At 37.5% G+C, this 60948-nt stretch overlaps 6 protein-coding genes and 1 pseudogene across 7 annotated transcripts; 4 read left to right on the top strand and 3 right to left on the bottom strand.

The window, feature by feature from the left end:
* Positions 1-2089: 2089 nt before the first annotated feature.
* On the bottom strand, positions 2090-4533 carry LOC107616868 (GEM-like protein 7). Its single transcript, XM_016318765.3, has 4 exons — positions 3484-4533; positions 3307-3381; positions 2904-3178; positions 2090-2807 (listed from the first exon to the last, which is right to left on the bottom strand). Exons 1-4 carry the CDS (start codon positions 3632-3634, stop codon positions 2610-2612), a joined length of 699 nt encoding a protein of 232 aa, XP_016174251.1. The 5' UTR covers positions 3635-4533; the 3' UTR covers positions 2090-2609.
* Positions 4534-4596: 63 nt separating this feature from the next.
* Positions 4597-8738, top strand: LOC107618809 (Calcium-binding EF hand family protein). Its single transcript, XM_016320974.3, has 7 exons — positions 4597-5580; positions 5726-5819; positions 5930-5995; positions 6119-6292; positions 6386-6482; positions 8154-8294; positions 8391-8738. Exons 1-6 carry the CDS (start codon positions 4998-5000, stop codon positions 8280-8282), a joined length of 1143 nt encoding a protein of 380 aa, XP_016176460.1. The 5' UTR covers positions 4597-4997; the 3' UTR covers positions 8283-8294; positions 8391-8738.
* Positions 8739-10127: 1389 nt separating this feature from the next.
* On the top strand, positions 10128-12718 carry LOC107616782 (aluminum-activated malate transporter 12-like). Its single transcript, XM_016318704.3, has 6 exons — positions 10128-10697; positions 10790-10930; positions 11038-11310; positions 11379-11500; positions 11582-11725; positions 11964-12718. The coding sequence occupies exons 1-6, from the start codon at positions 10415-10417 to the stop codon at positions 12528-12530; spliced, it is 1530 nt and encodes a 509-aa protein (XP_016174190.1). The 5' UTR covers positions 10128-10414; the 3' UTR covers positions 12531-12718.
* A 3419-nt stretch (positions 12719-16137) lies between these two features.
* Positions 16138-18299, top strand: LOC107616216 (aluminum-activated malate transporter 12-like). The gene is made up of 6 exons (XM_021110938.2): positions 16138-16192; positions 16366-16830; positions 16982-17254; positions 17341-17462; positions 17543-17683; positions 17775-18299. Exons 1-6 carry the CDS (start codon positions 16138-16140, stop codon positions 18297-18299), a joined length of 1581 nt encoding a protein of 526 aa, XP_020966597.2.
* Positions 18300-18387: 88 nt separating this feature from the next.
* On the bottom strand, positions 18388-20495 carry LOC107619065 (2-alkenal reductase (NADP(+)-dependent)). Its single transcript, XM_016321273.3, has 5 exons — positions 20033-20495; positions 19413-19590; positions 19161-19327; positions 18985-19067; positions 18388-18868 (listed from the first exon to the last, which is right to left on the bottom strand). Exons 1-5 carry the CDS (start codon positions 20255-20257, stop codon positions 18490-18492), a joined length of 1032 nt encoding a protein of 343 aa, XP_016176759.1. The 5' UTR covers positions 20258-20495; the 3' UTR covers positions 18388-18489.
* Positions 20496-23130: 2635 nt separating this feature from the next.
* On the bottom strand, positions 23131-25435 carry LOC107616217 (uncharacterized; annotated as a pseudogene). The gene is made up of 6 exons (XR_015899751.1): positions 25272-25435; positions 24919-25088; positions 24647-24780; positions 24540-24544; positions 24019-24170; positions 23131-23814 (listed from the first exon to the last, which is right to left on the bottom strand). The product of XR_015899751.1 is annotated as an uncharacterized LOC107616217 (transcript).
* Positions 25436-26185: 750 nt separating this feature from the next.
* Positions 26186-27226, top strand: LOC107619658 (putative glutathione S-transferase). The gene is made up of 2 exons (XM_016321954.3): positions 26186-26624; positions 26721-27226. Exons 1-2 carry the CDS (start codon positions 26316-26318, stop codon positions 27072-27074), a joined length of 663 nt encoding a protein of 220 aa, XP_016177440.1. The 5' UTR covers positions 26186-26315; the 3' UTR covers positions 27075-27226.
* The last annotated feature ends 33722 nt before the right edge of the window (positions 27227-60948 follow it).

The following is a 60948-nucleotide window of genomic DNA, read 5'->3' as shown; positions in this document are numbered from 1 at the left end:
TAGCTGGACGACGAAGAAATTCATAGGGGAAGAACGAAGAACTGCGTTAGGGTTTATGATTGGTGCCAGGGACTAATTTGGAAAATTTTTTTATCGCATTCCACATCAGCTAGCCATTTCAGGCATCCTACGTGGAGGTGGCACCGCCAGCTCAGTGGTCCGGCTGCTGAGTCATACTGGAATTAGGTAGAAGGACCATAATATTGCATGGAGCTCAAACTGGAGGGTGTATTTAGAGCAATTGAAAACTGAGGGACAACATTGGTGCACGAGCCCAATCTAGGAGGCCATTTTGGAGATTTACTCAAACATATTTAGTGTTAGTGATCAGTGATACTGTTGACTTTACTACTCAAATCCAAGCAAGTATCTTAGTTCAATCATATTAATTAACAGTATTTGCATAATTTGGACAACTTTATAATATGGATTCTGTGAAGTGTGAAATCAATAAACTCAACCAAGCTCAACTTTAGTTGATAAAAAAATCACTCTACTATAACCAAGCAGAATAAATGAAAAAACTTAACAATTCCGTTAGAGAAACAATGAGAAATCTTGATAATGTGTATAACGGATTGCTTATTTAGCCTAACAGCAGTAAAAAATAAAAATCACCCTACAAATTACCCTCATTCTAAAAATTCCCATTCAGATATTTTGACCAAAACAACCATCCAAACCCTAATTGAAAACAGTTTGCCCCCAATTCCTTCTTTCTTTCCTGACGGCAGACCCCTAGTACGTTCTTCACTAAGTATCCTACCTCAGCGGCGCCGAAGACACCCTAACTGTCCAACAGCTTCGACCGTAGTGCCCCCTCTTGCATGCGCGTCTGTCTTGTCACCAGCAGCCAACATCTCGAACGACGCCTGCTTCCCGTCGTGGGTCTTTCGTGACATCTGCCGGACGCCTCCTTTGTCGTTCCAGTTGCGCGTCGCTAGAGCCATTATCGGCACTTGTGCAGCATATGATTTTGACAGGCAAGTTGTGTGTCGTTAATTTTTTTTGTTTGTGTTTCTTGTGCCCATGCCATTATTAGAGTTCTTAGCAAGCATAACTGTGGTTTTATCTAACATCAATTTGCATTCATTGCAGTGACTTTGACGTCTCCCTCATGCAGTGTCCGGAATTTAAAAAAATGTTGGAGCCAGATGCCAAAGAAATCACTCCACCACACACCGAGTCTGGCAAAACACAGCTTCTCGCTGCGGTTGACTCAACTTGAGAAGACACCGACCCCGTCCTCCTCGACCCATTCACTCCATCCGAGGCTTAAGAATATAAAGAAGGGCGAGGATGGATACTGAACTCGTCACTCGACAAAGAGCAATCTTTGGCAGCCTACGAAGGTCGGGAGCATCTAGTACTGTGAAGGAAGGACCTATGGACGTTGAAAGCCCGTAGCTGGGTCTACAACAGTGTACGTATCTGAGCTCAATCATCCATTCTAAAGGAATGGGAGAAAGCGAAGCCGGTTCGGAAGAGAGGCTCGCGAAAAAGCGGCAGCAACGTTAGGCTGAGCGTCAGAGGGCGAGGCGCATCGGGCTGACCAGCGAAGGTAAGGACGGTGTCGGTGGGAGGATGCGGCGGCGTCGGTATGGCCAACGAGGAATTCAGTGGTGCAAGGTGAGGACCAGAGAAGATGACGGTGCAATGTGAATGAGTTTAAATACTGATCCTAATTTTTCAAATTTTAAAATTTGAAATTAAATAATTAATTAATGATTTAATTTTTAATTGTAATTTTATCTTTTTCTAATCCATTTTACATATTATACACAACTAGTATTGGTTCTCAATACTTTCTCTTATTTTTTATTGTTATTGGATTAAATAACGAGTTTATTGTATACATTTTTAAAATTCTTTTTTATTATATAATCTTAATTTTCTTTTTACCCCTATTAAACACATTGTACATTGAAATCATTGTCTCTTTATACTTTTCCAAAACTTAATAATGTATTAATGTTTGATGAAATGAATTCGGTTAATAATAGAAAAATTTGTCTGATTATTTTGAACTGGTTAACTAAAATTCATCAAATTTAAGTAATTAATCAGAATTTTGATGAAAAGAGTTAGATGGTGTAATTGCAATCCGAAATGCAAAATGTAGCTCCGGAAAATTTTACATCATAGATACAAAAATAGTTGAGCCTGAAAGCTTACAACTGGGCAGCAAAGTTTATATGCAAACATGGTGACAGCAACGCCATGTTCTCTGCACCTCAGATGATAAAATCTTTTCTATTCAACATCACATGCAACATTATCAAAATCTTGAGTTGACTTGTACCCAAATCGAGTTTTCGTGTAAACTCTTACGAGCTTACGAGCTGACTCTTAGGATTCAAGTTTACTTATGCTCTACAATCTCAAATTTGATAACCTTGGTTTCAGGTTTACAGTGACAAGTGTCATCTAATTGTTTGTACTCAGACATTAGGCGAAAAGATGAAGCCCAATAAGATGTTCTCTGCATCATAAATGAGGCCCTGCATCTTCACTCTTCACTTATGGCTACCCATTTTTATTGCTAACTATCATCTCTTGAATCTTAATGTGTATCCTCAACATGAATTTTTGTGACTCGGCTTATAGGCTCAAAAGGGTGACTCTTTCTTCATGTAAGCTTGTGAAATTGCCTGCTCAAGATATTTGAAAGTTTTCTGATACTGTAAGACACCCATAAACCAGAATTCATAATTGTCCACTGTATCTATCTCTATAAACTTCTGTTTTGGTTTTTGAATACTTTCACTTTGGTTCACACACTTGACTTTCTTGAGCGGAATGACAACCTGTACATGGCATGAAATGCAAGACTTTCAGATTACCTAAAAGAAAATACTGAGAGAGATGAAGAAAGATTATGAATACATCACTTCATGACTTGCCTTATAACGGATCCTACACATCTGGCCTTCCCGGCTGTAGACCTTCATTGATCGATCGCTGCAGAAGGCAACCTTGTTGGTGGAGACAAAGAGCAGACCTGCTAGAGGGCCTGATGTTGTCGACAGATAGCATGGTGACGCTTTCAATAACCTCTCCCCTTCTTTCACCCTAAAGAATTGCTTGAAGACTTTCTCCACTCCACCAACCTGAAGAATATGAGCCCCTAGTCTCAACTTCTCCTTAACAGTTTCAGATATCTTTGTCCCCAATCTCACTGTAATCTCACAGTTATATAAATATTGAATTAGATTTGCATATTATAGTTTCACAAGGAAAAATAACTTAAACTCATATAACTTCTACAGATATTGAAGGAAAGTAGTTTGAACTTTGAATACTAACCATGTTCTTGAACTCCTTGTGAATGACTACTATCTGCTTTCTTTACAAGCTTGTTTATAATGGAGTATAGTCTACCTGAAATATTAAGTTCTTAGTATTGGTAAAACTATCAAGTATCAAACATCAACATTTCTTCCTGAATTAGTTGTTTATGTGTAAAGAGAGAGAGACTATTACTTTGTTTTGATGCTTTTGTTGAGTACTGAGATTGGGCAATGACAGGATCAGGCAAGTAGTATCTGTTAACTGTCTTCTGCAGCTGATCACATGCTGCTGAGATGATTGGATTTCCAATGAACAAATCTTGAAGAAGTGATGAGGTCTGCATGATTGATTATTAGTGAAGAGGAGTGATATGAGTATACAAGATTGGTGAGAGCAAGTTAAGGTCACTTGGGTTTGATCAGTCCCTTGAATTCAATAGAGGTCTATATATAAAGGGATGAAAACTAGGTAGTTGAATATAGATTCTAGAGACTCAATCATGGATCATCAATCATGAGTCATGAGCATTTAGTGATATAAAGGCGCTGACATGTCAAGTTGAAATACAGCTATTCAAGATGATATTTTAACATGATGGACTGATTGGTTGCTTTTAGAAAAAAAGGTGCAAGTGTGCAACAGAAGCATCCGATTCATCTTTTCTGAAACCTATTTAAGATGCTTAAAAAGGGTAGTTTTAAGAAAGAGCAAGGTCCCATAGGCCGTCAAGGTGGTTGATGATCAAAATAAGGGAATTTGGTAATGACTTCCAGCTATCCTTCAGAGAAAAAAGTGCACTTTTCTTTTGCAAAACCTGCTTATGTAAGAATGCCTTATAAAGCATTCATGAGCTGGGATTTTCAGATATATGAATATGAAATTGAAAGTTGAAACCTCTCCAATTGTATTGAGAGAGAAAGGTAGGAAAAACGTGTACAGTAATATCCCATATTCCTTTGGGACCATTTATCAAGCACTTAGAGTACATATATTTGCAGCCATTTAGAGACGGTTCAGCTGTTAAAAAATATCATTTTTTCCCCTCAGCTTTGCTCTCAAACTTCAGGGTGAAGTGGATATTAAAATCTGAGTCACTCACTTCTAAAAGCATAAGAAACTTCAGGATTCATGGTACATAACAAGTGTCTATATGATGATGTATGAGACAACATAATAATGTGTTGCTTTATCATACTTTGGAAAATGATTGATTCAGCTTTGAAGGAAAATGAGATCAGAGGCAACTATCAACATGGCATGGCACCTCATGCTTTTTGTGTTGGTGGGAAAGGGATATTAGATTACCGTCCAAGTCATTCTATTTTATTATATTATTTTTTTATCGAAAAGACTAAAAAAGTGATTTGTCATAAGGAAATCAGCCTCTTGATCTTTTTCTTAACCCTAAAAAAAAGATCATGCGAAGGAGATGATTTGAGTTGTCGTCCAGAAAAGAAATTAGTTACAGTGCATAAAACCGAAGAACAGAGGAGTAATTTTCTTTATGCAGATCTATATAATCTGCAAAAACATACGTGACGCCATTCAAAAAATGTTATCTTATTATTATCATCATTAATTAAATAAATAAATAAATAAAAGAAAAAGAGTATGAGCGGAAAATCTTGCATTCGTTAATTCATCTTCTTCGTTATTGAGAATCAGAACAGAGCACAGATCTCAACTACTTCTTCGTCTTCAATGCAATGGGGAGAGCCTCGATTTTCGTGTACATCGGTGTAGCCGTAGTGCTCCTCTTCTTCCTGTCGCGCTCACCACACAACCACCACTCCTCCACCCACCGCCACCGCCGCCTAAGGCTCCGCTCCAACTTCACCCTAACTCCATCCCACCACCACTCCCACCATGACCACGTCGCCTTCGACCCCCTCGTCGCCGAGATCGAGCGCCGCCGCGAGGACAAGCAGTGGGAGATGGAGCACCTCCGCCACAACCACCCCGAACTCGTTCACGAAGACGACTACGACGACTCCGCCCCCGGCCACGAGTCCCAGCCGGAGTGGGAGGACTTCATGAACGCCGAGGACTACCTCAACGACGAGGACAAGTTCAATGTCACCAACAGGCTCCTCCTCCTCTTCCCCAAGATCGATGTGGACCCCCCCGACGGGTTTGTTAGCGAGCACGAGTTGACTCAGTGGAACGTTCTCCAGTCCAACAGAGAGGTTCTCCACCGCTCCCAGAGGGAGATGGATCTCCACGACAAGAACCACGACGGCTTCGTCTCCTTCTCCGAGTACGATCCTCCCAGCTGGGTTCACAATTCAGGTTCACCTTCTCCTCTCGATCTATGACCTTTTTGTTAGTTCACTATGAATAGATGCTCGTGAATTCAATGTAGTAGTAATGTTTGTTGCAAATTTATGGTAGATGCTGGATTATTATTTGAGCATCTTGTTTTCTCATTTATCAGGTGTTGGATATGACATGGGTTGGTGGAAAGAAGAGCATTTTAATGCATCTGATGCCGATGGAGATGGTCTTCTCAACTTAACCGAGTTCAATGAGTAAGCTCCTACTCCTAAATCCTAATACTTGTTATGAAACCTTGTTCTTGTCTATGCATGTAAACAAGTTTTGCCTTTGTTAACATTGGCTTTTGTTTTTTTTATTCTAGCTTTCTTCATCCAGCTGACAGCAAAAACCCAAAGCTTCATCAATGGCTGTGCCAGGAGGAAATCCGGTAACTACAACCCGAAAATGTCTATGACTGGTTCAGTATCAGTTAGTTCACGAGTAAATGATTTCTGTTTTGTTACACCAATGCCTTGGCTTCGTCATGCTTGATTTACCCAATTCTTTACAGGGAGAGGGATACAGACCGTGATGGGAAGATCAACTTTAAAGAGTTTTTCCATGGGCTCTTTGATTTGGTAAGAAATTATGATGAAGAAACTCACAATGGTTCACATCATTCTGATAATTCAATGGATGCACCAGCTAGAATGTTGTTTGCTCAGCTTGACAAAGATGGAGATGGGTACTGATGATTTCCATTTTAATGCTGAGTCACTTATCTTTGAATGATTGTGCCAGTTTAGTATAATTCAGTTTTGACGTTTCATCTTTGTAGGTTCTTGTCAGATGTTGAACTACTCCCTATAATTGGGAAAATCCATCCATCTGAGCACTATTATGCAAAGCAACAAGCAGATTATATCATTTCACAGGTACTGAATTTAACCTTATGATAATAATAATTACACTCTTGCAGTGTAATTGGAACATAGAAAGGACTTTTTATTCTTGACCTAACATGGATCACATGTATAGATGTTTTTTGAGTAGATACTTTATGTTTAACTATGCCATAGTATCACAACTTACCTTTGGATGTTTATGAGAAAACCAACAGATAAAATTCACGAGAAAAACTCTTAATTCCAAATAAAATCCCTACTAGAATCCAAAGCTTCTAAACCCATAAATTTCTACTCAAAAGTCTCTAAAAATATATGTATCCAACATGTTGAACTTGCAAAGCTCTATAGAGTATCAAGTTCATAAAGGAATAAAGGTCTAAGGTCAGAAGCTTACTTTTAAGTTTTAGAAGCTATGGTGTGCAAATTTTGTAGCAGGGGAAGTAAAAAATAGAGCCTTGGTGATGGGAAGCAATACAAAGAATCACAGGTAAAATAATAAGACAATGAAGGAGAAGAATGGAAAAATGGGGAGAGAGGCACGGTTCTAAAACAAAATCTGCCCCACTTGTGTTTAAAAAAAGAAAAACTTGTTCACTCTATTATACATATTGCATTTTGTGTGCTTAGAGACCATTTTTTTCAAAAAAAAAATTGTAGTTAAATAATGATGTCATAACAGATTGAACTATTTCATGCAATTAGGAAAGCTGATTAGATTTCCATAGCTTGACGCTTTACCTTTTGGAGTTAAAATGATGTCTTTTTTAGATAAATAATGTCTCTTACTGTAACCTTGTGGACTGATAGCTGCATGTCATGGTAATTATGGGTGACATAATAGCTGCTTCCTTTCAGTAACTTTTAACTGCTAATTGATAATATTTTTTAGTTAAAATCTGTCGCTATGATTATATATATTTATGTATATTCGTTTGTTGCACATTTGTTTTATACACAAAAATATTCAGATGTTAAACCTTCTTGTTGATTGGGTAAGGTGTGCTTGTGGGTGTATGTGTGGGAATGTGTGTGCGGCTGTGCGCATGTGCTGTGTGTTTGTGTCCATGGTGGTATGTGTCCTAATTTCCAATGTAATAGGCATTTGAGTTAGTACTGCTAAAGCCACAGACCTCGCTGCTAAGAAAACCTGTTTTCATGGAATAGGTTTAGGTAGGAGCAAGGAAAGATTTTCTTTTCTTGTTGGAGGAGTTGTTGTACCCCTCCGTTTCTTATTGAAGGTCTCTGACTTTTTGAATAATATCAAGATATATGATTGTATTATGAATGAAAATAACCACCAATAAGCAATGAAAGGAAGTTTATTCTATTTAAGAATGTGAAGCCTATGGTAACAAATGTTTCCATTTGTATTTGTTGGGGTATGGTGTGGGGCCAAAGGGGTATGGGCGGTGTCTCCAGCATGCTTGATTTACATATTAAGCGTGTTTAACTAGATGTTAGCATTGGATTAAATTTTCTTCAAGCTGGCTCCAGAGTAATCTACAATTCTACATCATCTCGATGTGTTAACATCCTGAAGTAATTTCATTGTTGAATTTGTAATAATTTGTTACAGATTTATGGTAGGCAGATATTGACAAAGAAAGCTCAATATGAACTCCAGCATATGTTGCTTAACATCATGCATTAATTTCTTCAATGTACATCTTATTTATTCATGAAATAATGTAATGACAGGCGGACGCTGACAAAGATGGGCGCCTTAGTTTGACTGAGATGATTGAGAACCCATATGTATTTTATAGTGCCATTTTCAACGATGAAGATGAAGAAGACGACTATGATTACCACGACGAGTTCCGGTAAAATTCTTGTTAGGTAAGGGCAGCCCTCTCATCCGGTGTCAAACTTATCCAACATTTAGTGAAGATTTTATGATTTTATCTTTGATATTTCTGTGACCATGGATTGCAGGATACACCGCACAAACCTAGTTTTTGTTTTTGTGACGAGTCAGTGCAAAGTTATGACATAATATTGAAAGTTTTTACCTGTTAGGTTCATAGTCTCAATCCTGGTGGGGTTGCCAACATTTGTTGCTTCTTTCCATTGGTATTATATCTGCTGCGAGTTCTTAGTTACTTTTTTGACTGCGGAAGCCTGTAATAGAGATAGAGTGAGAGTCACAGACACCTGCTATATTAGTTGGAGAACAATAGAATATCTCAATTTCAATGTAAAACTTGTATAATATACAGATTTTCAAGTCACTGGCTGAGTAACACATGAATGGATAATATTTGTACCATATGATGATGATAATGATCTTGGTGGTTCTAGATTTCTCGTAGCACATTCACAACTCTATTCTTGGATCCAACTATCTGTCACAAATCATTTTAAAACAAAACGAAGTGGCCAATAATGGTTTTGGATTTTTCGATATACTTTAGGAAAGATTCGATTCTTACCTGAATTATCCTTTAGTTGAGGAGTCCGTCTCACCATACATGTTTCTTGTTTCCTATTTGGAGTTAAACTACTTTTTTTTTCTTTTTTAAAACAATTTAATTTAATAAATGTAAAGTGTTCGAGATCTAGTGTGGATGCTCCACTAGAGCCAATCATGACTGTTATTTAATTAGAAAATTATTTATAGAATAATAAAATAAAAACTTAATTATTATTAAATTTATAATTTATACTGTCTGAGTAACTGAGTATTCTAATTTTATTGAATTTTTTCATTTTAAAGGATTTGATCTTATATAAATAAACCCTTTTAATTCCATGTTCAATTAAAGCATAATAAATGTATTGAGCTTGATAAAATGGTTCACTTTTGTGTCAGTCTCTAATTTTATGCAAGTTAGGCTGACTTATGGACATTGGAGATAGTTAACAAACTACACTTTTCCTCTTTTCTCCTCAAGAAACCGACAGCATAGCTTACTTCATAGTCCTAGGACTAGGATTATTCACATAAAAATAATTACTTGCATATGAGGAAAGGACAAGTGTACTTGCATTTTCAAAAGCATATATCATACGAGCCACTATCATTTTCAGGATTAACCAATCCACCACCACCATTCCATGTTAGCCGTCCACGTTATTATTATACTCTAAACGATTCTAATTTACAATAAATAAGTCAAGCACACAACCAACAGAAGGGACAACATGTTGTCAGATCCTACAATTTAGAAGGTGCACTCATGCATTTGGAAAATTGTTCTTTAAATATTGTGTTAGAGATAGCTTATCATATTATATTTAATTTATTGTTAAATGAGATATAAGTGCTATTTAGATTGTTATATTTTATTTGTTAATGAATCAAATTTATATATATATATATATAATAACAATTTTTTTTATTTTTTTTCTCTGAATATTTTCTAATCCAACAAATCAAGAATTAACATGTTACGAATATGAATTTTTTTTAATGATTTATTATTGATTAATAAATTATTATATATATAAAATAAAATTTAAATTCTAATATTTATTTAAATAGACGAATGAGTTAACTTTTTAATACATTAAAGACTAATGTATCCAGATACAACTTTAATCCAAATACAATTACTTTTATGTACCAAAAGATACAATTATAGACTAGGAGTATGATTATTATATGTATAAGCTTTTGGTCACCACCTTCACCAATATGATAACAACCGCCAGTTTTTGAGAGTCTGGTTTTCTACACTGAACATTGACTGAAGGCACTAGTGAAAGCTACAACCTTCATCAACTCTCTCTCTTTGTAAACACGGTGGATTGCACTAGAGACATGGCTGGAATTACCTGTATCCCTTTTTAAAATAAATAAAATTTGCAAATACTCCAATTCTCTGTCATCTTTTGCATTCTTTTTAAGCTAAACACCACATTCACTTTATTATCAAAACTGAAATTCTCTAAATGATTGATTGATTGCCTTAGAAAGCTTGTTCAGGCTTAATTAAGAGTTCTTTTTATTTTTTTCAATGGCTGAGATCAATACTACTAGTAAAAGAAGCTCAAGCCGTTATTATTGGGAACATATTTATAGCTTTGTTGATGAAGTGAAAAAGTTTCCAGCACTGGTGAAGAGAGCAACATGGAAAGTTGCCAAAGAGGATCCAAGAAGGGTGATTCATGCTTTGAAAGTAGCCTTGGCCTTGACACTTATTTCTCTCTTGTATCTTTTGGAGCCATTGTTCAAAGGCATTGGAAAGAATGCTATGTGGGCTGTTATGACTGTGGTTGTGGTTATGGAGTTCACTGCTGGTATATATATGCTCTCAGCTCTCTCTCTCGCGTGCGCGCAATTCCTTTGATCCTATCCTTATGCCTTTTCCTCTTGTTATGCATTCTTGCAGGGGCAACATTATGCAAAGGACTTAATAGAGGATTAGGGACTATTTTGGCAGGGTCCTTGGCATTTCTTATTGAGTATATTGCAGATGTGTCTGTTAAGACTTATAGAGCTGTTTTCATTGGCGCCGCAGTTTTTCTTGTTGGTAATCATGAAAAGAATCTAGATACAAATTATGTTCTTAGTTGAAAATATGTAAAACAACTTGATACTAACATAAAACCAATTCTTTGCTTCAACTTTGATTGGCAGGGTATGCAGCTACTTATGTGAGGTTCATCCCCTATATCAAGAAGAATTATGACTATGGTGTTTTGATATTTCTCTTGACCTTCAATTTGATAACAGTATCAAGTTACCGAGTAGAAAATGTTTGGAGCATTGCAAGAGATCGTATGTTAACCATTGCAATTGGGTGTGGTCTATGCCTTGTGATGAATCTGTTGGTGTTTCCAAATTGGTCAGGGGAATACCTTCATAAATCCATCATATCAAAGCTCGAAGGACTAGCCAACGCCATCGAAGGTAAGGCGCATTTTAAAATCAATGTACTTTGATTTGTATAACGGATTCTGAAAACAATAATGATGCAGTTTGTGTCAAGGAATATTTTTGTGAGTCTGAGATACAATCAAGTGAAGATGATTCATGTGAGGATCCCATTTACTTGGGTTACAAGGCAGTGTTAGATTCCAAAGCTAGTGAAGAAACATTGGTAATTCCTTGTTATGTTCAAGTGTGTTAGTATACATATCTTAATTCATAAGCTAGACTTTGTTTCTATGAAATCAAGCAGGCATTACAAGCGAGCTGGGAGCCGAGATGCTCGAGATATTTCCGGCGAATCCCATGGAAGCAATATACAAAAGTCGGCGTTGCTCTTCGCCACTTTAGTTACACTGTTGTAGCTCTACATGGATGTCTGCAGTCTGAAATTCAGGTACTAATTTTAACCAGTTTCTTTTAAAAAAGTTGAACTAATTTTGCTGTTACATAATTCAGAATTTCAAATTAAAGAAACTTGCTAGTTGATACAAGCCATCATTCATGCCAACTCATTTTTCTCCCAAGATTCTGCTTCTTCTATTATTGATGGCACATGGCCATGTTATTGATTCAGTTCTCTTCTATGATCAAAATATAGTTATTTATTGACTTACATTTGACTAATTCTTTAGACACCATGGTCAATTCGATCTCAATACAAGGAACCTTGCATGAAACTCACAGAACAAGTGTTCAAAATACTAAGGGAACTGGCAAACAGCATAAGGAACAAAAGAAAATTCTGTCCTCATATACTCTCCAATGATCTCAATGTAGCCTTAGAAGATCTCAACAATGCCTTGAAATCCCAACCACAATATTTTCGCGGCCCCAAGATCAGCCGAACCTCGAAAATGCAGCATGAAGAAGAGTCTAGAGCCTCATTTTCAAGTGTTAACAACAATGATTCTTGTGAAGATGCAAAGGAAAGACAAAAGAAGGTTCTAAGGCCACAGCTGAGTAAGACTTTGAATATGATCACTAGCTTTCAATTCTCAGAAGCACTTCCTGTTGCTGCATTCACTTCTTTGCTTTTGGAGATGGTGGCAAAACTAGATCATGTGATAAATGAAGTTGAACAATTGGGCAGAATGTCACACTTTAGAGAGTTCAGAGTTGAAGATGAGATTGTTGTCACTTGTGAGAGACCAAAAGTGAATTCGTCTTATAATGACATCACTTCTTATGGAGAAGAGTAATTACTGAGAAAGATTTTGTTGATAAAATCATACTCAAGAGTTTGACAACCTTGATTGTAGTTGGGCAAAGTTTAAAGAGAGTAGGCTTAGTTTGTTATAGCTTGCTTGTTTTGATAGTATTAGATATGTTATGATCATGTCTCAACTAAATGGGATTATATCAACTTTGAACAACAATTTGAGGCATCTATCTGGATTTGTTAATGTGTATATATAGCAACTTCTTGTTGAAGCAGAAATTTCAAATGATTTAACTCATAGCAATGGACTAATGCTGAGAAATCCTGGTCATCAAACACTGCTGATTTAACTCATCGCAACGATTTTCAAGGTTTAAAAGACTCAAGTCGCAATCTATTTAGATATAAATTAGATTTAAAGCAGCGTATTAAGTAGAAGTAAGATGAATAATAAAATTAAATTAAATAAGGTATGATAAAAAATTATTATGTTGTTATTATATGTAACAAAAATATAAGATCAGAACATTTACAAATATTACTCACAAAGTAGTTATTTATAAATATTATTAAATTTATTCATTTTTTAATTCTATTTCATTTGAAGAAATATAAAAAATCTAAATTTGAAGAACTTTTTATATCCATGCATAATTCTAATTGATAAAATAATATTTATATATTTTATTTCAAATATATATTTAACATCATAAACTATTTTTTATTTTATTATTCTTTTAAAATTATTAAGTTTTATTTTTATTATTTTTTCTTTTTATATCACACATTATTCTCTTTTCTAACCATTCTCTGTATATAAATCCAAGATTACTTCATTACCACTGTTGTATTATGTTGCATTGTTTTCTCTTATTCTCTTTTTTTACTTTCTCTTTCTCTTTCTCTTTATCTAATTGCAATCAATTACCAATATGTACTTTTATTATTATAACTCTCAATCTTGTTTATTACTCAAAACAAAATCCAAAAATGAGACACCTGAAGGCTTCTATTCTGATCTTATAAATTATATTCACCAAGTTCTTTATGCCTTGGGGTTCATCAAGGTCATTCTGTGATATCATTCCGGTCACCATTTTCTTTACTTTTTATTAACGGATCAAAATTCGTTATTCTTTTTAATAACACTATTCGTACATAATATGTATAAAATATAGTTATTATAATTAATTATATATTTAAATTATTTTTTAGTTGAAAAAAAAGCATTTGATTGTTAAAGGAATATCGATGTTATAATGGTATCCATTCTTAATATCTAAAAGTAAATGGATAAGTTTATTCACATTATTTTTAAGACATGTTTTTTCTTTTACTAATGTCATGTCAGCAACATCATTTATTTGACAAAATTTTAGAATCAACCACTCAATTTTTTTCAAATCAACAGAAAAAAATAAAATATACAAAAAAAACTAAAAAACACCCGTAATTAAAAATTAATAGTGTCTAACCAAATTTGTAACATACAAAGACATTGAATTCATATCTCTATATTTATTATATCTTATCGTTATAAACAAGACAATAAATTTATAATCCCAATAATTAATTTCTATATTACAAATGTAATAAACATTAAATGTAATAAACATTCATGTTACAAATGTCATAATAATATTATTAATCATAATAAATTTTACATTATAAATATTCAATAATTCAAATTCCATACAATTTGACCTATTTATATAAGTCTCTTATCAATATTCTTTCAAATAACATCAAATTTAGTACAAGAAATTTATTTTCGAACTACACAACATCTCAAACTTACTCAATGGAGTATCATTCTTTGGACAATAACACCAAAAAAACAGACAATACAATTAGTTTATTAAAGTTTGTGTGGTTCGTCTATAAAAAACATTAACACCCACAAATAAAGATAAGTCTCTTTGCTTAGAAATGATTATATTAGATGAAAATGAGACAACTACATTTTAACATTTGTGGCACATATAATCAAACAACACTACAATATCCAACAATAAGGTAACTCTATATACTTTTCATAATCACATTTATCAAATTATTAGTTACTAACTCAATACTTATTTTAGATCAAAGTACTACAATAATTTTTGTACTATTTGATGGCGAAGAAAAAAAATTGTTGGCCACAGCCCACAACGGTTTCAAATCTAATGACATTCTAGAAAAATAATGACATTGAAGCACCACTCCAATTGAAAAATTTGTGTAACCTCACACTTATATTTGAAGTCAAAGTAAATGATTTTAATCTTAAAGAAGGTTCTCAATAATACATTGTTACCAAGACATTTGTTCCAATAAAAAACACTAAACCTCAACACCCATTACAACAAATATAACAAGTAATATTCTAAAAAAAATCACTTATTCAAGATATCATTTTTAATTTATTTCTAATTTAAATTAATCATTAATTATAGGAACCAACTTCGTCAACACTAATATCATCAGACGAAGATCACATACACATCAAGAGATTAAGGAGAAAGAAAACCATACAAATTCAAGACACATCTTCCAAAGAACAATATACATGCAAAGATGAAACAAACAACACAATAGAAAGTGTATACAACTCAACAATTCATAAAGAACATGACTTCATAAGAACCTACGACAGAAAGAAGAAAGCAATAACTCTAATAACAACCAATAAAGAAAAAGGAGGACGAACGCCACATAAGAAGACTAAGTCCATCAACTAAAATAAATACAAAAATCAAACCACCAAATAAAAATATCACTTTGTACAATTTCAATATCAAAATTTTTTGTATTACAAATTATTTTAAATAAAACACCTTTTAAATTTCACTTTAATTTACATATATTTAATTTAATTTTACAAAATATAATAATTTTTAATATTAATTATATACTATCATTAATTTATAGGCCGCGTACCTAGTTTATTATAAAGATATATGCGAGATGATTTATTTTAATAAGACAAAATGATGCTAAAGTCTAATTACTTTGAGAAATAGGTAGGATGAGATGAATATATTATTATATTGATAACATGATATTACAAAGACTCAATTTTATTACATTATTTTTAGATACATTATAATAGATAGAGTTAACCACTATTTATAAATCTCCTTAATTATTAATTGCCCATTTGCCATAATGGCCACAATGCCAATAAAATTGATCTGTGAAAATAAATCCACCAAAGGCAACACTCTTGAATTATTATGAGCAACCCTTGAGGCTCCTTCGTCAAAGGTTTTTCAATGCTATTTTTAGTTTATAAAAAAAAACTAAAATGAAAAGCACAGTTGGCAAATGTTTTCAAAAACAGTTTTTGGATTTTTTTTTTAAATAATAATAAGAACTAAAAAAAAGAGTTGTTGTCAGGTGTGGTTTCTGTTGCATTGTCTGTGACCTTGCATCCAGTTTTTCTCGTTTTTAACAAAATAACAATAAAAAAGAAAATAGAATGATGATACCATAACCCCTAAACCCCTCACAAAACAATAATTAAATTCTAAAGATCATGATTTAAGTGTCACATTTCTCTTGGTGCGTTAATTGTGTTCTTTGTCAAATAGCACAATACGCAGATTAATAACTTGGTGTTCAAGAAACCTTTCTCTTGGTGTGGAAATTGTGTTCTTTGAAAGATGACCCGTCAGGTTCATCCTGAACCGGATATTGAAGTTCCTCCCCCTTCTAAAGGTTGTTATCATTTAAATTTTCAAACTATTTATTATAATTATTAGCATTATGATTTTGCCAATTTATGAAGTCTATTATTCCATTAGTCCATACTTTTGTCACCTTTTGCATTCTGAGAGATTATCATAACTGAAGCCCTTAATTTGATGAATTTATCTCAAAAACCAACTCAGGTGACTCAAAGATTTCAGCAGAAGAAACCAGCAGCAGCAGCAGTGGTAAAGAAATCCAAAAGAAAAAATGCAATGAAGGTTGTAGCTTTGCAGATAAAGTGAGGAAGTTTCCAGAATCGGTATGGACTTCGACAGTGAAGGTTGGCAGAGAGGATCCAAGAAGGGTGGTTCATGCCTTCAAGTTCGGCGTGGCATTGACATTCGTATCTTTGTTTTATATGATTGATGACTTGTACAATGCACTCCAAAAGGATGCTATGTTTGCTGTGTTTACTGTGGTTGTGGTGATGGAATTCACAGTTGGTATGTTCTACTCTCTAATATATGATCATGTTTATCAGATCAAGAATCTGTTTCATTCATTTGATGAATCCTCTGCAGGAGCAACATTATGCAAAGGACTAAATAGAGCATTGGGGACAGTTTTGGCAGCATGCTTAGCAGTTCTGATAGATGCTCTTGCAAGTTCCTCTACTAAGATTTTAACTGCAATTATTGTTGGTGTTTCAGTTTTCCTTGTTGTTGAGCATCAAAGAAAGCTTATCTTGAAATTTGTAATGGACTAATTGGAACTATCTTTCTCAAACTTGTTGCAATTATCTTATGTTATTGGCAGGAAGTGGAGCTACTTATGCAAGGTTCATACCCCACATCAAGAAGAATCTAGACTATGGTGTTGTTGTGTTTATCTTGACATTTAATCTAGTAACAGTGTCCAGTTACCGTGATGATAATGTGTTGAGACTGGCGCAATCGAGAATGTTAAACATCGCGGTTGGATGCATGATATGCCTTGTGATGTGCCTATTGGTGTTTCCAAACTGGTCAGGGAAATACCTTCAGGATTCAATCACATCAAAACTAGAAAGCCTAGGAAACTGTATAGAAGGTAATGGTAATTAACTATTAATAGTTTGATTTGATTTGATTCATATATTCTTAGTGTCTGAAAAGAAGGAACAACCATGAATGCAGTTTGTGTGAAGGAATACTTTTGTGAGTCTGATCTAAAAGGAAGTGACGACGGTTCGATTCATGATCGAATTTCCAAAGATTACAAAGGTGTTTTGGATTCCAAAGCTGCTGAAGATACATTGGTATATCCCTAAACTCCCACTTTCTTATGTTATGACAGAAGATCTTATCATATGAACTTTGTGTCTGTGAAAGTAAACAGATCTTACATGCAAGGTGGGAGCCAAGATACACAAGCTTCCACAGAATCCCATGGAAGCAATTTGGGAAAGTCGGCCATGCTCTTCGCCATTTTTGTTACACTGTTGTAGCTCTACATGGTTGTTTGAAGTCTGAAATTCAGGTACTATAAAACTCAATCTCAATCATGAAGCTGCTTGCTCTGCATTCTGATACATGTACTCAATTACTATTTTGATTGATTCCTCCTCAAGGCACCGTGGTCCATTCGAAACAAGTGCAAGAACCCTTGCATCAGACTTGCAGAAGAAGCTAACAAGATTCTAAAGGAACTCTCAAACAGCATAAAGGACAAACGCCAAGTTTGCCCTCACATACTCAACAATGGTCTCAACAAAGCCTTAGAAGACCTCAACAATGCCTTGAAATCACAACCTCAGCTTCATTTCAGCCACACACTGTCGGCCAGGATGCGAGCTCAAGGGCCCCCTTTGCCTCCTGATAGTGATGATGGTCAGATGCCTATGCCTCAACTGAGTAAGACTATGAGTAAGACAATGAGTGTAATCGTTGGCCTCGAGTTCTCAGAAGCACTTCCCCTTGCAGCTTTCACTTCTTTGTTGCTGGATATGGTGGCAAAGCTAGAATATGTCATAGATGAAGTTGAATTATTGGGAAGAATGGCACACTTCAGAGAGTACAGAAGTGAAGATGAATTTTCGGTTAGAACTGAGGAACGACCTAAACCTTGTAGTGAACTACCTGCTTATGGAGCCTAATTATAAACAAGGACTATCCATTTCTTTTCATTAATTATATATTTATAATTAGGCTTAATTTTGTAATACCTATCACTATTTGGAGTAATTCGCACAAGACAGTATGTAATTTATTTCTCAAACAAAATCCAAATACTGATAGATACATACAGAAAATAAAAAACAAAACAGTACTAGAGGTTAAAGTAGTTCATTCATTAGCAACTAAAACAACTTGTTTGCCAGCACTTCGGCCTGTGAACATTGCTTCTAAAGCTGCCGGAGCTTTCTCAATGCCTTCAGCTATGTCTTCGACGTATGATATCTTGCCTTCTTTAATGTAAGGCACAACAATCTCCAAGAACTTAGGATAGTGTTCATAATAATCAAACACTATGAAGGCTTCTATTCTAATCTGCTTATAAATTATATTCAGCAAGTTCTTTATGCCTTGAGGCTCATCAAGTTCATATTGTGATATCATTCCGGCCACTACGATTCGGCCGCGCCTTCTCATGTTAATAAGTGCTGCCTCAAGTGTGTCTCCCCCAACGTTATCAAAGTAAATGTCAATGCCTTCCGGAAAGAACCTGAGAAATTTTTTGACATAATAAATAGTTAAGATTCTATGTTTTGTTAACAAAGTGTATAAATGTTAATTGAATTGATAACAAAATTCACAACAAACTACCAATTAAGTACTCACCTCTTTAATGTTGCATCAAGGTCATGTTCCTCCTTGTAATTAAAAGCACCATCAAACCCATACTTGTTCTTCAAAATCTCAACCTTGTTTTACAAGAAAAACATGAAAACTTATAACCGGAATTCTTGGACAAACACAGACTAGGTTCCAATTAAAGTTACTAACATCATATGTACCTTTTCTTTGCTGCCAGCACTTCCAACAACATAACATCCCATCAATTTTGCAAGTTGACCAACAAGTTGACCAACAGCACCAAATGCTGAAGATACAAAGACATAATCTCCTTTCTTTGGAGCTCCAACTTCATAGAAACCTGCATAAGCAGTCATACCAGGCATACCTGCATGTGCAAACAAGTATTATGAAATATGCCTAGAATTCCATGTATGAAAATGAGGAAGCTTCCAGAAGAGTTAATTACTTACCAAGTAGTCCAGTATAATAGGAAAGAGGTACATCTGTATGCTCAATTTTGAAGAGGCTATCTGTCAATGTGATCACACTATACTCTTCCCATTTGGTCACTCCCCACACCAAGTCTCCTTTCTTGAATCCAGGGTGTTTGGAATCCACTACTTTGCATACTCCATACCCAACTATTGGCTGCAAATAAAAAATAAAAAATAAAAGTTAGTCCTGAAATTTCAAAATTAAATTTAGTCCATGAAATCTGAATATGATGTGTCACTATACATTGACTAAAATATCCTGTAAAATAACCAATAATCAGAGTTGGTAAAAAAGTCAGCTCACTAGTTCATTCAAACAAGTGTCGAGATTCGAATCTTAATTTATGTATGCAGCAACTCGTTAGGAAGTTGTAGACTCTTAAATGAAACTTAGATACAGATTAATTTTTGGCCTATCGAAATAGGGAATAGTGGAATACTGTGGAAAATAAAAAACAAAATATCCTATAAAATAGGCTAAAATATAATTCTAGGAAGTAGCAATTTTAGTGATCAAATTGGACCTGTTAATAAACAAATTCTGCAGTACCATATGTACTTTGATGAATTAAAAGAAATGAATATGAAGTGCTTACTGAATCAGGAGTGAAAGAATAGAAGAGGCGTTTGATATCCTTTCCCCTGGTTCCTCTCATGTAAGGATCACAAGATAAGTAAAGGTTCTTAACAAGCACAGCATTTTCAGCCTCTGGAGGAAGTTCCAAGCTTATGGTGGAACTCTTCAAATACATGTCACTCTCTTTTGGATTACCAGTTATGTTCCGTGCAGCCACAACCTGTTTGTTGCTCACTTCTGCCATCCTATTGATATAATAAGTTTCCCTTCACAACTCTTATCTCTCTATTGTTTGTGCCTTGAACTGCTTCTTGCATGTTTTAGCAGGGTATTTAAAGGGTGCCTGAGTGAAAAATTTTGGTCATTTTGAACTCTGCAATTGACTAAGCATTGTTGGGCTTGGTTTGTCAGTGCTCACGTCATCATCAATATCATGTTTCTCCAGGACTTTTTTATGGATGATTCACCAACAGATGATGTATGATAGCCAGCCAATAATTTTCTTATACGGAAGCTTCTAGCATGAGAAAAGTATTTTAAAGTCCTTAATGGATCTGGATAAATTTAAAATATGTAAAAAACATCGAGTCATTTTGAAATATGATAATCAAGTAATTAACCTTTATATGACTATCACATTCATATAATTATCATATGTGTTTAAAGAGAATTCAAAACCCATATTCTTGAAGAGTTTATACCATTTTTTACACGTGTTAACATCACTAATAAGAGAAATACTGCAAATTTAAATTACTTGCTTATTTCTAAAAACAATTTCATTAAAAAATCTAAAATATTTTTGTTAAAAATGTTAGTCATAAAAAGTAACAATAATAACAGTAATAATAATAATTATAATAATATCAATTAATGTACTACATTAATATCAATAATAATAAAAATTATTATAATTATAATAAAAAAAGTTATCTCTTTAAAATTAATGTTAAGAAAATTTTCTATTTTAAAATGAATTTTATGTAAATTTTAGTCTTTTTATAATGAAATTTAAATATTATTTTTTAATACAATCAAATATCTTTAAATTTAAAAGATATTTTAGAATTTTTAAAAATTAATACAAAAAAATTATTTTTATTTGAGTTTTAAAAAGGGTATCTTAGTCATTTAAAATGAGTATTTTAGTCTTGTTAAAATCAAATTCGAATTTTTCATTTCTAATACGATCAAACAATGTGAATTTAATCTATAATGGTATTTTAATTTGTTTTAGATTAACTTTAAAATATTATTTTGTTATTTTAAAATTTACTTATATGAATATTTTAATTGTTTCAAATGTTAAATTTACAATTTCTAATACAATTAAGTAATTTTTATTCTAAAATGGTATTTTAGTTTTTTTAAGGTTAATGCTAAAAAAGATTGTTTTGGTATTTTAAAATTAACTATAAAATATTTTAATCTTTTTAATATTAAATTAAAATTTATAGTTGCTAATAAATCAAATAATATTATTTATTCATATAAAATGTGTAATGGTAATTTTAAAATTATTACATAAAAAATATTTTGGTATTTTAAATTTAATGCTAATTAACAAATATTTTGGTTTTTTAATATGAATTCTATAGATATTTTAATATTTTAAAATAGAAATCAAATTTTAAGTTGTAATACAATTAAAAAACTTTTTAATCTTTTATACTGATACTAAAATATTATTTCTTCATAATGTTAAAAGATTTCTTTTAATTTTTTTAAAAAATTAATAAAAAAGATATAATTAGTTTTCAATTATTTTATCAATTTATTATTTAATCTAACAGACCTTTTTCATAATTAGTACAACTTTAAAGTAAAATTTTATAAATTTACATATGTTTTGTTAGAAACTAATATAGACCATTAAATTAGAATATTCTTCCCTAATCCTTTAAGAACCAATTTCAAGTTTCCCCACCTTAGACAATTCCTTCTTATACATAGCTGCCAGTTAATTAAAGTTTCAAAGCATTTGGACATAGTTTTCCATTATAATATATACAAAGAAAAGAAAGACAAGATAGTTTCACAGTCATTTACAAATATTTAATATTTTCTATTATATCACATCATATTATATTACTATTTATTTCTCAAGGTGAGATGACTTAATCATATCTTAAGATTTTATTTTTTTACCTTTATATCTAATCATTTTTTACATTTTTTTTTGTTATTCTATATTTTAATTTTAATCATTTTGTTTTCATTAATTTGACATACACATCTGTATATATATAAATATTTTTTTGTCAACTACAGTTTACTTTTTTTTTTTTTTTTTTGCTTTGACGACTCAATTTGCATTTTAGTTCATATTTGCAATAATGGTAGTTAATAATATTCTAATTACTCTCTTTAAGATGAAAGTGCGCATGCTGTCCTACATAACACATGGTAGATACTAAAAAATTAGATCTCTTTTTCACTATGACTAATTTTAAAGACATTGTTAAGACAGTCATACTTGCATTAAGGTTTGAATATGTTGTTCAGAAAATAAGTTTTTCCAGGTTTATTGATAGTCTCTGTCCAGGTGCACCAAACCTACTCATTAATAGTATATTTATGGACACAGAATTAATGGACCTACTCTTTGCCAAACTCGATCAATTGTTTATTGTACAAGTTAAGAGTTTGTTTATTCTAAAACCAATTATTGATGAGAATATAGCATTATATATAGTTTGCAAGAATCATTTCGGAACAGATGGCCACACATGAGAGGGGCTCAGATGGATGCGTTGCATTACCTTCCAAAAGTTGGAACAATGAAGAATGGTATCTTACAATAAAAAGATCAAATATTTTTCAATTTATATTTTAAAAACAACTTTCTAATATAATCTCATCACAAGGGTGATTGCCCAGGCAAGCTTTGATCATGTTTGACTATTCATATTTCATGGTTAACAAGGAATATGTCAAATTACTATTGCATCGTTGCCTTCATATGTCACTGCTCAGTTCATCTATAATTAAATATTAAAAATTAAACCAAGTCTGCAATGAGAAAAGTACAACGAATATACCACCAAAAACAAAACGGTAAAACTTATATTGGAAAATGATATATGGTTAGATATTTGAACAAGATAAAGGAGGTCCTAATTTCAAACTCTACTTTCATGAACTCAACATGTGAAAATCAATGTTACTCAGGTGAATCAATATGATGAATTCAGGAACCGATACCAAGATTGCATACCATAAAAAATGGGCAAAATAACTTACTATTCCCCCCGATCAAGCTCTTTAACAATGTAGGTAGGAACATAACATCATCGCTAATGAATAAAATATCTGTAACCCGACGTTGGATAAAGCCTAGAAAGGAAAACAAATTCAGAACTCCTTATCCTTATCCTTTGTTTTCTTACGGGCCAAAATCCGTTCTTTTGTTGCGGCCACAGCATCTTGACTTCTTTTGTGATGATCAGCCTTTGGCTGGGAAGCTGATGACTGTTCAACTGAATCCTTTCCTTCCATGGACGCCTCAGAATTTGGCTTCATATCTGATTGATCAACAGTTCTATTGGAAGGATTAGGAGTTTCACCCCAATCCACATCGTTTTTCATGGAAGACTTCACAGGTGAATTCTGCAATTCATCTGGCACCTCATTATGCTTGTGTCGATCAGGTGCATCAAGCTTTGTGTCTTCGCATGTCTCTGCAGTTCTTTGCTCAGCTCGATTCTCGTGTTAACTCTCGCGAGGATCTTGTGCACCATATGCAACATTTTTATCAAGGTTTGTATAAAAATCAAGCAAAAGGTCCCTCTTCTTTGTAACCTATATACAAATATAAAAGTTGTATGTCAGCAGTATGCAAGAAACAGAGAATTGGAAATATAGGAATTGAACCATAAAGAAGTACATCAATTCAATTAGGATATTGAAGAAAACGAAAAGCAAGACTGTTCTTCCATTACCAATCACGTTGACAACCAAGACATGATAATGAATATGAGAAATTTTTAAAATGCTTGAACCTACATCATCTCTCTCCTCTTGAAGTTCACACAGTCGTTCTAGCTCCATCTGTCTCTCAAGTTCAGCAAGCTTCTTTCTGTAAGCTTCAGTAATAAATTTGTCTTTGTCATCATAGAGATGGTTATATTTGCTTCTCTCTTTTGGATATACCTTGACTGCATGACAAAATTTGCAGGATGATGATTAGCAATGTCAGTTGGCATGAAACTGAATTTTTTTTTTTTTTTTGAAAAAGAAAAGAAATAATAATAATAACAATAATAACTAACTCAATTATAACACGAAAAAGTAATTTTAACCATAAAATAAGAAGCAACTTTAAGTATTAAAACAAAGTGCTAATTATGAATCAAGAAGGGCTGCATGTCATTGTGACAATCCAACTACCAATACCATATGGAAAGGAAACAAACTATATTTATTAATCTTAAATATAGAGAGAGCTTCATATGCTACTTGCCTACTTGATCTATATATAGTATATATAATTTTAGGTTATGTTGTTCTATCTTTATAAATTGGACCTTCCCTGCGCAAATGTTGCATGAAGTATTGAAATTCTACATGCTGAAAATTAGTCCACAAAAATGATTTGATAGAACAAAGACCACGTCATTCTGAAAATAATTACCATACTTTTCTCTGTTCGCGATCTTGTATCAATGGGCGGGCAACTTTCTCTTTCATTTTGTCATAGACTCCATCGTAATCAAATACAGTTGGATCTTCTTCTAAGGCTTTCTTTTGCTGCTCCTCAACCCTTAAGTTTAACAAACAACATCCACACACACAAGGATGTGAGATTATATTCACTTCAACAAATAAACTAAAAAATATAATAACCATGTAAATTCACAAGTTCTAATGTTCTATTATACTAGAGAAGCATCAACTTACGTCCATAAGAGTCTTTTTCTTGCTAGCTTGGAGAGCGATTTCTCTCTCGACATCATTCCATTGATCATCATTGAATCCAAAAGGTGCTGCAAGGGAAGGCCTTTTTGGCTGCTGCTTCTGTTTTGCAGGCCTAAGGTTTAAGCCGTACTTGCTCATTTCACCTACCTTATTGGCCTCTGTTTGGACACAAAGCAAAGAAAACACTCTTTTTATGAATCCAAATTAATTTGCATCAATCCATAAAGCTTTAATCACCACAATTTACACGAAACAATGTTTTTAAAAAAGAAAAGCAGCAGATATTACTCGAAGACAAGCACTTCAAATGAAGCAGAGACAGAAAGTAGAAGTTTAATTACCTTACCTTAGGGTTGTGTCTTGCGAGTTCAACTATTTCTTTGCTATGATTCTTCAGACGCAGATTCAAACAATCACCTAACCAGTGGAAGTTGTATCAATCTGCGTTGCGCTCCAAATCTCTGCCTAATAAGAGAACCAGAGAAGAAGAGCACAATGTACACGATTCCACGAACACGAAGAAAGAAAATTACCCAAACAAAAAAGTGAAAAAAGTATAGCAAACAGATGGGCTCCAAAAACCTTATCTGTTTAGGAAGCCCAATATGAGCCCGGCCCAAATAAATAGAAATCATTTGTTTGTTAAAAAAAAATTCCCTTAATATGTTCTAAATAATCCCGAATATTCGCAAAGGAAACTTTGGTATTGGCGTGCGAGTTGCGACGACCACTCATTCAGACAAGAATTTGCCGCAAGAAATTATGTTAAAATTAAAAGTTTCATTAAAATTGAATTGGATAATAATATAATATATTTATATATAAAATATATTAATAAATATAAAAATTAATTTGAATTATTTAATGAGTATAATTTTATTTAACTGACAGTAAAATATTTTACTTAGTCGTACAATTACAATCGTTCTCTTGGATAATTATTCATGTAGTCAATGTAAAAACTAAAAAGTAATTATTTTGCTAATGTAACGTTATATGATTAGATGTCCATGTAAAACGATTGTCAGTGCATCAACATTAAATACTTAGTTAATATAGTCAAATTTTGTTGTTGAAAAAAAATTTTAAGTTTGTTTTATTTTATAAAATTTAAAGTGTAAAATCGTAACTTTAAAAAATTGGCTAATATGAGTTCAAGAAGGTTAATTCTCTAATTTATTTTTTTTGTTTCATTATTTTAAACATATATATAAACCACTAAAAAGTTTTATTAAAATTTGACGATTTTTCCAATGTTTTACTAGTTTGGACAGACTTGATAATTGATTCTGGATTAAACTAGCCGATTGAGAACCACGGAAAATATTCATATATTTATATATATAGAAAAAAGCATAGCCCTTGTTCTGAATTAGTAACGAAGAATGGAAGACATCAAGGTGCTAGGGTTCTGGTCAAGCCCTTATGTCCACCGAGTGATATGGGCTCTGAAGCTGAAGGGCATCAGCTACGAGTACATAGAAGTGGAGAGGCATGGCAAAAGTCAACTATTGCTCCAATCCAATCCTGTTTACAATAAGGTCCCTGTTCTTATTCATGGAGGCAAATCCATTGCAGAATCCATGGTCATTCTTCAATATATTGAAGATACCTGGCCTCACAATCCCTTGCTTCCTCAAGATCCCTATGAGAGAGCCTTAGCCAGATTTTGGATCAAATTTGGAGAAGATTCGGTAATCTTAACTCAATCTTCATCTATTCTCTCTTTCCAATACTGTGTTAAATCAAAATTAGTTTTCTTAATTGAAATTATTGAGGTGGTTTTGTAGACAGCTTCTATTACTGATCTGTTTATGAGACCCTCAAAGGATGAAGAAGAGGGGGCAATTGCAATTGAGAAAGCAAAAGAAACTCTGAAGGTAATGGAAGAGAAAGGACTAGGAGACAAGAAGTTCTTTGGAGGCAACAACATTGGAATGGTGGACATAGCTTATGGATTGCTTTGTCATTGGTTAGAAGGGTTGGAGGAAATTACAGGGTTGAAACTAATTGATCCAAGCCAATTCCCTCGGTTGCATGCATGGACTCAAAATTTCAAGCAAGTTCCTCTGATTAAGGAAAACCTTCCTGATTATGAAAAACTCTTGGTCCATCTTCAATGGCGTAGACAGCAATATATGTAACATTAGAAATAAGAATGTCATATAACTATTAACTAGCAATAAGGTATATATCTAAAGCTGGTCTATACTTAGACCTAATAAAGTGATCAAGGATATCGAGGAAGTTTTCATGTATGTTTCAACATTCTGAAAGAAAACAGGGCACTTCTTTACTATTTTGTCTTAGACTGATATAAGATTTAATAATGTAGTTGTGAAAATCAGATCGGTAATCGAACCGATTAGACTATTAGGTCATTGAGATTTAGTTAATAAATTATTAGTTTTTTTTTTGTGACTAATAAATTATTAGTTGAATTGGCTAATTTAGTCCTACTTAAATAAAAATATAAAATAATAAAAAAATTAAATTAAATACCGTAGTTGTGAAAATCAAATTGGTAATCAAATCGATTAGACTATTAAGTTATTGAGATTTAGTTAGTAAATTATTGATTGAATCGACTAATTTAGTTCTACTTAAATAAAAATATAAAATAATAAAAAATTTAAATTAAATTTTGAAATATATATCTTGATCAATACTTAGAGTCACAATCAAATCTCAATTTCTAAAATAATTAATACAAAAATAGATATAAAATTAATTAATATTACAATAACATCTTAATTTGATATAATAATGATAATTAATTAAGCAATTAACAATCAATTCTAATTAAACAATTAACGATCACACTGTAACAACTGAGCCTATTAACAATTAATAATTAATCAATTAGGAATTAACAATTATATCGTAACAATTAACAATCAATTAGGCAATTAACAATCAATGTTAACCATGGTAATTTCAGAGCCCTCAAAATTAAAATTGAAAATAAGGCACATCTCTATTAATTTTTTATTTTTGGTTTTTTATAGTATCTCTCAGTTTGATAGATCAAGGACTATACTGAGCTCTATTTAAAGAATTTTTTGCTGATCATAGATTGTTGCATGCATAAGACGGGATTTGAACTCCGATACTTACTTAAAAAACTAATGAACTAACCACTAAACCAACCTAATTTAGTTCATTCCAATTATTTTTATTAGCAGAATCATAATATTATAACTACAAAATAAACTAAATAATTAAATATTAATCTCTAACTATTTTGTTTTCAGTGTTTCAAAAGATTTTTGAGATTAATACAATTGGACTGTAATGCTGATATTATTTCTGTTACGATGGGTAACCGGAGAATAATGGGCTGGACTCGTTGGGTTAGCCCAATCGCCGAAAAGGGGAAGCCTTTGAAGAGAATCACGTCCTCGGGCCTCCGTCCGACTTGTGAGTATGAATGAACGGGGGGTGGTACCTGCAAAGACACTCCGATGCCTAAGTTAGCAAGGGAATAAGCAGGTCTAGAGAGTATTGGACTTAGTGATACCTGAGGGGTGTCAGGGTATTTATAGTGGTGAACCCATAACCACCGTTGGAGTAGTTCCACCATTTAAGGAGGAATAACCATCCATTTATCTTAGGGAAGTTGGGATATAACTCCTGAAAGTGGGTAGAGAGATTTTAGGGGCAGTTACTCATTTGAATAAGTGTTTATCTGCCAGCTAATCTTCATTCCCGACTTCTTTAGAGCAGGTCGTGGCAAGCACCGACTTAGTAGGTTAGAGGTCGGCGCAGGGTGAGGTTCAATCCTTTGGATTGGGCCTTTCGTTTGGTCCTGGGCCGTAGCGTTGGGTCAGGGTATGAACAGTGTCCCTACTCGAGCCCAATTTCTTTCAAGACTTGGGTTCGAGTATTCTACTCGGGGTCGTAGCCGACCTGTGAAGGAACCGACATGATCGTTTGGAACCGACGTGACTTTTCGTGACTTTTGAATTCTCACAGTCGCGTCTAATCAAACGTCGCGTCTGTTAGAGGTTCGTGTATTTACACGTAGGGATTAATTACCTTGGTAACGGTGCACCCATTAATGACCGCTTCTACTTTTACCCTTATGCCCCTAACGTGTTTATAAATACTTTCCCTCTCTTTCATTGTTTCGTTTTTGCGAATTTTCAACTTCTTCTCATCTGTTCGTGGAGAATTCTTGTTTGAGGGCATTCATCTTTCTCTATCCTTTTTCCAGGCAAAGGTTAGTTTTTTCTCCTCTTCTCTTTTCATAAAGTGCTTCTGTTTGCATGCTTTTATTTTAGAGAGAGGAGTTGATTTGTAGACTTCTGTTTGATTCCAGGCCCCTTAGAGACCCTGTTTTTGATTCTTTTTCTTTTTCTCTTTGTAGGTTTTACTAATCCTCTTTAGAAAAAAATGTCTTCCCTAGAACTTCTTGCTCAGTAGGTCGACGTCACGGTCCTAGGGGAAGAACCTATGGTTGATACCGATTTTATCACCAACCTCCGTACTCATCATAGAATTTGTACTTCTGATGAGGATGAGCCGAAGTATGAGTTGGTTGTCCCGGGTCCTGAAGACCGGGTTTGCTTCGCGAGGGTTGCTGAGGCAGCCCCTCATTTTTTCTATATGTATGAGAGCATGATTACCCGTTTGCGTGTTTTTCTTCCTTTTTCTGATTTCGAAATGGCTGCCTTGCGTCACTGCCGTATTGCTCCTACCCAACTTCACCTAATTCCTGGGGTTTTCTGAAAATTTACCAGTTCATTAGCCATGCTTTAGACTTTCCGACGTCCTTGAGGATTTTCTTTTTCCTCTTCCACATGACAAAGCCCTTTAGTGGGCAAAATAACAAGCAACAGTGGGTGTCTTTCCGAGCTATACAAGGTCGGAGAGTCTTCATCCTTTTCGATGAATCTTTTCACGACTTCAAAAATTATTTTTTCAAAGTTCAAGCCGTAGAGGGTCACCACCCCTTTTTCCTGGACGAGAGTTCTTCTCCTCGCTTTCCTCTGTACTGGTTAGAGGCCTCCCCCTGTGAGAAATATAGTTTGGATGACCTGGATGAAGTGGAGGCAGCCATTGTGGGGTTCCTCCAAGAAGTGTGGGGGAGGGCCCCCTATCTGGATACCAAAAAGTTTCTCCAGAGGGCTCCGACCTTCGTCCAGACACAATTAGGTAGCTTTTGGATTGTTTATATTTTCCGACTTTGTTTCTTCCGACTTGTTTTGCTGACTTTGGCTACCAATTGTTTTTTACAGAGATGGCGAAGAAGAATTCCAAGGAGTCGTACCAGAGAGTTCAGGAGGCCAAGGCGAGGTCTTGCGCCAAGGTCGGCGGCACTAGGGTAACTAGCTCTTCTCTTCCTTCTCCTCCCCCTCCTTCCCACAATTTGGGGACCCCTGCCCGACCTATTGTTATTTCTTTCTCAGCTTCTTCTCAGCCGTCCCCTCCTCCCCGATCTTTCCCTGAGCCAGAAAAGAAGAAGCGCAAGACTTTAGAGTCTACCTCTTCTTATGAAGGTGAGGCTAAAGTGGATGCGCCTCAGTTTGTTCGGAAGTACATCTATCCTCATACTCGTATAGGTATAGATGATGCTTCCGTTCGAAACCATCTTACTATTCTAGCTCAGGAGAGTAGCAGGGCGGCTGGGGTATGTACAAAGTTCCTGGATATTTTTAAGAAGGTTCCCCTCAGTTCTTTGAGTTCACCCTCGAAGGTTGAGGAGCTGGAGGGGAGGCTTCTCTTATATCAAGGGCAAGAGAAGGTGCTGAGGGAAGAGGTCGCTAAATTGAAGGAAGAGAGGGATGGCCTCCAGGAGAAGGAAAGGAAGTTGCAGGCCCAGCGCAACATGGAGGAGGGCTTGAGGCTGAAGGCACAGGAGAGTTATTCGAGCTTGTTCGAGGACCTCGTGGCAGTGAGGAAGGATTTGTTGAATGCTCGGAATGCTTATACCGAGCTGGAGGACTCAATTGCTGACGGGGCCGAGGAAGCATGGAGGATCTTTAAGGAACAGGTCGGAGTTCTCGCTCCCGACCTGGATCTCTCTCCCTTAGATCCGGACAAGGTTGTCATTGACGGGGCTATAGTCTCTCCTCCCTCTCCCCAATATGTCACCGAGTCAGATTTGAAGACTCGGGGGCAGAAGATAATGGAGTCTCCTCCCCGACCAAAGGATGCCCCAAGTTCCTCGAAAGCTCCCGGAACCTCCACTCCATCTCCTATGGATACTTCTCTCCCTGGTCCTGATGGCGCTCCGACTACTCTTCCTGACTCTGGTGCTGCTCCGACGACTCCTCTTGGCTCTGGTGGTGATGTTCTTTGAAAAATTTAATTGTGGCTATATGGGGACCCGGCCTGTGGGTCTCCTCTTTTTTAAACTATTTATTTTTGTGGTGCTGGTCTGTTGACATTTTCCTTGGCCTTTTAAGGCCGTAAACAAAATATTTAGAAATACCCTTTTTTTGAATAAGGGTTTAAGTTAAAAAATACCCTTTTTTGGATAAGGGTTTTAAGTTACCTCTTGTCTGTTGTGTGCATGCTTTTCCTGTCTTAGGTTTCGGAAAAAAAAAAACCTTTTTTGATCTTTGCGTTTAAAAACCTTTTCCTTGGCTGACTGCCCCTTATCTTAAGTTTTCCTTTGGGACAGCCTTTGCCTTAGCGTTTTCGATAGGTTTTCTGGTCTCTTTTTGATATTCCTTATACCCAATTTTTGGATTTATTGAGCCTTTATGACTTAGGTTATTTTTTGCGATGCATTTCGTTGTGTCTCGGTTTTTCGACTTGTAAGTCAGATACTTTCCGACTTTATCATGATCGACTTTTATAACCTCTTTACGCCGACTTGTACCTCGTCATTTTATCCTGACGACCATCTAGGTCGGTTCATGGGATTTTCACGCTTTGTCGAGCTTAAGTCAGCGCATTTTGTAGAAGGGAAAAAATATGAGAAGGAATTTATAAGAGATATCGTAAAAGATCTTTATTTATTTGGGAAGATACTTTACTGCTACTAAGGGTTTTTGATAGTCTATTTCCCCTTAGTCCCTACTGTGATGCCTCATTAAAAACCCTTCTTCAGAAAAAACCCTTTTATTTTTGGGAAAAAATCATGAAGTTGGGAAAAGAGTACATCAGGGAGTAAAGTTCGCTTTCAACTATAGTACATTTTCATGTTACAAGCATGCAACGACCTAGGTAACTCGATGCCGTTTAGGTCGGTCACCTTATAATAACCTTTTCCTAGGAGCCCACTGATTTTGTATGGTCCCTTCCAATTGGCAGCGAGCTTTCCTTCCCCCGATTTGTTGACTCCGATGTCATTTCTGATCAAGATCAAATTGCTTGGGGTGAAACTCCTTCGAATGACTTTTTTGTTGTACCTGGTAGTCATCCTTTGCTTCAATGCTGCTTCTTATATCTGAGCTTGCTCTCGGACTTCGGGGAGCAATTCAAGCTCCTCTTTGTGCCCCTGTATGTTACCGATCTCATCATGGAGGATCACCCTTGAACTTTGTTCGATGATTTCTACTGGTATCATGGCTTCTACGCCGTAGACAAGTCGGAAGGGTGTTTCTCCTGTGGCAGATTGTGGCGTCGTCCGGTAGGCCCATAACACTTGTGGGAGCTCCTCAGCCCAAGCTCCTTTTGCGTCTTGTAGTCTTTTCTTTAGACCTGCCAATATGACTTTGTTAGCTGCCTCGGCTTGTCCATTTGCTTGTGGATGTTCCACCGAGGTGAACTGGTGTTTGATCTTCATGCTAGCCACTAGGTTTCTGAAGGTAGAGTCGGTGAACTGGGTTCCATTATCTGTAGTAATGGAATAGGGTATCCCAAACCATGTGATGATATTTTTGTAGAGGAACCTCCGACTTCTCTGGGCTGTGATGGTGGCTAATGGTTCTGCTTCTATCCACTTTGTGAAGTAGTCTATTCCCACAATTAAGTATTTGACTTGTCCTGGGGCCTGGGAAAAAGGACCTCACAGATTCATTCCTCATTTTGCGAAGGGCCATGGAGAAGTTATACCGATGAGCTCCTCGGGGGGAGCCACGTGAAAATTTGCATGCATCTGGCATGGTTGGCACTTTTTCACAAATTCTGTGGTATCTTTCTGCAAGGTCGGCCAATAGAACCCAGCTCGGATTACTTTTCTTGCCAGCGACCTGGCTCCGAGATGGTTTCCACAGATCCCATTATGAACCTCCTCTAATACTTCAGTGGTCCTTGAGGTCGGTATGCACTTCAGCAATGGCGTTGATATTCCTCTTTTATAGAGGACATTTTTCACCAGAGTATAGTATTGTACTTCCCTCCGGATTTTCTTGGCCTCTTTTTCCTCTTTGGGGAGGATGTCGAATTTTAGGTATTTGACCAAGGGATTCATCCATCCGAGGTTCAGACCGATTATTTCAAGGACATCTTGTTTGTCTTCTGCTTTCACCACAGAGGGCTCTTGGAGAGTTTCCTGGATCAGGCTTCTATTATTCCCCCTGGTTTAGTACTTGCTAACTTGGAGAGGGCGTCTGCTCTGCTATTAAGATCCCGAGTTATATGCCTGACCTCGGTCTCTGCAAAGCGCCCGAGGTGTTCCAAAGTTTTCTCCAAGTATTTTTTCATATTTGGGTCTTTGGCCTGATACTCTCCATTTATCTGGGAGGTCACCACTTGAGAGTCACTGAATATCATCACTTTTGTTGCGCCAACTTCTTCTGCCAGCTTCAATCCTGCAATCAGGGCTTCATATTCTGCCTGATTATTTGAAGCTGGGAATTCAAATTTGAGGGAGACCTCTATTTGGATTCCCTTTTCATTAACCAGTATTATGCCTGCGCCGCTTTCGGTCTTGTTTGAGGATCCGTCTACGTATAGTTCCCACATAGTTGGCTTTTCCTCTTGGTCTTCCGCGTATTCTGCTATGAAGTCGGTGAGGCATTGAGCTTTGATTGCTGTCCGAGTTTCGTATTTTAAGTCGAATTCAGAGAGCTCTATCGCCTACTGAACCATTCTACCTGCAACATCCGTCTTTTGGAGGATTTGCTACATAGGTTGGTTCGTTCGAACTCTTATCGTGTGGGCTTGGAAATAAGGCCGTAACCTCCGTGAGGCTATTATTAAGGAGTAGGCAAACTTCTCTAGTTTGTGATACCTTAGTTCGGGGCCCTGTAGAACTTTGCTGGTGAAGTACACTGGATGCCGTCCGACCTTGTCCTCTCTTATCAGGGCTGATGCAACAGCTTTGTTCGCTACAGACAAATATAGGACAAGGTCTTCCCCAACTAGAGGTCGGGTTAAGATTGGAGGTTGGCTCAAGAACCTTTTGAACTCCTGGAACGCTTCTTCGCATTCTGGAGTCCATTCGAACTGACATCCCTTTCTTAGTTGAGAGAACAATGGAAGGGATTTTAATGCTGACCCTGCCAAGAACCTGGAGAGGGCTGCAAGTCGGCCATTCAGTTGTTGAACCTCTCTTAAGCAAGTCTGGCTTTTCATTTCTAGGATGGCTTTGCACTTGTCGGGATTTGCTTCGATCCCTCTTTGGGTAAGCATAAATCCTAGAAATTTTCCGGTCTCCACCGCGAAGGTGCATTTTGCGGGATTTAGCCTCATCCCATGCGACCTTATGGTGTTGAAAACCTGCGAAAGGTCTGTTAAGAGGTCGGTTTCTTCCCGGGTTTTCACCAGCATGTCGTCTACGTAGACTTCCATTAAGTCCCCGAGGTGGGGAGCGAACACCTTGTTCATCAGCCTTTGGTATGTGGCCCCTGCGTTTTTTAATCCAAAAGGCATGACCACGTAGCAGTAGTTTGCTCTGGACGTGATGAATGATGTTTTCTCTTGGTCCGGCTTGTACATCGGGATTTGGTTGTATCCCGAGTAAGCATCCATGAACGACAAGTATTGATATCCCGAGCTAGAATCTACTAGAGCATCAATGCTGGGGAGTGGATAAGGGTCTTTAGGACATGCCTTATTCAGGTCGGTGTAGTCGACGCACATCCTCCACTTGCCGTTTTGTTTCTTGACTAGCACTACATTCGCTAGCCATGTTGGATATTTAACTTCTCTGATGAAGCCGGCTTCTAGGAGTGCTTTTAACTGCTCCTCCATCGCTTGGGCTCGTTCTGGACCGAGCTTACGTCTTCGCTGCTGCACAGGTCATGCCCCCGGGTACACCGAGAGTTTGTGAGACATGAGCTCGGGGTCTATCCCTGGCATGTCGGAAGCTTTCCAGGCGAAGATGTCGGAATTGTCTCTTAAGAGCTTGGTCAACTTTTGCTTTAAGACTCCCTCTAGGTTAGCCCCTATGTTGGTATTTTTTCCTTCCTCTATGCCGACCTGTATTTCCTCAGTTTTTCCTCTTGGCTGTGGTCGCAGCTCTTCTTTGGCTCTTGCACCACCAAGCTCTATGGTGTGGACTTCTTTGCCTTTTCCCCTCAGGTTCAGGCTTTTATTGTAGCATTTTCTTGCCAATTTTGATCTCTCCGTACCGTTGCTATCCCCGCAGGTGTCGGGAATTTCATGCAAAGATGGGGGATAGATACCACTGCTCCGAGTCGATTTAGGGTAGCTCTGCCAATCAAGACATTGTATGCTGACCCCACGTCAATGACTATAAAGTCTATGCTCAGAGTTTTGGATTTTTCCCCCTTTCCGAAGGTCGTGTGGAGGGGCAGAAATCCTAGTAGTTTTATTGGCGTGTCGCCTAATCCGTATAAGGTATCGGGGTAGGCTCTTAACTCCTTTTCATCCAACCTTAGTTTGTCGAACGCGGGCTTGAAAAGGATATCTGCTGAACTCCCTTGGTCCACTAGAGTTCTGTGGAGAAGGGCATTGGCTAGGATCATGGTTATTACCACTGGATCATCATGTCCAGGGATTATTCCTTGCCCATCTTCCTTTGTAAATGCGATAGTAGGAAGATTGGGAGCTTCACTCCCAACCTAATAAACTTGCTTGAGGTGTCTCTTGCGAGAGGACTTGGTGAGTCCTCCTCCCGCAAATCCTCCCGAGATCATATGTATGTGTCTCTCGGGGGTTTGAGGTAGAGGGTCTCTTCTGTCCCCGTCCTCTCGCTTTCTCTTCCCATGATTATCCGACCGTTCCATGAGATATCTATCAAGTCGACCTTCTTTGGCCATCTTTTCTATCACATTTTTGAGGTCGTAGCAATCATTTTTTGAATGACCATAGATCTTATGGTACTCACAGTATTCGCTGCGACTTCCTCCCTTTTTATTTTTAATGGGCCTGGGAGGTGGCAGTCTTTCAGTGTTGCATATTTCTCTGTATACGTCCACCATGGAAACCTTTAGAGGAGTATAAGAGTGATATTTCCTTGGTCTGTCGAGACCGACCTCTTCTTTTTTCTTGGGCTCCCTCTCCCTCTCTTTTATTGGGGGAGGGTGCCCAGGTCGCCAACTCGACTCTCGTAATCTGGCATTCTCCTCCATATTGATGTACTTTTCAGCTCTCTCTTGTATATCGCTTAAGGAGGTGGGGTGCCTTTTTGATATGGACTGCGAGAAGGAGCCTTCTCTAAGCCCATTTACCAATCCCATAATGACTGCCTCAGTGGGCAGGTCTTGAATCTCCAGACATGCTTTGTTGAACCTTTCCATGTAGTCTCGTAGAGGTTCTCCGACCTCCTGTTTTATTCCCAGGAGGCTCGGGGCATGCTTTACTTTATCCTTCTGGATGGAGAACCTCATCAAGAACTTTCTCGAAAGGTCCTTAAAGCTGGTGACCGACCTTGGAGGGAGGCTGTCAAACCACTTCATCGCCGCTTTCGATAGGGTGGTCGGGAAAGCTTTGCAGCGAGTTGCATCAGAAGCATCAGCCAGATACATCCGACTTTTGAAATTGCTTAGATGATGCTTCGGATCCGTGGTTCTGTCATAGAGGTTCATGTCAGGACTTTTAAATTTTCTTGGAACTTTTGCCCTCATTATGTCCTCAGAGAATGGATCCTCTCCCCCCAGGGGCGATTCCTCTCGGTTGTTACGTGAGTTCCGACTTCTAAGGGAAGATTCTAGCCTCAAGAGTTTTTCCTTTAACTCTTTTCGTCGCTCTATTTCTTCCCTGAGATTTCGGTCTGCCTCTCGTTGTCACTCTAACTCCTGTTCCAGTTGTTCCAGATGACCTTGGTGGCCATGGACCAACCCCATTAGCTTGGCGGCATTGGATGGTCCTTCCTTCCCTGATTCGCGTCCTTATGAGGAGTTTACCTTCGGGTTTTTCAACCCGGAGGTGCCTTCTCTTTGTTGGTCGTTGGTTCCCTGATGAAGAGTTAGGTCCGCGTCGTTATTTCCGGTGTCTAGATTTTCTTGTTCAGAATCGGACACTGTATGACCATCTTCGGGTGAATTGTCTGCCATCCCTGGTTGATCTCTCGGGTCCCCGGCAACGGCGCCAATGTTACGATGGGTAACCGGAGAATAATGGGCTAGACTCGTTGGGTTGGCCCAATCGCCGAAAAAGGGAAGCCTTTGAAGAGAATCACGTCCTCGGGCCTCCGTCCGACTTGTGAGTATGAATGAACGGGGGGTGGTACCTGCAAAGACACTCCGATGCCTAAGTTAGCAAGGGAATAAGCAGGTCTAGAGAGTATTGGGTTTAGTGATACCTGAGGGGTGTCAGGGTATTTATAGTGGTGAACAATAACAACCGTTAGAGTAGTTCCACCATTTAAGGAGGAATAACTGTCCCTTTATCTTAGAGAAGTTGAGATATGGCTCCTGGAAGTGGGTAGAGAGATTTTAGGGGCAGTTACTCATTTGAATGAGTGTTTATCTGCCAGCTAATCTTCGTTTCCGACTTCTTTAGAGTAGGTCGTGGCAAGCACCAACTTAGTAGGTTAGAGGTTGGCGCAGGGTGAGGTTCAATCCTTTGGATTGGGCCTTTCGTTTGGTCCTGGCCGTAGCGTTGGGTCAGGATATGAACAATTTCTTTTTTTTTTTTAATCTTATAAAGATATCGTGTGGACCAATACTTATAAGAATGCAATCACGTATCATGACCTAATATAATGGCAAGGTAATTAATTAAGATAAATCACTTACATTATTTTTTTTCTTATTTCCTTTAATATCTTTTTAGTTTTTACTAAAAAGTGATTGTAACTTTCATGCATTTAGGTTGTACTTAATGTTGGATGCGATACAGAAATTTTTTCTGGTTCTATCTCTGGTGGCATAATAAGTTTAGTGGCTAAGATGATTATACTTAAGTGTTGTCTGTGATGACTAGATGTAATCATTGGCTAGCGTGACTATAAGTGTTTGGCCTGTAATAATGTAACCCGTAGCAAGTTGATTATCAAATTCAATCACATGACTCCGAATTTGAAGGACAATAACTTTTTTTCATTGGTAAACCAATGGTAACTCTTCTAATCAAGATGGTAATTATGAGTGTGTGCATTTAGTTTTTTTTTTTTTTTTTTTTTTTGTTTTGGACCATGCATTTGAACCTTACCAAAAACCCACTAAGACCCGCCCGCCCCGAACACATTCCTACCAGATCCTACATTGCTGCTAGGTCCCCCTGACCAGCGAAGAACTGCTAACAAACTCCATGGCTGTCACACCTTATGAGAATTGCTAGGAGTAAATACACATAGTTGTCCATGAGATTCGCGCAAATACTCAATGTAATCCTCAAGATTCCGATTTTCCCATTTTAGTCCTTTAGATAAAGTTCTGAGCACTCAAAGTGGTCTCTGGGCATATTTCTGGTGATGAATCATCACCGGAGCACTGACGTGGGTTCTGTTTGCCACGCTGGAGGGGTCCAACGACTATCTGAGCTGGCCAATTTCCAATTTGTACTCACGTTGGTCCCTCCCTATATATCTAACCCTAAATCTCCAAATTTTCGTAAACTTCATCTCTTCTTTTTGTTCATCGCTTTCTTCATCGCATGCTCTAACTTCTTGCTGATATCATAGTCTTGCAAGATGTCAATAATCCCAAAATATAGAACAACATCGCTAGTCTCTCCATTGCGATAAGGGGTCAAATGGCTGATTCTGACGATTGTGTATTAATCGAAATCACTCCGACGGGCCATGCGCTCTGCTCTTGCAGGCATATTGGTACCCAACCTAATCAATGGTTTCCTGAAACAAGTGAAACAAAAATTGATACATCAAGTTGCAGGGTGAAAATTCTACAAAAGCAAAAGAAACATACATGAAGAGGTACTACAGAAATAATTATCTCAAGAGACAATCACCATTGACACAAGAAATTATTGTCAAGCTAAAGGTAAAATAATAATAACTCTTTAAATTCTTTCTAAGAAAATTAGGACCACAACCTGTGCCTACAACCTGCCACATTATCCCACCCACTTGCCTAAGATAATTCAAGATACTTTCAATTATTACCATGAAAATCATCAATTCAACAATACCATAGAAAATACTAGGCTTCTAGAATACCATTAAAAAGTCACAGCTCAAACATAGCATGCAAAATTGCATATACAAGCCTATACAACATCTTAGGCTTTTTAAGAGACAGCAACAACCATGCACCCTTTCTTTGGTCTTTGTGGTCCAGGAGTTACAAATTAAAACAAGCCGCAAAATTTTTATCTAACTTTAGAAGCTCTTTAGCAGCATATGTGGTTAAATCCACATTCCGGTGGGCTCTGCAAGCATAAAGCAGAGTCCTCCATGCTACAACATCCGGCTCACAATTCATCTCCTGAATTAGCTTAATCATGTCATCAATCTTCCGAGCTCTTCTAAGAAGATCAAGCATGCAACTATAGTGCTCTGTTTCAGGATCTATCCCATAAAGATTCTTCATAGACCGAAAGTAGTTTCAGCCTTCATTTACCAGCCCTGCATTACTACATGCAAATAGAACCCCAAGCATTGTTATATAGTTTGGTTTTGGACCCATAACTTTCATGGAGTTAAACAAATCGAGAGCTTCTAAGCAGATATCAAAGTTGTCCATGAAACAATAGTTCGCTCGGGCATTTCGTCGAATAGCTTGTGTGCCTCTTCCATAAACGAATTTAACCTCCATAGTCTTTGTTTTTAACATCTATATACGAGTCTGGCAACACCCAAAGAACACCAGGCAACCCTACAAGATGAACAATCATAAATTAGACCAAGAAGATCCAAAAATATTTTACCAAGTAACGACACAAGGCCACAAAGACAACTGCACAAATTGTAAAACATTACCCTTGAATTTCTCATATGTTGCTTCGTCAACAGTGCACTGAAATCCTGTGTAGGTGGTGGTGCTAAAGGCATACATGTTCTTCTTTGCCTCTTCCATGATGACAATACACAAAGCAAAAGCATCAGAAGCAAAACACCAGAAGAACAAAGTTCCTCCCATATCACACACACAATACACCACTACCAATGTACCATAATCCACAAGACACAAGTAGTGATTATGCACAGGTGAGCATGGTCGAGCCTGAGGATCGGGCATTCTTCTAGTCGAAATCGAGCTTGTCCTTATTCTTGGGGCACTTTGTGACGTCAGGAGCAGGGCCTTTGGGAGCGCTAGGGTGGCGAATGGCAGTAGGAAGGCCGTTGGAGGTGGAGGGTTGGGCATCAGGGTGGATGTAGGTTTGAAGAGCGTAAAGGAAGAGAATTGGGAGCCTAAAGAATGCGATGAAGAACTCGAGGAAGAGGGAGAGCGAAGCGTGTAGGAGCGGGGATTTGTACAATAACACCAACTGCGAGGGACCAATGTGGGTATAAACTGAAAATGAGCCAGCTCAGCTCCAGTCTGGCAAAACGACGCCACGTAAGCATTTCGGTGATGACTCATCACCAGAAATATGCTCAGGGACCACTATGAGTACTCGGAGCTCTATCTGGAGGACTACAATGGGAAAATCGGAATCTTGAGGATTATATTGAGTATTTGCGCGAATCTCAGGGACGACTATGGGTATTTACTCGAATTGCTAGTGATATTCCCCCCAATGGTGCTAATCACAACGAGACCACTTCTGCTCTAATGAATATGCTCGAGGATGGGTCAAGTCACAAGAATTTCAATCGGATTCCTCCGTCATAGCGCCTCCGTCAAACTCTCTTCTGCCGCCTGCCATACCACGCTTTTCTCTTTCTCTTGTGGTGTATTTCTAAATTTCTTTTGGTACAAAATTTGACTAATGAATTCAAACAAAAAGACGTAGATCTAAATATATAATTCTTACTTTCAAAAACCAAGCTTACTACTAACAAAAATAACAAAGAATAAAGTAATGATTTTTCACTGTCCATTCTATCTACCCCAATTCTAGGTTACGTGGCTTTGGATTGAGGCAAATACATTTGCCACTGAACCACTTAGTATAAACATTCAATTAAACTTGTGCAAAAATAAAAGAATCTTAGCCCACACATAGAAACCACAAAAATTTAACAATCAACATAAAAAACAAGCCCAAAGGCATTTTGAAAAAAAAACCCAAAAAAAACCCGGTGACACCAACACATACTCATCTTCAACCTCTTCGTGCCATTGCCACAACCTGAAACCTCGCACCAACGCCACCTGCAACTACGACTTCCTACTGCTTGGGATATTAACACACACAACAAAAACTCTACGGATGCAGATCAAGAACTAATGCCTGTTGTACACGGATTTAATCTGACCTTCTTGATCAATTTCTTTTTCCATACCCAAAGGATGAACATCACATCAGAGTTCCACAATAACAACAGCCAAGACATCCACACCATTCCAAGACATAACCAATGTTATGCTTTCTCCACTTTGAACCTACTGCGTAGATGGAGGTTAAATTCGGACGTATTTCCTGTAGTAACCGAAAAATAATTTACCCCTTAATGTGTTAGTCACACTTTAATGCTATGAATGCACAATCCACGTGTCATAATGCCATTGTAGGGTCAGCGCATAGCTATTTGTAGCCACTAACAATAAGGCCATTAGAGATGTAATACTTATTAGACATTGACACATAGAAAGAAAAAAGTACATTTACCCGGTTTTGACACAATGAAGGCACAATAACTTTGTTAAAGAGGGACAGTAATCTTCTCTTTTTTTAATCATTTTTATTAAAATAAATAAATAAATAATAAATTTTTTGGTCGAGTTTTGTCTATCCAGACCGAAACAGCAACACCTGAAGCACCACCTACAGAAGCAATTAAGATGCTAGACTCTTCGAAACTTGGCAGCGAACACACAGCGGCGAAATAACCTCCAAGTAGTGGTGGTGGAGCAGCTATGGTTGTGGCGTGTGTCACAGGTGCACAATGCAGTGGAGGAAACAGGTGCTCAGAATCGAATTGCGACTGGCAAAGACAGACAGCAGCGAGTGTCAGACAACTGGCAGGCAGAGCATGGAGGAGCTAACAACGGCAGTGGGCATGATGCATTCTTCGTCCAACTTCAGCCGTCATTCACGAAAATGATTTACTTTCATGTGACAAACTGTCACTTCATTTGCAAGTCAACTGATAGCCACCTATAACCATTATTTACTTAGTTATCAGAGATGTGTCCTTTTTTTATTTTTTTTGCTAGTTGGTGGAAAGAAGGTAAGTACTTTTTACTCAAATAGTTACATTTTTAAGTCCCCGTTTTAAAAAAAAAAGTTACATTTTTAAGTCAATCACCTTATTTATTAATTTATATTTTTTTAATTAATTAACAGAAGTCGATTTTTTAGGGTTTTGAGAATGGGGAAAACCGAATGATTTTGTTTTGGAATTTTGTTGAACTGGATGTGATTCTTCATTGTTTTTTTTTCTCTCCCCGTCATAATAAGTTGTTTGGGTTTGATTTTCTGCATCAGTTTGGGAAGAAAAGTTAGCATATCTGGAGAGGATTAGTTTTTCTAAAGGTGGAAATGATAGCATGGTTTGTTGTTGTTGGCAAGCTTAATACAAAGATGAGGCTAGTAAAAAACATCTTAAGTTTAAATGAAGCAAAATATGCTTTAAGAAGCTGCTGAAGATGGAAATCACTTTTTTTTATTCACGTAGGTGAAAGAACAGAGAAAAAAAGCAATGCATATGAAAAGAATTAGATAAGTTAGGCCGGTGTATCCAAAAACATTTTTTTTGGCTATGGTGTGGATAATATGGAGAATTGAAAATCTTAAATTCTTTGAAAATAAAGAATTTCAGCAGGAGGAAACTTGGGAAGTAATAAAGCACAATTGGAGTGAATGGAAAAATTTGAATGCTTGGGCTCCTCATGAGAAGTTGAGAGCGATCATTCTTAAAAGGAGTGAAGGAATAGATGATAGGAAGCAACATGAGAGAAAAAAAAGAGTTGGTGATTATGTAGAGTATATTCATGAAAAATATATGACTATAGTGGGTGGTTATCTCTTGAATCATAATAATAATGTGGTTGCTTTTTTGTTTGAATTTGTGGGTGTAGAATGTAACGCGGGTGCAGCTGTACTTGGTGCGGAATCAGTGACACAACTTATTTTTGAAGAGGAGTTAGGACTATTAGATGAAACAGTATTCATATCTAAAGACCAATATTTAGTGAGGTGGTCAAAAAAGAAAATAAATATGGAAGCTACTATAAAGGACTGGGTTTTTAATATTTCAAATGGGTACGTATAGGCTAAATATGAAGGTATCAGAGAATATATATGCTACCTTGAGTATGTATAGCCAACAGAGTATATATATATAGAGGCTCTTCTTTAACCATGAAACCATTGTGATTGCACTAGCTCCCATGGGGCAGCAAGTCCTTGATGTGTTCATTGTTGGTGCTATATGTTTCAATGGATAACATTGGATTTCAAATGCCTGCGGGCTTGTCCGGCTATTCTTTTGACTAATTTTGTTAAAATATATGACTTGTACTAGAATTTTTATCATATGGTAAAAAGATAAAAGAAACAGAAAAATGAGTGCAACTAGAAGGAAGATAAGAAGTTCTTTAAAATAAAAAAATCATACAAAATAAGACAAGAATAACAAATAATGTAAAAAAATTGTCCAGTGTGTCTCTGACAGATAATAAAATCCACTAGTTGTACGTGTGTATTCACATATTTATTTTGACGTTGGGTGTTATAGTTTTTCATTTTTTTTGTTTCATGCCAATAATCCTGGGTTATTTTTTAGGGGACCACTCACATCAAGATGCACAAAACTACTTTTTTTTAAAGATTATGCATGAGGATGTGACAAGTGTCCTCACTTGTATTTTGGTTTATTTGAACGGGTTACTATAAAAAAAAGCCAAATTTTATAACTAAACCTTATAGATAGAATCGATTCGTTTGGATCATTTTAACCGATTTTTTTTACTTTTACATTAAAAATAAAATTTTTGGACAAATACAATATTGGGCTTGGACAGTTTATGTTAAAAAAACAATGAAAAGAGTCAAAATTGATCCTTACATTTCACCAAAAAAAACAAATCATTACAAATTATGCATTAGTTTGCAGGTTCCTATTATTTTTCAGTTTGAAGGTGCTGCAAAGTCTCTTGCTACTGGTGTTGGTAAATCCATGGAATGTCACAGAGGTTGCTGTTTCTATTGGTTATGCATTGGATATGCCAGCTGATGAAAGAAAAAAATGGCATTACAGAACAAAGCAAATTATGATGAAATCGGTAATTACAGCATAGCAGAGCTTCCTGGAGAAAATGAAATCAGTAGCAGCAGCAAGGAAGAAGAATTGGCACAGAAGGGGAGGAATTATGATGCCGCTGAGAAACTGAGTGTTAACTAGACTCCAAAAACAACGATGAACCTCGGACAAAACAGCATCACCGCCGGCGAAGATCCAGGCAAAGGCGAGGAAGCAGGCTAACGAAGGCATCAATTGGATGGGAAATGGCGAGGAGGCAAGTCGCATATTGGGAAATAGAGTTCTCTCATCGCATCGCTGGGTCCCTCATCCAAATCGCTGCGTCGCCGGAGCACCAACACGGACAGACCCGTGGGAAGAAGACGAACTGAACTAAGCAAGAGAAGGAGAAGTGGCGCTACGAAAAGGAGGAATGGGACCTGAAACGACCATTTGGGACACGAGGAGCTGCAAGAGAGTAGAAGTTGGATGGCATCTGCGATAAGGGAGAAGAACCGATCAACGAAACCAGGCAACCAGCACCTCTGGCTCGAGGAAGAAGGAGATCGATGCAGATCTTCTGGGTTAGGTTGGGTTGGGTGGGGCTCAGGGGGCCGGGATTTCTCGGTTGGTAAAAAAAATTAAGCATGCCAAGGACTGGTTTATTTAAACCGAATGGCGTCGAACTTGGTTTAAAAAACCGAGTTTGGAGAATAATAATTAATCGGTTATTAAAAATTTACTAATCACAGTGTGACATGTTACCAACTTTAAAAAAAGTTGTTTCATGCATCTTGATGTGAGTCTCCCCCTATTTTTTAATAAGTCTAGTATTTATCATTACAGATGAAACATATCAATTGTCATACTATTACCATTCCTGAACTGGCGTTTATAACATCATCTTTTTAGACAACAACGTGAAGCAGTAACTTTTTTTGTCTATCCTTCCATTTTATAATATTTTTGAAACTTTCTCTTTATATGTTTATTATGCAGCTTTAAAAGTTGTGTTCTGTATCTGTTTTACTAAATAATTCTTCTTCTTTTAAATGTTTTTTTTGTATATCTTACAATTTATTGATATTTATTTTGTTGTGTTTATTTCTAGGTGTCTATGGTTTTGCATTTTTGTTTGATGGTGCCATTACAGTTCAAGTGGTACAATCTTAAAGAAAGAGTGTGTTCTGGACTGATCTCACTTTTGTTCATTGCCTATCATACTTTTGTAATTGAAATTGACTATTCTTTCTTCGCAGAGTTGGATCAACCACTGTAATTATTTTGTTGTAATTTCATTACATGTTGTATATGTCTGATGGATTTCTCTAATGGATTTCTGTTGCAATATAATTCACATACAACTGCACATTCTTTGTCTATTATATTTGTTTGTTTTTGCAAGATATGTCGCAATGTGATTTTGTAATCTTGTGAAGTCTATGTTAACGTAAATTTTTTTTCAAAAATAAATGCTCTTATGACCGTCAAAGGAGTATGGATGTATTATAGTATCCAATAATAGTGTATAATTTATTTTGATATCATTGTATCAACACCACACCCTATTTAATTTAGAACATGAGAATTCGGAGAGTAATTTTGGTGGTTACTTAAAATATATATTCTTATTTATTATAATTTTGTTGTTGGTAGATACTTTAAAATTTCTATAGTATGATAAAGTGTTTTATGAAAAAAATGTTCTTGAAAAATTTGAGAGTAAGGCTATTATTACAAATATAAAATTAGTATTTTATTTGTTACTGCAGGAATTAAAGATTAAAGAAAAAAAAAACATTGTAATTTTTATTGATAACAAGAATATAGTAGGATGGCTAAATGAAAAAAAAAATATGTCTTGTGAGTAATGAAACCTAAGAAATAAAATTCATGGAATAAAATATTGAGATCAGATTTAGGAACACCAATAATTTTAAGACAAGAAAATAATAGAGAATGTGGCTATGACAAATAATAATTATTGGAGTATTGAGTAAAGTGAATTACATAGATATAAAGTGCATGGTAACGAAGGTGGGATGAATGAGGTGAGACTGTGAAATTAGAATGATATGAGTAGTTAACATAGTGAAATCATTTGGGAGAAAATCAAAGCAAAGACAAACACAATATTTAGAGTGCTAAGCAATATATAAGTAAAAATTTATTTATGTTTTGTCATATAATTTTAATCTGTTTGTTTAAGGCTCTGTTATTATATTTTGGTTGTTAGTTGTTTAGATTATTTTATTGTGATGTATATTTTATTTAATTTGTGTTTATCTTTGATGACAAAAGAAATAATTCACAAATTAAATTCTTTCTCCCTAGTTTTAGGTCAAGTCTATATATAACGATATAAAAAAAACTACTTATACCATGTAACATTTTAAGTTAGGAGAAATATAGGGTACTAATATATTATTTGCCAATTTATTATCAATAATAATTCATATTAAAGATACTTCCATTAGAAGACACATGTATAAAGAGACATATTCAAGAAACACATTTATAAAGACACTTTCATTAGATATTGTCATAAAAAAAATATTTTTATTAGACACATCCATAAAGATATTTCTATTAAATACAGCTATAAATAAAAATTGGCAAAAATTGATAAAATCTTTGTTAGTTACGTAACAAGATTGAGTTAGTTAGGATAGTGTTCATAATAATCAAAAAATGGATTTTATATAACTATAATAAAGATATTTTTTTAAATTAGTATAATTATGCATTATTATTTAAATGCTAATTATAGTATAATTATAATAAAGATATTTTTATAAAATAAATTTATAAGAGAAAATAGTGCATTCATTTTGGCGAAAAAATGGATTCATGAAGAATTGACGCCTTACTTTTATTAATTGGGAAAACCCAATTTTAATATATTAAGTAGATAGATATTTTCATTTTTATTGAAATATTTATTAAGTATAAACTTTTTAGAACAATTTTGATACATTTTTTTGTGTCTATATTCATATTAAATATGATATTAAATAATCAAATTACTATATATATATACACAACAACCCATGTTGTTTTTTTCTTTTTCTTAAATTAATTCTTGAACATTTGATTTGAGGACGAAACATTATTATTGCTCCTGCTTGAAATTTGAATAATCTAAAGTTCTAAACACATTTAATTTTGTCACTAGAACCATACATTTGATTTGAATATTGTCATGGCACCATCTTGAGGGTCCACCATCCACCATGATTGCAACTTGGAAAAGTATAGACTACCAATATATTATTTGTCAATTTATTGTCAACAATAATTAATTAATATATTTTAAATATATATATATATATATATAAAGAGACACATCCAAAAAATATATCTATAAAAATACTTCTATTAAATACAACCATAAAAAGAATATTTTTATTAGACACATCTACGAAGACACTTCTATAAAATACAGTTATAAATAAGAGTTGGCAAAAGTTGACAGATATGTTGTTGGTAACGTAGCAGAATCGTTGCAACTTTTATAACATTCGCAGGGTAACACACTAGTAGATCAGATATAGATCTTCATCATCATTATTGCTTTAAAATATATATAGTTGCAAATCGTGGTAATCACAATTGCCAAGTTCAATCTGCATTAAAAAAACATCACGCATGCACTTTTTTACGCCTAACAATAATAATAACGATAAAGTCAGAGAGACCAAAAATTTTTTTTATTTTATTTAGTATTTATTAATTATTATAATAAATATTAAATAAAATAATTTTTTATTATTTTTTATTATCAAACATTTCTGTAATAATAATAATACTATAATTTTTATTTATTTTTTGGTAGTCTATGTTATGTAATGAGAAATCATAGTAAATAAATAGTTCTATATGTACTCGTAAATTTACGGCAAAAGAGAAATCAATCAATTAAATTATTGGGAAGAAGATACTTGAGGCGCTGATTAAGATGAGCTATAATAACATTATGGTTTTGAATTAACAATATATAATAATCCATGATCTATATATATTACATGCAATGTTATTGATAGGTATATATAATATATTATATGCATACATTCTAATAACCCAAATTGAAGTTTCCATTTCCATATGGATACAAAGGAGTCGTTGAACCTAAAGCTAATAGTCTAATTTGTCTATTGTGAAGTTGTGGCCCTTCAATTCAAACCCGCAATGTCTAGCTACTAATAAAGATTCATCTATGTAATTCTCGGAGTTATTTTCTGTACTGGATGTCTCCGGTACGGGTTGAGAGATGGATCGGAAACTTGCGGGTCGAGACGGATGCCGGATCGCTTGACTGGAGCAGTGGGGGGAGGTACCTGCAAAAACACTCCGACGCTCAAGTCAGAATGGATCTAAGAGGTAGAAGGTGTGAGGATGAATGAATACCTGGAGGGACGTGGGTCCTCTATTTATAGGTGATGGTGAATATCTTATCTTATCTTATTTGGCTAAGATAAGGGAGGCGTTTGATTTCGAAAGTCGGTTGAGAGTTCTAGAGGGCCGGTTTTCGGGCCTTCTAGAAGAGAGAGGCGGGTTGGACCCGGGAAACCAAGTTCGGGTCTAACCTCGGGCTAGGGATCTGTGGCCTAGATCTGTAACAGTTACCCCCGCAGCAGGAGAGCGAGCAAGGTCGGTCTGTCGCTGGGAGATATGGTTTTGACCGCGGGTTAGGTCTTTCGTTTTTCTCGGGTTGTCATTTGGTTCTCCGGAGGGAGGTCGGTACCTCGGACCTGTCTTTGCAGAAGATTTCGTCCGGCCGTTTTGGTGTGACGTGACTCTTCCGTATCTACTGCGTCTGTTGCGTTTTTCGAGGTGTGCTTTATTAGTTTCTTTTTTCGAGGGGCATTTAATGTGAAGGGACGTTTTCCTTTATTGCCCCTACGCGCCTTTTGTTGCTTAGGGCTATTCGTGTCTTTTCCTAGCCCTTTTGAAAACTGTTTTTAGTTTTCCTCCTTGCTTCCCTTGATCAGTTCATTTTCCTTTCGTTCTCTCTTCTTCTGAAAAACTGTTCTTCTTCTCTGTGGTGTTTTTGGGCGTTTGCTTTGCTGTGGAGCTTCTGCGTTCATCAGCTTTTTTCCCAGGCTTTTCCTGCGTTTGTTAGGTTGGTTTTCTTCTGCTTTTCCTTGTTTTTACTTTTTATTGTCTTGTATTTGCCTATGTATTGTTTTGCCATTTCCTTTTTGTACTGCATTTTGTGTTTTGGGTGGTGGTATTTGTTTTTTAGAGGGGTTGAGCACCGCTGTGTTGGGTTGTTAGTGGCAGTAGGGTTTTGGTTGTCTTCCTTGCTTCTGCGTAGGTTTAGTAGGCTGATGGTGGTGCTCCTCCCTATTTTAGGTATGCATCGGCGGAGGAGTGAGGGTGTGGGTACTCCAATAGCCCCTTCCAGGGGCGTCCCTACTCGCTATACTTGGGTGACTAGCGACGTATGGGGCGTCCCGTCGCGGATGACGGAGGCCGATCTTCAATGCCTCCGTGATCAGGGGGCGATTTGTGGCGGTGGCGACATGGAGCGGCAGTACGAGCTTGCCCTTCCGGACGCCGATGAGCGCGTTTGCTATTTGAACCTTGATTCGCCCACTGTTCCGGACTGGATGTGGGTTTACGAATCAATGCTTACTCGGCTTGGCGTACGGCTTCCTTTTTTGCCGTTTGTTCAGGAGTTGCTAAGTCGGTGTTCCGTGGCGCCGTCTCAGCTTCATCCGAATAGTTGGGTAGCCGTTCGGACTTTCGAGCTTGTGTGTCGGTATCTTGATCTCCCGACTTCGGTTCCTGTCTTCCTTTTTCTATTCTTATGTACTCTTCCGTCTAAGGAGGGGAAGCATAAGAAAGGGTATATGTCGTTTCGGGCTCAGCCTCATCGCCGCATTTTCGGTTTGTTTGAAGACTCTTTTCATGGTTTTAAGAGAGAGTATTTTAAGGTGCGCCCTGTCCGGGGGCATCATCCATTTTGGTTGTCTTTAGAGGGCGTGCGCCGGTTTCCGACCTATTGGAATTTCCGCGCCGGACCGTCGGTTTTGACTAAGGTCTCCTATGATGGTCTGTCTTCGGAGGATAAGGATATTGCCAATGTCTTGTGGCATTTGTTTGGCGAGCGCCCGTTAAATCCTCGAGACGTCATGGGGGATCCCGAGGCTTGTCAGACGTATATTGGTGTGTGACTGTTTCTTTCTCGTTTTTCGTGTTTGTTCTCCCGTTTTTGTAACTTGAAATTTTTCTTTGGTTCTTTTCAGTTGAAATGGCTGGTGGTTTGACTTCTTTGGCGCGGCTGAAGGCAGCGATGGGTCGGGAGGAGGGGTCTTCGTCTCCATCTACCCCTGTTTCGAATCCTGCCGTGGATTCTCAGCCAGTTTCTCAGGAGGTGGTCTCTTCGGGGGTGCAGGTTGATGTTCAGGCTTCGCCTGGTCTCGCGAACTCGCCTGAAGTCGTTGTGGTCATGGCTGCCAAGGCTTCTCGGAAGAGGAAGAGGCCCGAGGAGCCTAACAGTGAGACTTTTGAGGAGGAGGGTGATGTGCCCAGTGTAATGGATCGGCGTTTTGATGCTTCTGGGTTTTATTGATCAGCACCTGATGCCTGGGACGGAGCCATTTTTCGATGATTCTGATGTTTCGTTCCAGGCTAAGTCGGTGTATCGTGCCCTCCTCCGATCTGCTGTTGTTGTTCGGAAGGCCGAACCTGTGATGGCTCAGGTTGGTTTGTTGGACAAAAAACTTCGTCATTCGCACGCTGAGGTGGCTAATTTGAAGGAGCAGCTCAAGGCTGCCGAGGTCGCGAGGGAGAAAGCGGTGAAGTCTTCCGAGGAGGCTGGGGCGGAGATCCTTCGTCTTTCCGAGGTAGAGTCTTCACTTCTTTCCCAACTGAGCGCGGAGTGACAACGGGCTTCCGACGCGGGTTCTCAAGCTGCCGTGTTTCTTAGCGAGCTGGAGGTTTTAAAGGCTGAGGTTGCAGCTCTGAAGAGGGAGAAGTCGGAGTTGTTGGCTGATGCTAAGGATGCGATTGCTGCTACTGAGGAGACGATGAAGGCTCAGGCCTTGGTGTTGGATCCGGGTGTGGACGTGTCTGTGATGGGGGCTTTCAAGACCATCTGCGATGGCCGAATTGTCGACCTTGAGTAGCTTTATATCTTGTATTTTGAATTTTGCTTTGAACTTTAGTTTTTGCTTTGGGTATTTGGTTGGCCGTGGGCCGTGTAACCGTGAACTCGTAGTTTAAACTTCGTTTAATGATTTTTGGGTTGTTCGGGCCTCTTTTTGTATTCCGTTTTAAGCTGTTCTATTGTTCATTTGTTCCCTGCTTGGGGTGAGCGGACCGTCGTGAGGTCGGTTTTTATATGGATATCCGTATTTCGGGCCTGGGGGTGATCGGTCCTTCTGTGGTGGCCGTGTTTTTGTTCCGTATTTGGGACAGTTTAGAAAATAAAGAAAATAGGGATAGCTTTTAATGGAATTTTATTGATTGGCGGGCCTCGTTAAAACCCTCCGTATGTGGCGGGAAAGAGTACCCGGGATTGATACTTAAGCGAAATAAAAAATTTAGGATTCGTAAAGAGAAGATAAGTGAAGAAAAGACATAAGCGATAAAGAGAAAATGGGTGACCTAGGGAGGTCGGTCTAAGTGTAGTATCGTCGTAAGTTGGCGGCGTTCCATGTCCTCGGGACTTCGTTGCCGTTAAGCCGTTCGAGCTTGTATGCTCCCTTTTCGATTGCATCCTTGATTCTGTATGGTCCTTCCCAGTTGGAGGTGAGTTTTCCCTCTCCTGGGGTTGGGGGACCGATGTCGTTTCGTCGTAGGACGAGGTCGTCAGTTGCGAATTCTCGCCGGATGACTCCGTGGTTGTATCTTAGGCTGATTCTCTGTTTTAGGGCTAGCTCTCTGAGATGGGCTATGCTTCTTACTTCATCTGAAAGGTCTCGTTCTGCTTCTTCGTCATTACCCCCGATCGTTCTCCGTGGACTGGGGTCTCCGATCTCTACTGGGATAACAGCCTCCGTGCCGTATGTTAATCGGAAGGGGGTTTCCCCGGTGGCTGTCTGGAGGGTCGTGCGGTACGACCATAAGACCGATCCGAGTTTGTCTGCCCATAGTCCTTTGGCTTCGTCGAGCCATTTCTTGAGTCCTTTGACTATTATTTTGTTTGCGGATTCCACCTGTCCGTTCGTTTGGGGGTGTTCGACTGAGCTAAAATAGTGGGATATGCATAGTCCTTTTAGGAATTTTCTGAATTTTTTGTCGGCGAATTGGGTTCCGTTGTCCGAGATGACGATCTCAGGGATCCCGAATCAGGTGATGATCTGTCGCCAGAGAAATTTTCGACATTGGGTTGCCATGATGGAGGCCAGGGGCTCGGCCTCGATCCACTTAGTGTAGTAGTCTATGGCGACGATGAGATATCGGAGTTGGCCAGGTGCCGTGGGGAAAGGTCCGACAAGGTCGATCCCCCAGGTGCCGAATGGCCGTTCTGCCGATATGATGCTGAGCTGGTGTGGGGCGGCTTGGTGGATATTGGCGTGCCTTTGGCATTTGTCGCAGTTTTTTACTAGCTGCATGGAGTCTCGGATGACCGTGGGCCAGAAGTAGCCAGCCCGGATAATTTTTTGGGCAAAGGTTTTACCTCCGACGTGGTGGGCGCAACAACCTTCATGGATTTCGCGGAGTATGTACTCCGTGTCCCCAGGCTCGACGCATTTGAGTAGGGGTTGCGAGAATCCGCGTTTGTATAGTTGTCCTGCGACGACTGTATAGTTGGCGGCTTCCCTTTTTGTCCTTTTTTCCTCTTTGGGATCTTTGGGCAGTGTTCCTTTGAGGAGATATTGCAGGATGGGATAGGTCCATGATCCTTGGTTGGAGAGTGTTAGGTAGGTGTTAGCCGTCGTAGATATGGACGGTGATTTGATGACTTCCTGAATTAGGGATTTGTTGCCGTGTCCTGGTTTAGTGCTGACTAGTTTAGAGAGGAGGTCAGCCTTGGCATTACACTCCCTGGGGACGTACCGTATGGTTACGTGATTGAATTCTTCTTTTAATTTGTTAACTTTGGCAAGGTACTGTTGTAGCAGGAGATCTCGCGTTTGGTAGTCTCTGTTAATTTGGGAACTGACTACTTGCGAATCCGTGTTTATTTCCAGGACCTTTGCTCCGACTTCTTTGGCTAGGGCTAAGCCCGCCAGGAGGGCCTCATATTCTGCTTGGTTATTTGAGACTGGGAATTCGTATCGTACTGACTGTTCGATCACGACTCCGTTTTGACTTTCGAGAATGACTTCGGCGCCTCCGGAAGTGACGTTCGAGGAGCCGTCAACGTGTAGTTTCCATGATTCGAGGGGTGGAGTTTCCCGGCGTCATCTCGGCGATAAAGTCGGCCATGGCCTGTGCTTTGATCGCGTATCGGGGTTCGAACTTGATATCGAACTGGGATAGTTCGATGGATCATGCTAGCATTCTGCCCGCTAGGTCGGGTTTTTGTAGTACTTGTTTAACCGCTTGGTCGGTTCGAACTACCACAGGGTGGGCCTAAAAATATTGTCGTAGACGTCGGGAGGCCGTGAGGAGGACGAAGGCTAGCTTTTCTAGGCGCGAGTAGCGGGTTTCCGTGTCTTGAAGGACTTTGCTTATGAAGTATATGGGTTTTTGCTCTTTCTTTTCGTTTTCGAGGATAAGTGCCGCCGCGAGTGCTTCTTCTGCTATGGAGAGGTACAAGTAGAGAGTCTCTCCTGTTTCGGGTTTGGCGAGGACTGGTGGTTCCGCTAGGACTTTCTTGAAATGTTGGAAAGCTTCTTCACATTCTACTTCCCATTTGAAGGGGGCTCCTTTTTTCATTAGTTTTAAGAAGGGGATTGCTTTTTGAGCCGATGCTCCGAGAAAGCTAGATAGTGCTGTTAGTCGGCCGGTGAGCTTTTGGATGTCGTTTACATTTTTTGGGCTTGTCATTTCAAGGACGGCGCGGCACTTTTCTGGGTTGGCTTCAACTCCGCGTTGTGTGATCATGAAGCCGAGAAACTTCCCAGCCTCCATTTCGAAAGCGCATTTTGTCGGGTTGAGTCGCATTTGGTGCTTTTGTAGTGTGTTCATGATGACCTTGAGGTCGCTGATGAGTTGATCGCCGGAGTCGGTCTTGGCGAGCATGTCGTCTATGTAGACTTCTAGTTTGGTTCCGGACAGATCTTGGAATATTTTGTTAACGATTCGTTGGTAGGTGGCTCCGGCGTTCTTCAAGCCGAAGGGCATGACTGTGTAGCAATACGTTCCGTCGGGGGTGATGAATGCCGTTTTTTCCTCGTCGGGTCGGTGCATGGGTATTTGATTATAGCCGGAGTATGCGTCCATGAAGCTGAGGTATCGGTGTCCGGATGCGGCATCCACCAATCCGTCGATGTTTGGTAGGGGAAAAGCGTCTTTAGGACAGGCTTTGTTGAGGTCCGTGTAGTCGACGCACATTCGCCACTTTCCGTTGGACTTTTTTACCAGTACGACGTTTGCTAACCACGTCGTGTAGGGTAGTTCTCGGATGAAGTTTGCTTCGAGTAGGGCTTGTACTTGTCTTTTGACCTCGGTCGCTCGGTCTGACGACATTTTTCGTCTCCTTTGTGCCACGGGTTTGGCCTTGGGGTCTACGGCTAGCCGGTGGGACATTAAGTCGGGATCTATTCCCGGCATGTCGGCTGGTGTAAAAGCGAACAAGTCTCTGTTTTGTTTTAAAAATTGGGAAAGGTCTTCTTTAAGGTCATATGGGAGGTTCTTGTTTGATGAAGGTGTATTCGTCCTTGGTTTGCCCTACTTGTAGTTTTCCCATGCCGCCTTCCGGTTCAGGCCTAGGTTGGCCGTCTTGTCGGGCGTCCAGGTCGGCTAGGAATATCCCAGCTGCGTCGCGGGATTTTTTTCGTAGAGCTAGGCTGGTGTTGTCGTATTCTGCCGCGACTTTCCGGTCTCCATGGATGGTTCCGATGGAGCCGTCCTCCGTTATGAACTTCATAAGGAGGTATTTGGTAAAGATGATGGCCGAGAAGTCATTGATTGTTTTTCTCCCGAGGATGACGTTGTAAGCAGTGGAGTCTTTTAGGACCACGAATTCAAATAGAATTGTCATCCTTTGGTTGCCTGTTCCTATGGTGAGGGGGAGGGTGATGGAACCTTCTGGTTTGAGAAAGTTGTCCCCGAGTCCCGTGACGCCGTTGCGGTGTGTTTGGAGATTTTCGTTGCGGAGCCCAAGCTTGTCGAAGGCTCCTCGGAAAAGGATGTTGGAGTCTGCGCCGGTGTCCACCAGTATTCTCCAGACGAGTCCTGTTCCGATTCTTGCCGAGATGACGAAAGGGGCATCTTCAGTCGAGGTGCCGTGCTGGCAGTCCTCGGGTAGAAAAGTTATCGTTTTACCGGTGGTGGTGGTTGGAGCTTGGTCCCTGACGGCCAGGATTTTGAGGTCCTTTTTTAGTGTTGTTTTTTATTTACCTGATACGTCCTTGCCTGTGATAATGTTTACTATTATGGTCGGGTAGTCTTCTAAGCTTTCTCTGGGGGTTTGTTTTTGCGTCCTCGGGTTGTGCCCTTCTCTCTCTGGCGACCTATCTTTTTCCGTGCGCTTTGGTTCCCTGATGATTTTGGCGAATTCTAGGAGTTTGCCGTCCCTTATGGCTTGTTCGAGGGCGTCCTTGAGGTCAAAACAGTCTTGTGTCCTGTGCCCGTATCCTCGGTGGTAGTCGCAGTAAAAGGTTTTGCTGCCGCCCGTTCTTTCTTTCAGTTGCCGAGCTTTTGGGATGATACCCCTGTCCGCTATTTGGTGGTATATCTCGGTAATTGGGGCTGTCAGGGGTGTGTAATTAGAGAACTTGCCGATTCTGGGCGGTCGGTTGGCGTTTGTTGGCTTAGGGTGGTCCCTCTGATTTTCTCTGGGTGGGGGGTTATGTCGGGGCGCCGAGCTGCCGTGCTGGGTGTTGCCGTGTTGCCGTTTATTGGCGGCGATGACCTGGCTGACTTCCTCGTCATTGATGTAATCTCTGGTGACGTTCTGGATCTCGTGTATGGTCCATACTGGTTTGGTGGTGAGGTGTTTGCGAAAATCTTCATTCATGAGCCCGTTGGTTAGGCAGAGGCTTGCGACGGAATTCGTGAGTCCGTCGACCGTTAGGCATTCATCGTTGAAGCGGTCGAGGTACTTCCTTGTGGATTCTTCTTGTTTCTGGGTGACCCCTAGTAGGCTGATGGGGTGTTTGGCTTTAGTGATTCTAGTTGTGAATTAGGCCATGAATTTTCGCGAGATGTCGTGGAAGCTGGTTATGGATCCATTTGGGAGGGCGTTGAACCACTTGATTGCTGGCCCCGCTTAGGTTACTGGGAAGGCCCTACATCGGACCGCGTCGGCCACTCCTTCTAGGTTCATCTTGGCCTCGAGGCCGTTAGATGTTCTTGGGGATCCTTGGTTCTGTCGTACTTCATGTCGGTGGGTTTGTCGAAACCTTTAGGGAGTTTTGCTCTCTTAAGATCCTTTCTGTGAAAGGAGTAGCTCCCATTATTGTGTGGTCGTTTCTTGTGCGTTTAGTATCTCGGTGGCGCCGATCTTCGTCCGAGTCGTGCTGACGACTCAGGTCTCGGGAAGTGCTGTGGTTGTGTCTTTTGCTGTATCGCCGTTCTGGTGATTTCTCTCTCCAGTGGGTGCGAGAGGTGCTGCGACCGTCTCTTCTATCGTGTCGCCGAGTCGGCGATCTGCCGTGGCGAGATTTTGACCTGGAAGTTGCGTGGCTTCCGTGTTCGTTGTTGTGTCTTTCCTTGGTGGCCAATTTGCCTTCGAGTTCTTGGACCCGAAGGCAGAGATCTTGGATGATTTGTGCCGCTTTATCCCCCGTTTTCTTGGGGCGTCGCGGTTCCGTGATGATATGATCGTTTGTATGGTGGACAATACTTGCTATCCTTCCCTGGTTTGTGACCTCTTGGTGTTCTGGGGTCGGATTCTTTGGTTGAGAGTCCTCCCGGCTTGAGGAGGCTTCTTCCAGTACGTCCCCCATTCCGGCTTAGTTGGCGCAATTTTCCCACAGACGGTGCCAATGTACTGGATGTCTCCGGTACGGGTTGAGAGATGGATCGGGAACTTGCGGGTCGAGGCGGATGCCGGATTGCTTGACTGGAGCAATGGGGGGAGGTACCTGCAAAGACACTCCGACGCTCAAGTCAGAATGGATCTAAGAGGTAGAAGGTGTGAGGGATGAATGAATACCTGGAGGGACGTGGGTCCTCTATTTAGAGGTGATGGTGAATATCTTATCTTATCTTATTTGGCTAAGATAAGGGAGGCGTTTGATTTCGAAAGTCGGTTGAGAGTTCTAGAGGGCCGGTTTTCGGGCCTTTTAGAAGAGAGATGCGGGTCGGACCCGGGAAGCCGGGTTCGGGTCTAACCTCGGGCTAGAGATTTGTGGCCTAGATCCGTAACATTTTCTAATTTCTCACTTCTAGAATTCGCATCTGAATAAAGAAAGAAGGGTTAATAATCAAAATAATTTTCAAACGATTAAGTGGTCGTTAATTTAGTTAACGAAATATTAAATTCTCTAAATTGATTTTTGAAAGATATAATTTATTAATTCATTATTATAAAAGTATTGACTATATGTACATTAAAATCAGTCAACAAAGTCAATCACCGAAATCAGTCACCACTATAAAATACATATTGAAATATATACAAATATATATTTAAAATAAATTAAACTATATATATGTATTTATATATAAATATATAATACGTTAGTGACTGATTTTAGTGTGCGAATAATATTTTTATAAAAATATATATATGATCTCTCTATAACTAAATTAATGCATGATTCATCTTTTAAGAATTATTAAGGAGTGTTAGAAAACCAGCAACTTTTGTGATTTATAACCATCAAATAGCCATCAATAATAATTTTAATAGTATGAGATTGGTGTAAAATTTCATTCAATAACTTACTTTTTTTACTAACTACATACTGGACAGAATTTCAAAAAATTACTGGCCGTATACTTTTTCTTTATGGAATAATGCGACCCTGATGTACTGATGTACTACTAACAGTTATTAAGGATATATACAGATTATTTAATAATTCTTAATTTTTCCTTGGGAAAAAATAACCGTGAATGCTCTAATTCTCTTGCAAATTGTGAGAACAATAATGCCTCGCATAATTTTGCCAACCAAAATGAAATAGAAAATAATGGGATATAGTAGCTTGCCGTACCCATATTATCTGATAAATTAAAAAATAGTGTCTAGCATTAAGGATGGATATGTGATTCATGTGTATTAATATTATAGCTAGTGACTTCCATTTCATGATGGTAAGGAAGAAATTGAATAATAATGTAATGATAATTTTGGATACATATCCTATCATCATACAATAATAATGTAAATGGTCTTAACTATATATGTCCATCGCGACATATATTTTTTTTTTTTTTCATAATATTTTTTAACTCAGTAAATTAACGACTAATTCATTGTAAATACGAATTTTATATAAAAATTTATTATTGGTCAATAGATTAGCACAAGACGGGAGTTGAACTTCAATAGATTATCTTCTAATAAATATTATTAAAGCATATACTAAACAAACTTTTTCGACATTAATATAGTAATATATCATAGAAGATTTTAGATAATGACTACTTATTATAATAGACAAATTATAAAGAGATATTAGTCTCTTTTACCAGCTCCTCCCTTCTAGAAACTAAGATTGGTCCTTATTAGTTATTACAAGACATTGAAGATATATAATAATATTATAAGTAGCAGAATCTAAGGCAAGATTTAGCTATCTAGATCTAAATTAAAACCAATTAAGTTGAAGGTTATTTGCATTTTATTAGCCAAAGTTACTTTATCTCCAAAATACGTACCAACTATTCTATATATTTCATGCATTTAGATACAAGGCATGCCTAGAGTAGTTAGTGCATGTGTGAAAAAGAGATGGAAAATGGAGGCACAAAAAGAGAGAAATTATTCCTTCAGATTCTCTTAAAATAATTGCAACTTTTAGGTAGTAATAATGGCTCAATTATTGAGAAATCGTGCATGTCCTTATGCAATTTTAGCTCTAATTTTCTATTGAATGTGTTCGTGACAACCCCACTATTCTTCTTTCTAGTTTATCAAATAATATCATCGTTCATGGTTGGTCTTGTCGTATTAATGAGCATTAACACGTTTACAAATCTTTTGTATCCATTTTCTCCTCCTTAATTGCCCCTTCTCACATTCTTTATATATATTTGATTAATCATCATATATAATTGGATGACCAAACTTGTATGACAATCAAGTTCGATTAAACAATTGGAGAACATGTTTTTCTTAATACTATGACTTTATCCAATAATCCAATAGGAGTAAGCATTAGATGTTATGATGGACCCCATTTTTAATTAAATATGTATGGTATATGTTTCATAGGGCTGCCTCCGTGTCATAGTTTGAGCTTTAATTTAATGCTGTGTACGTGAATGACAACCACCGAAGGCTGAAATTTTGATTCAATTCATTTTTATTTTATTAATTTTTTTTTTTTTTGAAAAAATGCATTCATGCAAGAGAGCACAACACACATATAATTCTTTCTTAATTAATAGCTTAAATAAATTTTTATATGCTTCATTAACCTAACTTATTTACCAATAAAGATTTTTAGAGAATTATTATAAAGAGGAGAAGGGTTAGCCCTAGCCTTATAGATAACCAACATGTCATGGAATTGGATGAGGTCAGCCGCCATTTTAATTAATTATGCAAATTAAAAGGAAATACTCTACTTTTAAACTAACAATCCACTTATTAAGGGGGAAAAGGTGATGTGAACTTTAATGTATTTTAATATATATTTAATGAATTAATAATGGCAATGGAAATTGGAAAACCTGTTTAGACGAGCAAAAGATACATCACTTTTTCAACCAACATATATACTGTAAACAATAATGTTTGAAAAATAATTAAAAATATTAATTTAAATAATTTAAAATTATTTTATTTAATATTTATTAATTATTATTAAAATAATTATATAATTTTAAATATAATAAATATATAATTATAATTATTATATATATAAAATTATAAATATTATATTATATAAAATAATTTTAGATATTATTTCTCTAGTTTCTAGCCTTAATGGATGTAAAATAACTTAATAACTTGTCAATACCTTACAAATGGTCAAGCAATTATAAAAGTAAATAAATAAATAAACAAATAATCCAGGACAATCTCTCACTCGAAAAAAATAACACTAATGATTTATGTTACGTTTTATTTGGTTTGTATTTTTGTATTTTTTTTTAAAATTTAATGATTTTGTTAATTCTTATCATTTTACCAAATTTAAATTATCTCTTTATGGTTTAAGATATTGTGATTAGATCTTTATATTAGATAAAAGTTTGTAATTATATTTTTATTAATTATTATT

The sequence above is a fragment of the Arachis ipaensis genome, chromosome B9 (genome assembly GCF_059453495.1).
Source record: "Arachis ipaensis isolate K30076 ecotype BB chromosome B9, ASM5945349v1, whole genome shotgun sequence".
Classification (NCBI taxonomy): domain Eukaryota; kingdom Viridiplantae; phylum Streptophyta; class Magnoliopsida; order Fabales; family Fabaceae; genus Arachis; species Arachis ipaensis.
The sequence above is the reverse complement of the archived record's forward strand: the minus strand, read 5'-3'. Positions and strand labels throughout refer to the sequence as shown.

Bases quoted from the DNA above. Each gene is read 5' to 3' on its own strand.
- LOC107616868 (XM_016318765.3), bottom strand. From the start codon at position 3,634: ATGCAGACCTCATCACTTCTTCAAGATTTGTTCATTGGAAATCCAATC. The intron at 3,179-3,306 runs GTTAGTATTCAA...GTGAGATTACAG, and splicing joins ACAAGGAGTTCAAGAACATG to TGAGATTGGGGACAAAGATA. The intron at 2,808-2,903 runs GCAAGTCATGAA...TGCCATGTACAG, and splicing joins TGTGTAGGATCCGTTATAAG to GTTGTCATTCCGCTCAAGAA.
- LOC107618809 (XM_016320974.3), top strand. From the start codon at position 4,998: ATGGGGAGAGCCTCGATTTTCGTGTACATCGGTGTAGCCGTAGTGCTC. The intron at 5,581-5,725 runs GTTCACCTTCTC...CTCATTTATCAG, and splicing joins CAGCTGGGTTCACAATTCAG to GTGTTGGATATGACATGGGT. The intron at 5,996-6,118 runs GTAACTACAACC...AATTCTTTACAG, and splicing joins CTGTGCCAGGAGGAAATCCG to GGAGAGGGATACAGACCGTG.
- LOC107616782 (XM_016318704.3), top strand. From the start codon at position 10,415: ATGGCTGAGATCAATACTACTAGTAAAAGAAGCTCAAGCCGTTATTAT. The intron at 11,311-11,378 runs GTAAGGCGCATT...ATAATGATGCAG, and splicing joins ACTAGCCAACGCCATCGAAG to TTTGTGTCAAGGAATATTTT. The intron at 11,726-11,963 runs GTACTAATTTTA...CTAATTCTTTAG, and splicing joins GTCTGCAGTCTGAAATTCAG to ACACCATGGTCAATTCGATC.
- LOC107616216 (XM_021110938.2), top strand. From the start codon at position 16,138: ATGACCCGTCAGGTTCATCCTGAACCGGATATTGAAGTTCCTCCCCCT. The intron at 16,831-16,981 runs GTTCCTCTACTA...TGTTATTGGCAG, and splicing joins TCTGATAGATGCTCTTGCAA to GAAGTGGAGCTACTTATGCA. The intron at 17,255-17,340 runs GTAATGGTAATT...CCATGAATGCAG, and splicing joins CCTAGGAAACTGTATAGAAG to TTTGTGTGAAGGAATACTTT.
- LOC107619065 (XM_016321273.3), bottom strand. From the start codon at position 20,257: ATGGCAGAAGTGAGCAACAAACAGGTTGTGGCTGCACGGAACATAACT. The intron at 19,068-19,160 runs GTACATATGATG...TTGTAAAACAAG, and splicing joins GTGCTGGCAGCAAAGAAAAG to GTTGAGATTTTGAAGAACAA. The intron at 18,869-18,984 runs GTGAGTACTTAA...AAAATTTCTCAG, and splicing joins CTTGATGCAACATTAAAGAG to GTTCTTTCCGGAAGGCATTG.
- LOC107619658 (XM_016321954.3), top strand. From the start codon at position 26,316: ATGGAAGACATCAAGGTGCTAGGGTTCTGGTCAAGCCCTTATGTCCAC. The intron at 26,625-26,720 runs GTAATCTTAACT...GTGGTTTTGTAG, and splicing joins TCAAATTTGGAGAAGATTCG to ACAGCTTCTATTACTGATCT.